At 44.8% G+C, this 69,855-nt stretch overlaps 5 protein-coding genes, 1 long non-coding RNA gene and 1 other non-coding gene across 13 annotated transcripts; 4 read left to right on the top strand and 3 right to left on the bottom strand.

Annotated features, from left to right (window-relative positions):
- The first annotated feature begins 635 nt into the window (after positions 1-635).
- IQCF2 (IQ motif containing F2) lies at positions 636-2,181 on the top strand. The gene is made up of 3 exons (XM_025456031.3): positions 636-721; positions 898-981; positions 1,741-2,181. The coding sequence occupies exons 1-3, from the start codon at positions 704-706 to the stop codon at positions 2,125-2,127; spliced, it is 489 nt and encodes a 162-aa protein (XP_025311816.1). The 5' UTR covers positions 636-703; the 3' UTR covers positions 2,128-2,181.
- Positions 2,182-16,272: 14,091 nt separating this feature from the next.
- Positions 16,273-18,193, bottom strand: LOC112665862 (IQ domain-containing protein F5-like). 2 transcript variants are annotated; one of them, XM_025456033.3, is made up of 2 exons: positions 18,087-18,193; positions 16,273-16,724 (listed from the first exon to the last, which is right to left on the bottom strand). In XM_025456033.3, exons 1-2 carry the CDS (start codon positions 18,088-18,090, stop codon positions 16,285-16,287), a joined length of 444 nt encoding a protein of 147 aa, XP_025311818.1. In that variant the 5' UTR covers positions 18,091-18,193; the 3' UTR covers positions 16,273-16,284. The 2 variants fall into 2 exon arrangements, with proteins under 2 accessions (XP_025311818.1, XP_025311817.1); XM_025456032.2 differs by lacking the exon at positions 18,087-18,193 and adding an exon at positions 17,370-18,029.
- On the top strand, positions 17,700-55,948 carry LOC125753090 (uncharacterized). Its single transcript, XR_007404094.1, has 4 exons — positions 17,700-18,561; positions 21,765-21,880; positions 55,045-55,265; positions 55,355-55,948. It is a non-coding gene; the product is annotated as an uncharacterized LOC125753090 (long non-coding RNA).
- On the bottom strand, positions 33,695-35,526 carry IQCF1 (IQ motif containing F1). The gene is made up of 4 exons (XM_025456034.3): positions 35,406-35,526; positions 35,111-35,221; positions 34,887-34,949; positions 33,695-34,151 (listed from the first exon to the last, which is right to left on the bottom strand). Exons 1-4 carry the CDS (start codon positions 35,406-35,408, stop codon positions 33,705-33,707), a joined length of 624 nt encoding a protein of 207 aa, XP_025311819.1. The 5' UTR covers positions 35,409-35,526; the 3' UTR covers positions 33,695-33,704.
- LOC112666120 (U6 spliceosomal RNA) lies at positions 37,140-37,246 on the top strand. Its single transcript, XR_003140749.1, has one exon. It is a non-coding gene; the product is annotated as a U6 spliceosomal RNA (small nuclear RNA).
- RRP9 (ribosomal RNA processing 9, U3 small nucleolar RNA binding protein) lies at positions 48,593-56,901 on the bottom strand. The gene is made up of 15 exons (XM_025456036.3): positions 56,730-56,901; positions 56,339-56,421; positions 52,844-52,953; positions 52,394-52,461; positions 52,269-52,310; positions 51,825-51,951; positions 51,090-51,214; positions 50,914-51,006; positions 50,534-50,634; positions 50,312-50,446; positions 50,173-50,235; positions 49,877-50,022; positions 49,716-49,795; positions 48,857-48,930; positions 48,593-48,760 (listed from the first exon to the last, which is right to left on the bottom strand). Exons 1-15 carry the CDS (start codon positions 56,814-56,816, stop codon positions 48,667-48,669), a joined length of 1,428 nt encoding a protein of 475 aa, XP_025311821.1. The 5' UTR covers positions 56,817-56,901; the 3' UTR covers positions 48,593-48,666.
- A 184-nt stretch (positions 56,902-57,085) lies between these two features.
- PARP3 (poly(ADP-ribose) polymerase family member 3) lies at positions 57,086-64,020 on the top strand. Of its 6 annotated transcripts, none has more exons than XM_025456041.3 (11): positions 57,086-57,238; positions 58,329-58,518; positions 59,181-59,306; positions 59,533-59,721; positions 59,932-60,064; positions 60,154-60,380; positions 60,629-60,775; positions 60,984-61,070; positions 61,314-61,491; positions 62,686-62,841; positions 63,464-64,020. In XM_025456041.3, exons 2-11 carry the CDS (start codon positions 58,336-58,338, stop codon positions 63,631-63,633), a joined length of 1,596 nt encoding a protein of 531 aa, XP_025311826.1. In that variant the 5' UTR covers positions 57,086-57,238; positions 58,329-58,335; the 3' UTR covers positions 63,634-64,020. The 6 variants fall into 6 exon arrangements, with proteins under 6 accessions (XP_025311826.1, XP_025311822.1, XP_048953589.1 ...); XM_025456037.3 differs by lacking the exon at positions 57,086-57,238 and adding an exon at positions 57,267-57,666; XM_025456039.3 differs by lacking the exon at positions 57,086-57,238 and adding an exon at positions 57,284-57,666 and having other exon boundaries at positions 58,332-58,518.
- Positions 64,021-69,855: the final 5,835 nt, after the last annotated feature.

The following is a 69,855-nucleotide window of genomic DNA, read 5'->3' as shown; positions in this document are numbered from 1 at the left end:
TTTGTTTTCCATTTAATTTAAACTTTTTTTAGATTTTTTTTATTTTTTTAAATATTTTATTTATTTGTTCGTGATAGACAGAGAAAGAGAGAGAGAGGCAGAGACACAGGCAGAGGGAGAAGCAGGCTCCATGCCGGGAGCCCGACGTGGGACTCGATCCTGGGTCTCCAGGATCATGCCCCAGGCTGAAGGTGGCGCTAAACCGCTGAGCCACCCGGGCTGCCCTAATTTAAATTTTTATCATTATTTTACAACTTTCTAGATTCATCTTTTCTCTCTCCTTCTAGTTTCCTATGGTGTATTGAGGTTCTGAAATCTTAGGGGAAGACAGGAGATGCTATCTGAGAAGACAGTAGGGAGTTGTATGGAGATACACTGCCATGGTCCCTCCTGCTCTCCTGTGTGACTGATAATGAAGAGGGTTGTGGATGGGCCCTCCTGGAGGAGAGCCCTGGTATGAAATGGCACCCAAGTGCCCTATCTTTCCACTCTGAACTCTGGTACCACTCTGGCAGGAGGGAAGTAGACAGGCAGTACAAGTTCCCAGGGAGCTTTTTTCTGAGGAAGACTTAACTCTGTGGTAGATATCCTAATCCTTATGTCACAATGCAGTTGTGAACTCATAGCTGTCCCCCTCATTTTACTCATGCCAGACTTTGGTAAGTAGAGAAATCAAGGCTAATGAACCATCTAGAGACAAGCCATGGGGATCCGATTTTGTGTAAGAGACATGGCCAGATTTATTAGGCAAGATAGGAGTGGGTGGGAATCACCTGGGACTTCACAGGTCTTAGTAAAAGAAGGGATACTGAAGCAGGGTGTATCTGAGACTGGGCCATAGAGAGAAAAAAGCAGTCTTAACTCATCCATTCATTTCCCATTTAATTCTGATGACAGACTGAGGGCAATTTAATTGTAATTGTAATTGAAGATGTTGAAGAAATAACTGAACTTAAAAAGAGGCGGAAGCAGAAACTCAAGGTGGGTAAAATCTCCTTGTAGTTAAGAGATATCCAGAACATTTGTTTCTGTGTCGTGAAAGTGTGGAATTGTTCTTTTTATAGATTCAGAGTTAAAATAATCAAGAGTCAACTCAATATTGGCTCATTTTTCCTCCACTCCCTGCTCAGCATGAGCTCTCTGGTTCTCCATCTGATTGTGACATGAAGAGTGAATGGAGAGAATGAAAGCCATCAAGAAACAAATGGGGCTGGGAGGTGAGGTTGTGAGGACTCTGAATTAGAGAGTACAATGTTCAAAATATGGGCTTGAGTAGAAAATGGGATGAGGGTGCTGAAAACCCATCACAGTACTGAAGTACACTGTTGTGGCCAAGAGAAATCAACCAATGATGGTTTGGGACTACATTAGCAGAGAATACCAAGCAAAGGCATTATAAGGCCAAATCTGCCAAACCCAATAAGCACTGAAGAGGTAGAGCATGACTAACACAATCCTTCACATTCCTAATATACCCTTCTAGCTACTAATGGTTTTTCTCTTGATCCATATACCTGTGATATAGTCAGGAGGGTGCTATGACTCTGAAGGCAGAGTGATGTGCCCATAGTGATAGAGGAGGCCTCACTGATCAGGTCTTCTGGCTCTTAGACAGTGTCCTAACTCCCCTGAATTCTCCAAAGAAGTGATAACAATTAAGAGAATCTGGGCCCCTTCCAGGAAGATCTTGGAAATTGATGGCAGGAAGTTCCCTGAGTGGTCTCTCTTATCTCCATCTAGAAAAAAAGTTTAAAGAAAAAAACAAAAGCAGCCACAGAGATTCAGGCCTGGTGGCGTGGCACCCTCGTACGCAGGACACTGCTGCACGCAGCTCTCAGTGCCTGGATCATTCAGCGCTGGTGGAGGCTGACCTTGGAGAGCCTGCTGCAGAAGAAGCGAAAGGCAGCCTTGGTTACCTACGCAAATACAGAGAGGGCAGTGGTCAAGATCCAGTCTTTGGTCCGTATGTGGCGTATCCACTGGCGATACTGTCAGGTGCTCAACGCCATCGATGTCATCCAATGCCACTGGCAATGCCACAACTGCTATACCTGTGCTCTCCTCCGGGGACACTGTGTAGTCACAGCCACTCACCTCCAGTTCCACATTGAGATCATCAACCCATAAGGGCTGGCAAAAAAGGGCTCTGTGTCTCCTATCCCCAGTAAAGAGCTAACCTGGTTTGTTATGTCTCATATTCTCCCCCAGCTAATGGAAATGTTTGGTTCTAGGCCATGCTGCCTCCTCTTCTCCCTGGGAAAGAACTTCAGTGAGGTTTTCCCCTTGAGACCATGGACCCCGTTCTGGACTATGACCATATGCTATTTACTCAATTGTCAAAATAGAAACTAAGGTCCTAGTCTATCCTGATATATGACAGAGCCAGAAGTCTCAGTTCCCATTCCCAGCTCCATCCCTTTCTTCTCACCTGGGGAATCTGAAAATAGGTGGGTTGCATCATCCTGAAGACTCTAAGCACCTCTGCACATGAGAAGAGACCTGAGACTGTTTTCTATCAACCTGGGGTCAGGGGTTGGCCAGGATACCTCAGACAATGTATCTTTGACAAGCACCTAGAGAAAAATGCCAACATTTGCCTGACTCTACCGGAAACAGTGCAGTGCTGCCCCAGGTGAAGGACAGTAGGCTGGCCTTAGTGGTAAGTGCAATTGGGCATGGTGAAGAACAGGTGATGACCCTGGGAACTAATATAAAACAGGAGTTTGGGGCCCTTGGGTGGCTTAGTGGGTTGAGCATCTTGTATGTTTCTAGGAATTTGCCCGTTTCTTCTAGGTTATCTAATTAGTCTGTGTATAGCTGCTCATAATAATCTCTTATGATTCTCTGATTTTCTGTGGTAAGAGTTGTAATATACACTTTTATAATTTTATTTATTTTAATCCTCTCTTTTTTTTTCTTGGTTAGTCTAGTGAAAGGTATGTCAAAATTGTTTATCTTTTAAAAAGTAGCTCTTAGGTTAATTGATTTTTTTTAATTATCATATTATTGTCTGTTTCATTTATTTCTACTCTAATATTTTTTTCTCATTTTGAACTTTTTTTTTTCTAGTTCCTTAAGGTATAAAGTTAGGTTGTTTATTTGAGATCTTTCTTTTTGTATTAATGTAGACATTTTCACTACAAACTTCCCTCTTAGAACAGCTTTTGCTGCATCCCATAAATTTTGATATGTTGTATTTTCATTTTTATTTGTCTCAAGATACTTATTTCCATTTTTATTTCTTTGACCCATCGATTGACCCATGGAATATATTGTTTAATTTCCAATATTTGTAACTTTTTCAATTTCTTCTTCTTTTAAAAAAATATTTTATTTACTTATTCATGAAAAACACACAGAGAGAGGCAGAGACATAGAGGGAGAAGAAGGCTCCTCGCAGAGAGCCCAATGTGGGACTCAATCCCAGGACCCCAAGATCACACCCTGAGCCAAAAGCAGACACTCAACCACTGAGCCACTCAGGCATCCCTCAATTTCTTCTTCTTATTATTGATTTCTAGTTTCATACCATTGTGGTCAGAAAAGACATTTGATATGATTTCAGTCTTCTTAAATTTTCCAATACTTTTTTGAGACCTAACATATGATCTATCCTGGAGAATGTCCCATGTGTGCTTGAGAAGAATGTTATTCTGGTGCTATTGGATGGAATGTTGTGGATATATCTGCTAAGTCCATTTAGTCTATATTATTATTCAAGTCCATTATTTCTTTATTGATCTTCTGTCTAGATGATCTATCTATTGTTGAAAGTGGGGTTTGAAGTCTGTTGCTTTTATTGTATTGCTATTTGATTCTCCCTTCACTTCTATTAAGATTTGCTCTAAAGATTTAGGTGCTCTGGCAAATATCTATTTACAATTGTTATATCCTCTTGATGAATTAACTCCTTTGTCACTATATAGTGACCTTCTTCATCTTGTGACTGATTTTTTTAAAGTAGTCTCCACACTGGATGTGGAGCCCAGCGGGACATGGAGCCCCAATGCAGGGCTTAAACTCACTACCCTGATATCAAGACCTGAACTGAGATCAAGAGTCAGACACCTAATCAACTGAGCCACCCGGGCATCCCACTTGTAACTGATTTTGAATAAAAGTATTTTCTCTAATAAAAGATTAGCCTGCCCTGTTCAATTTCTGTGGGTTATCATTTTCATGGAATCTTTTTACATCTCTTCACCTTCAGCCCATGTGCATTCTTTAAGCTAAGTGAGTCTTTTATAGGCAGCATATTGTTGATCTTGCTTTTTAAAAATCCTTTCTGCGTGCCTTTTGAATGGTAAATTGAGTCTATTTGCATTTAAAGTAATTGTTAATAAAGGATTTATTGACATTATGTTAATTGTTTTCTGATTATTTTGTAGTTCCTGGTTCTTTTAATCCTTTCTTGCTGCCTTTATAATTTATTTTTTGTAATGATATACTTTAATTTCTCTTTATTTTTTGTGTATCCACTAGAGGATTTTTGTGTGTGTGGTTACCATGAGGCTTACATAAAATATCTAATAGTTATAGCAATCTATTTTAAGACATTGACAACTTACTTTCAATTACATACAAAAACTCTATGCTTATACTTTTTTCCCCACATTTTTTATCACTCTACATTTTTTCTATTGTGCATCCATTAACAAATTATTGTAGCTATATTTTATTACTATTGTTTTTTTTCCAGTCTCTTGTTTTTAAAAAAGAATTGAATATAGTTGACACATAATGTTACATTAGTTTCAGGTGTACAACAGTTATTCAACAACTCTCACATTGTGCTATGCTCACTGCTCACCACAAGTGTAGCTACCATTTGTCACCATATAACACTATTACAACACCACTGACTGGGGATCCCTGGGTGGCTCAGGGGTTTAGCGCCTACCTTCAGCCCAGGGTGTGATCCTGGAGTCCTGGGATTGAGTCCCACATCGGGGTCCCAGCATGGAGCCTGCTTCTCCCTCTGACTATGTCTCTGCCTCTCTCTGTGTCTCTCATGAATAAATAAATAAAATCTTAAAAAAAAAAAAACACCATTGACTATAGTCTCTATCTTGTACCTTTTATTCTCATGACTTAATCACTCCATAATGGGAAGCCTGTATCTCCCACTCCCCTCCATTCATTTTGCCCATCCCTCTGACCTTCACACCTTCCCCTCTGGCAACCATCTTTTAACTTCTATACTAGAGTTAAAAGTGATTTACGTACCACCACTACAATATTAAAGCATTCTGAATTCGACTATATATTTAACAATGAGTTGTATAATTTCATATGTTTTCATGTTGTTTCTTTGGGGGAAAGGAGGGCCAGACAGAGAGGAAAAGAGAGAATCTTAAGTAGGCTCTATGCCCTACATGGAGCCTAACACAGGCTCCTGAGATCATTACCTGAGCTGAAATCAAGACTTGGACTCTTTTTTTTAATATTTTATTTATTCATTCATGAGAGATACACAGAGAGAGGCAAAGACACAGGCAGAGGGAGAAGCAGGCTCCATGCCAGGAGCCCGACGAGGGACTCAATCCGGGGACTCCAGGATCATGCCCTGGACCAAAGGCAAGCACCAAACCACTAAGCCACCCAGGCGTCCCCTTAAAGGTTTTATTTATTTATTTATTCATGAGAATACACAGAGAGGAGAGAGAGAGAGAGAGGCAGAGACACAGGCAGAGGAGATGTGGGACTCGATCCCAGGTCTGCAGGATCACACCCTGGGCTGTAGGCAGCACTAAACCGCTGAGCCACCGGGGCTGCCCCAAGACTTGGACTCTTAATCAATTGTGACACGTGGGTGCCCCATGTTTTCATGCTGTTTCTTAGCATTCTTTCATTTCAACTTGAAGACTCTCTTTAGCATTTCTTGTAAGACAAGTCTAGTGGTGGTGAAGTCCTTCTGCTTTTCTTTGTCTGTTCTTGATCTTTCCTTCAAGATGAAGGACATTGTTGCTAGGTATAGTATTCTTGGTTGGCATTTTTTTCTTTCAGCATTTTTGACTATATCGTCTCATTCCTTTCTGACCTGCAAGGTTTCTGCTGAGATATCCACTGATAGCCTGTGTGTGTGTGTGGCGGGGGTGGGGGGGCACTGCCCTTCTATATGCCAAGTTGCTTTTCTTCTCCTGCTTTCAAATTTTTCTCTTTGTCTTTGACTTTTAACAATTTGATTATAATGTATCTTAGTCTTCTTTGGGTTGATCTTGCTTGGGGTCTTTGAAGCTTCAGTTACCTCGATGTCCATATCTCTCCCAAAATATAAGGTGTTTTCAGCTATTATTTCTTTAAATAAGCTTCCTGCCCCTTACCCTTTCTTCTTCTGGAATTTTATGATGTGTATATTTGTTTAGTTAGTGTAATTCCATTTTTCATGTAGGGATTCTTCATTCTTTTCATTCCTTTTTTCTTTTTTGTTTCTCTAACTGGCTAACTCCAAATGACCTGGAGGCACAGATGGGCCTGTCTTCTAGGTGGTCTCTGGTGGGCAGGACTGCTCATGGATTGTGACTAGGATGGGCTGGAACGAAGTCACAGAGCTGTTTCATGAATCTGCTGTCATGCCAAAAGTGACTGTCCCACTTCCAAGGGAACTGATGGGCATTTCTTGCAGTGGGTCCCCAGGCTGGCAAGACTTCCTAAATCTAGATTGAAGCTGGGAGGAACCGGAGCCAAACTACAGGGCCATTTCATAATGTCCAGGGGTGCAGAGGGGCCTGTTTCCCATTGGACCACTGGGCTGTCAGGATTGCTTGCAGACTGCTGTCAGGAGGAGTTTGAGTTGAGGGCCATTTCATAATCTGCATCAGACCAAGTTTGACAGGCTTGCCTCCAGGGGCTCCCAAGCTGTGGCTGAGAAGGGCTAGAACTGGTTCACAGGCCACTTCCATGTCCACAACTAGGGCCAAGGTCTGGGGCCTATTGTCTGAGACATAGGCACACATGACTTCTCCCGGGTTCCTTGATATATAATGCTGGTTATAAGATCAAGGCCAAACGGGGGGCACAGAGCTATTTCCAGGTCTGTTGACAGGACCATGTTTGGTGAGTTACCCACAGGGCATGGGCCAACATTCTCAAAATGGACCTCCTACGTCTTGAATACACTGGAGTTTCACGGTCTCTTATCTGGATTCCAGAATTCCCATAAAATACTTTTGTCCATGAGTGGCTGCCAAGTTATTGCTTCTGAGGGGCAATATGAGCAGGGAACTTCCTTTTCCACCATTTTGCTGATGTCATTGTGCTAAAATATGCATTTTTTTAAACTCCCAAAGCAAAAAAGTAAAAAAGAAAGAAAATGAACAGAAGACATTAACAGATATTTCACTGGGGTGTATATAGATGGCAAATAAGCACTTGAAAGATATTCAACTTAATTAACCACTTTGTAAATGCAAATTAAAACCACAGTGAAGTGTCACTACATACCTATCAGAACCTCTAAAACAAAAAAGAGTGACAAAACCAAATGCTGGTGAAAAGATGGAGAAACTGTATCTTTCATACATTGTTGGAGTGAATGTTAGATGGTATAGTAACTCTGGGAAACAATTTTGAAGTTTCCTAAATAATTAAACATGCAATTCTCATACAATTCAGAAATAGAGCTCTTGGGTATTATTCCCAGAAAAAAAAATGGAAATTTATGTTTACACAAAAGCCTTTATATGAGGTTAAATCTAGAGAAAACATGGCAGAAAGGAAGGACCAGGAATCTATCTCCCTTATCTAGACAACTACTGCACTAGAATCTAATATAGCTGTTTTTGGAGCTCTGGACTCTATTTGAAGTATTATAACTTCCAGAAACTTGGATGGTAAATTGTAGTTAATTTTGGTCAGTTTCAGCTCTTAGCATAGTACTGATTACCCAACTCTGACCCCCTCTAATCCCAAGCACCATGGTAGGCAACCATGCATGAGTTCCATAAAAATTTGTACTCAGCTTTCAAGAGCCAAGATGAGCAATAAAGATTCTGTCTTCTATCAGGTATCTATGTTCAGATTGTTTATTGATGCTTGTGATCACAGAAGTGCAGAAACAGAGGCAAGCAGCCACGGTTGCAATCCCTACCACAATTGTTGCAATACCCTCCCCCTCCAGCTGAAATGATTTCCAGGGAATTTACAGAATTTACCTTTTCTTACCCTTCACTTTTCTCTTTTTCTGTATTTCAAAACCAGACATTTAAGGACTAGAACACATGTACAAGGGAATTTAAGAAGTCATCATGTATGTCAGGGAAAGGTGTGGGCTCAGAAAAGACCAGAGAAGATCTAAAGTGTACACTTTAGATTAATCCCAAGCACAGAGACATTCTATAACAAACCAACAGCAACAACAACAAACCTAGCAAAATCAGAGAAAAAGTGAAAATTTGACCCACTAGAATTACCACACTTTAAGATTCAAATGTCTAGTATTCAACAACAACAAAATTTACAAGGCATACAAAAAACATGAAACTATGGCCTATTCAAAGGGAAAAAAATTAAGGGTGCCTGTGTGGGTCAGTCAGAGTCTGACTTTTGATCTTAGCTCAGGTTTTGATCTCAGGGTCATGAGTTCAAACCCTGCATTAGGCTCTAGGAAAAATCGAATCAACAAACCCTCTGAGAAAGGCAAGATGGAAGCTTTGCTAGAAATAGACTTTAAAACAACTGTCTAAAAGGCACTCAGAGAGCTAAAAAGAAGATATGGAAAAAGTCAAGAAAATGATGTAAGAACAAAATGGAAATATTAAAGATACAAAACATTTTTAAAAAGCAATTCTGGGATTGAAAAATACAATAACCAAAATGAAAATTTCCTCAGAGGGATTAAAGCAGATCTGAGTAGGCAAAAGAACTAGGTAACTTGAAGATAGGAAAATTGAAATTATTGAGTCTGAAAAGCTGAAAGAAATATTGAATAAAAGTTAACGCAGCCTAAAGACCTGTGGAAAACCACCAAGCTGTCCAACACATGCACTGTGGAAGTCCCAGAAGGAAGAGAAAAAGAGAAAAGTATAGAGAGATTATTGAAGAAAGAATGGCTAAAAACTTCCCAAATTTGATGAAATGCATGAATATAAACACCCAACAAGCTCAGTGAACCCAAGACATGCACACTATAATCAAACTTCCAAAAGACAAAGACCAAGAGAGAATCTTGAAATCGTTAAGAGAGAAACAACCCATTACATATAAGAGATTGCCTATAAGTCATCAGCAGATCTCTCATTGGAAACCTTGAAGGCCAAAGGTGGTTGTTTGATATATTATTGTCAACCAAGAATCCAATATCCAATTAAACTGTCCTTCAAAAATAAAGGAGAAAAAATTTTTAAAAGGAGAAATTAAGACATTTTTAGATTTTAAAAATGCTGAGGGAGTCTGTTACCACTAGACTTGCACTTGATAATGGTAAAGGGCAAGTTGAAATGAAAGGACCAAAAGGAAAAAAAAAGACAAAAAATTTTAAAAAATATATATAAACACACACTGAAAGAAATGAAAGTACATTATGTAACTCAGCCACATAAAGAAATAAAGATTTCTGACAAAGGAAAATACATTGACAATTTTAAAGCTATTATTTTAAATAATTATTTTAAATAATTCAAATTATTATTTTTCTCAACACCCAAAAACCAAATAATCCAATTTAAAAATGGATAGAAGTGGGATGCCTGGGTGGCTCAATGGTTGAGCATCTGCCTTCAGCTCAGGGTGTGATCCTGGCCTGGGGATTGAGTCCTGCATCGGGCTCCGAGCCCGATGAGCTTCCCCCTCTGCCTATGTCTCTACCTCTCTCTGTGTCTCTCATGAATAAATAAATAAAATTTTTAAAAATGGACAGAAGACATACAGATGGCCAACAGACACATGAAAAGATGTTCAACATCACTCATCATCAGAGAAATGCAAATCAAAACCACAGTGAGATATCACCGCACCTCTGTCAGAATACCTAAAATCAAAAACACAAGATACAAAAAGTGTTGGCAAGGATGTGGAGAAAGAGGAACCCTCATGTACTGTTGGTGGGGATGCAAACTGATGTAGCCACTGTGGAAAACTATGGAGGTTCCTCAAAATTTGAAAAATAGGACTATCTTATGATCCAGAAATTGCACTACTGAGTATTCACCTAAATAATACAAAAACAGTGGGGGGGGGGGGAGAATAAAAAAACCCACTGATTCTAAAGGATATATGAACCCCTATGTTTGTTGCATATTTACAATAGCCATATTATGGAAGCAGCCCAAGTGTCCAACAAAAAATGGATAAAAATGATATGATGTACATACACACAGTGGAATAGTATTTAGCCATAAAAAGCTTGAAATCTTGCCATTTGAAACAACATGAATGGATCTAGAAAGTATAATGCTAAGCTAAATGTCAGAGAAAGACAAATACCATATAATTTTACTCAGGTGGACTTTCAAAAACAAAACAAATGAACAAAGAGAAAAAGAGACAAACCAAAAAACAGACTCTTAAATATAGAGAATAAACTGATGGTTACCAGAGGGGAAAGGGGAGGTGGTGGGGAATGGATGAAATAGGTGGAGAGATTTAAGAGTATCTTTACCATGATAAACATTAGGTAATGTATTGTTGAATCACTATATTGTGTACCTGAAACTAGTATAACATTGTTTATTAACTATACCAAAATTTTTTTCCGAAATTTTTAAAATAAATTAATAACTATTTTAATTTTTTAAAGTTATTATAACTTTGGTTTATAACTCTACCTTTTTGTTTTCTACATGATTTAAGAAACTAATGCATTAAAAATTATTAGTCTAGAATTTTAGACACACAATGCATAAAGGTGTAATTTGTGACATCAGTAATTGAAAGGGGAAGGATAGAGCTATATAGGAACAAATTTTGTGTGTTCCTAAATTTTATCTGATACAAACTCGAAGTAGAGTATTACAACTTCAGGATGTTAAATGTAATCCCCATGGTAACCACAAATAAAATCACTCTAGAATATACATGAAGGAAACAAGAAAGAAAAGTAAAAGCCTCACTACAAAAAAATTAAATGCAAAAGAAGGCAGTAATGAAGGGAATGAAGGACAAAGAAGCTTTAAGACATAAAAAACAAATAGAAAAATGGCAGAAGTAAGTTCCTTGTTTATCTGTAATGATTTTCATGAATTAAACTCGCCAATCAAAAGACAGAGTTTGGCAGAACAGATTTTTAAAAATATGACTCATTGTATGTCAATTATATCTCAATAAAACACATAAAAAAATATGACCCAACTATATGCTGTTTACAAGAGATTCATTCACTTTAGATCAAAAGACACAAATAGATTGAAAGTGAAAGGATGGAAGAAGATATTCCATGCAAATAGTAACCAAAAGAGGATAGGGACACCTATACTAACATTAGACAAAATAGATTTTAAATCAAAACGGTTATAAGAAATGTAAATGAACATTGTGTTTTAAAAGGTTCACTACAGGGATCCCTGGGTGGCGCAGCGGTTTGGCGCCTGCCTTTGGCCCAGGGCGCGATCCTGGAGACCCGGGATCGAATCCCATGTCGGGCTCCCGGTGCATGGAGCCTGCTTCTCCCTCTGCCTATGTCTCTGAGACTCTCTGTGTGTGACTATCATAAATAAATAAAAATTAAAAAATAAATAAATAAACTAACTAGATCTAACAAACATATGCAGAACTCTCTGTGCAGACACAAATAGCATACAAGTTCTTCTCAAGTGCACATGGGACATTCTCCAGATTAGACCATATCTTAAGCCACTAATTTAGTCACAATAGATTTAAAAGGATATCATACCAAGTATCCTCTTTGGCCACAACAGGATAAATTTAGAAGTCAATAATATTAGAAAAACTGTAAAATTCAAAAATTAATACATCCTTAAACAACCGTGAGTTAAGGAAGAAATTACAAGGTAAATTAGAAAATCCAACCCACCAAAACATAGGATGCAGTGAAAACACTTCTAAGAGGGAAATTTGTATTTGTAATTGCCCACATTAAAAAAGAAGAATGATCTCAAATCAATGACTTAACTTTACAACTTAAGAAACTAAAAAAAGAACAAAGAAAATCAAAAGCAAACAGAATAATAAAGTTAGAGCAGAGATTAAATAGAGAATAGAAAAGCATTAAAGAAGAAAGAAAGAAAAAAGAAAAAAAAGAAAAATATTAAAGAAAAATCAATGAAACCAAAAGTTGTTTCAAAAGATTGACAAAACTTCGACTAAGAAAAGAAGACAATACTCAATTTACTAAAATCAGAAATGAAAGTGGAAACATTATTACCAACTCTACAGAAATAAAAGGATTATAAGAGTGCTGTGAATAATAGTGTGTCGGGGCAGCCCCGGTGGCGCAGCAGTTTGGTGCCACCTGCAGCCTGGGGTGTGATCCTGGAGACCCACATTGGGCTCCCTGCTTCTCCCTCTTCCTGTGTCTGCCTCTCTCTGTGTGTCTATGAATAAATAAATAAAATCTTTAAAAAATAATAATAATAATTGTATGTCAATGAATTGTATAATCTAGATGAAATGGAAAAATTCTTGAAAACACAAAAGCAAGATTAAATCATAAAGAAATAGAAAATCTGAGTAGATACTGATCGAATCAGTAATCAAAAACCTCCTAACAAAGAAAAGCCCTAGACCTAATGTTTTCATTGCTAAATTCTACCAAACACTTGAAGAACTAACAGTAATCCTTCTCAAACTCTTCCAAAAAAATTGAAAAGAAGGGTATACTTTCTGACTCATGTTATAGGTCCAGCATTGCCCTGATATCAAAGCTAGACAAAGAAACTGCAAGAAAATGAAACTTCAGACCAATATCCTTAATGAATATAGATGCAAAAATCCTCAACAAAATACTAGCAAACAGAATTCTACAGCACACAAAAAGGATTATACATCAAGACCAAGTTGAAAATATTCCTAGAATACAAAGATTGTACAACACACAAAAATCAAGGAATGTAATATACCACATGAACAGAATGAAGGAAGAGAAAACCACATGAGCATCTCAGTTGATACAGAAAAAACATTTGACAAAATCAACCCCTTTTTCATGATACAAATACTCAACAAATGAGGGATAGAAAGAAATCACCTCAACATAAAGCCCACATATGAAAAGTCCAGAGGTAATATCATACTTAATGGGGAAGACTGAAAGCTTTCCCAGGAATAAGACAAGGATACTCATTTTCACCATTTCTATCCAGCATAGTATTCAATGTCCTGGCTAGAGCAGTTAGACCAAAAAAAAAAAAAAGAAGAAGAAGAAAAAGAAAAAGAAAAAAGAAATAAGAGTCATCTTAGTTGGAAAGGAAGAAGAAAAATTACCTGTTTCCAGATAAGAGGATTTTATATGAAGAAAACCCTGGGGATCCCTGCGTGGCGCAGCGGTTTGGCGCCTGCCTTTGGCCCAGAGCGGATCCTGGAGACCCGGGATTGAATCCCACGTCGGGCTCCCGGTGCATGGAGCCTGCTTCTCCCTCTGCTTGTGTCTCTGCCTCTCTCTCTCTGTGACTATCATAAATAAATAAAAATTTTTAAAAAAATTAAAAAAAAGAAAACCCTAAAAATTCCATACCAAAAACAAAACCAGAAACCTGTTAGAACTAATAAATGAATTCATCAAAGTAGCAGGATACAAAGCCAACACATAAAAACTAGTTGTACTTCTATACACTAATAATTAAAAAGACAAAAAAGAAATTAAGGAAACAATTTTGAGAGCATTTGTTATGATGAGCACTGGGTGTTATATGTCAGTGATAAATCACTAAATTCTATTCCTGCAACCAACATTACACTATATATTAACTAACTAGAATTTAAATAAAAATTTGGGAGGAAAAAAAGAAAAGAATTTCACTCAAAGTAACATCAAAAAGAAGAAAATACTTAGGAATAAACTTAACCAAGGTAAAAGACTTGTACTTTGAAAACTATAAAGCATTACTGAAAGAAATAAAAACACAAACTGAATTACATTCTATGCACGTAGTTTGAAGGCAATATTGTTAAGATATCAATATTACCCAAAGGAATCTACAGATTCAGCACAATCCCTATTAATATCCAAATGTAATTTGTTGCAGAAAGAGAAAAATCCATCTTAAAATTCATATGGAACTTCAAGGGACCCTGAATAGCCAAAACAACATTGAAAAAGAACAAATTTGGAGTTATCCCACTTCTTGATTTCAAATCTTATTACAAAGCTAGTAACAAAACAGTACAGTACCAGCATAAAGACAGACATATAAATCAATGGAATAGAATAGAGAGCCCAGAAATTCACCTTCATATATATGGTCAATGATCTTCAACAAGTTGCCAAGATCATTCAATAGGGAAAGGACAATCTCTCAACTAATGGTACTGGGAAAACTGGATATCCACATACAAAAGTGTCCAGAAGATAGTAGCTTATCTTACACCATATTAAAAAATTGGCTGAAGGGCTGCCTGGGTGGCTCAGTCAATTAAGCATCTGCCTTCGGCTCAGGTCATGATCCCAGGTCCTGAGATCAAGCCCCACGTCGTTGTTGGGCTCCCTGCTCAGCAGGGAACTCTGCCTTTCCCTCTCCGTCTGCCTCTCCCCTTGCTCATGCTCTCTCTCTCTCAAATAAAATCTTTTAAAAATTGACTAAGAATGGATCAAAGACCTAAACTTAAGAGCTAAAATTTTAAAACTCTTAGAAGAAAACCTCTTCTAAGAAGAAGACCTCTTCTTTTCTTAGAAGAAAAACTCTTAGAGGGAAACCTCCATGGCACTGGATTTGAGAATGATTTCCAGCTTCATGACACCAAAAGCACAGACCACAAAAGAAAAATATAAATTGGATTATACCAGAATTAAAAACTTCCGTGCATCAAAAACAAAAACAACAGAGAGAAAAACCAATTTAAAAATAGGGTCAAATCTTTGCAAATTATATATCTGATCAGGTATTAAAGTCCAGAATATAAAATAATCCAGAATATACAAAGAACACCTATAACTCAACAACAAAAACTAATTTTAAAAATGAGCAAAGGATTTAATAAGTATTTCTTCAAAGAAGATATACAAGTAACCAATAAACATATGAAAAGGTACTCAACATCACTAATCATGAGGGAAATACAAATTAAAACTACAATAAGCTACCACCATACACACATAAAATGGCTACTATCAAAAAAGAGAAAGATTAGCAAGGATGTTGGCAAGGATGTGGGGAAATTAGAACTCTTGTGCACTGCTAATGGGAATGTAAAATTTTATAGATGCTATGGAAAACAGCATAACAACTTCTCAGAAATGTAAAATCAAATTACTGTATGATCCAGCCCCTCCAATTTTGGGTATATATCCCCAGGAATCAAAAGTAGAATCTCAAGGGAACCTTTGTACACCCATTTTTACAGCAGAATTATTAGTAATAGCCAAAAGGTGGAAGCAGCCAAAGTATCCATCCATGGATGAATGGATTTTAAAAATGTGGCATATACATACAACGGAACATTATTCAGCCTTAGAAAAGAAGGAAATTCTAACATATGCTACAACATGAGTGAACCTTGTAGACATGCTAAATGAGAAATGTCTATCACCACCACCACCACCACCAATAATAATAAAAATACTGTCATTCCACTCAAATTAGGTTTTTATAGTGATCAAATTCATGGAAACAGAAAGCAAAATGGTGATTGCCTGGGACTAGGGGAAAGGGAGAATAATTGTTTAATGGGTACAGAGTTTTAATTTTACACGATGAATAGAGTTCTGGAGACAGATGGTGGTGATAGTTGCACAGCAACGCAAATATACTTAATGCCATTGAGCTGTTTACTTAAACATTATTAAAATGACTAACTTCATGCTATGTGTATTTTACTACAATTTTTTAAATGGTAGTTTTTAAAGAATTGAGGGAGGAAGAGCAAAAGATTATACGGCCCTCCATGCTGCATAACTACAGAGGGGACAACTTACATGGACCTCACTGTAAAGAAGTCTCTGGTGTTGGTCAACTTGGTGGCCCTGAAGTCCCAACTATCCTACCCATAGCAGACATTGCTAATCAATCTTTTCAAAGGTCCTATTCAACCAGCACTGGACTCAGAATCTATCTCCACGCTGGACCCCAGACAAACCCTACCACTTCCTCAGAACTGATTTATGAGATGCCATCATTAGTTCAATGACCTCTTTGAACTGACAGAGAGGTAGGGACACAGATATAGCAGACCTGATCACTCCTTTATTGGAAGGGGTATGCACTGTTGCACTCTACAAGCCTGTGTGCCTAAAGAGATTTCAAGTTGAAGATTCAGTTGACTTTCTTTGAGGATGTAATCGCCCTGAATAAAACCACGGGTACGGCAGTTGTGCCAGCGCCAATAGATTTGGATGATGCGGACAGAGTGGAGCAAACGGCAGTAACGAACACGTATGGGCCACATACGGACCCAGGATTGCAGCTTGACCACTGCCCATTCTTGGTGCACATAGAAATCTAGGGCCAGTCGCTTCCTCTTCTCCACCAGCTTCATCAGGATCTGCTTCCACCAGCGCTGAATGATACATGCTCTGAGTGCCGCATGCAACAGTGTCCGGCGCACCAGGGTGCCCCGCCACCAGGCCTGGATGAACATGGCAGCTTCCTCTTTCCTGGTGTTCTTTATTTGGGGGCCTTGCAAGAGAAAATGGGACACTTAGGAAACTCATGAATTTCAGCCCTGTGGTGTGCCAAGAAGAAGCCCTGATCTCTGTCAACAATCTTCCCCTTCTCTGACATTCAGCAGAGCTATTGTGGGCAACAGCTGGACCCAGGGGACCAAGCAGGGGTCCTGCATCTGCCATTCTCTGATTAATGGACATGGACACAGCATCTTGCCCACTGAGTCTCAGGGTCTCCACCTGCACTTGCAATGTCATCCAGTTTTGCATGGATATGGTTGGCCAGTCTAGAGCAAAAACACCATGATCTAGAAGTAAAAGAGATACAGGTTTCACCTAGACCTGACTATCTACCTAAGATCCATGTCTCTTCCCTCAGACTCTCAGATGGAGAAGTGGCATCTTTTATCCCCCTGCCCTCTCACCTCTGACTTCAAGTTATACCCACAATCTACTGTCTCCCCTCTGCCTCACCAAAGTATGAAAAGATTTTTCCACCTCATACACTTTATTAAGAGCTTAAACATAAGTTAACACATACATTGTACAGAGATACACATACACACACGTGTATACCCAATCTTCCTAGACCTCTACCTTTTCCATCCCCCAAACACAGCCCCCAACCGTGTGGTCTTATTTCATACTCTTTGCCCACCTTCTTGGCACAATCCACACATCTTAGCAAGACCCACATTTCATCCTCAGGAAGAGTCAATCCATATTCATTCTAGCTCTGTGTATGGTGACTATTCATCTCACTTTGCCTGGTACACTTCAGGTTTATGCCTGTTGTCCTGGGGTAATGTTGATAAGTGTCCCTTTCACTCACTGAACCATCTCTCTTTAAACAATAAGTTACATGTTCACAAACTTTTGGGGTACTCTTCTAGACCCAAGGGTCAGAGATGTCACAAGTCAAGGCTCTCCCCAACACAATAGAGCCTGGAACCATCTACCATGGAGGAATGAGGAGGGTAGGGGCAGTGGGTGTGGGTGGGATTGTCAGGGACAGAGTTGCTTCCTCTTCTCCCCTTTGCTCCTTCAAGCTCTGTTCTATCAATGTGACTTCATCATCTCTGACTATAACTTGGAAAATTTGCTATCCTGTAATCAGAGATTAGAGAGAAAAACATTGGAGAAAGTAAGGGCGCTCTCTTTATCACTAGGTGCCAAGTCAACCACACAGCTTCCTGGTCTTTCCCAGGACCTCAGACATGAAAAGAGGGGAAATCCCATCCTGAGGTATCTATGGGAAATTTACTGCCCTCTCAGTAAGTTTTGGTGGATCTGACTATCTATTATAAAACATTAAATGCCTGTGACTTGGGCTGAGTGGTCAAATCCCCCTCAGGTCTGCACTTCACTAAATTACCCATGGTTAGGGGCAAGATGGTCCCATCACTCTCAGGTCTGTCCTCCAGCCATACACTGGCAGCAAAAGTGGAGGAAAGGTGATAGCTATGATGTCATAAGGGCTCCTATGACTCAGGCACAAGGATGGCTTCCAACAATTGAGCTCCTTTCTAAGAGAAACCTAGAAGACCTGCCCTTTCTTTCCTACCAGAAAGTCCAGAGCTCTGGCTACAAAGAAAAACACCCCAAATACTAACCCACTGACAAAAGTGTATAATGCAGTGAAACGCTGGAACACCTGCACCCCGATGTTTATAGCAGCAATGTCCACAATAGCCAAACTGTGGAAGGAGCCTCGGTGCCCATCGAAAGATGAATGGATAAAGAAGATGTGGTTTATGTATACAATGGGATATTACTCAGCCATTAGAAACGACAAATACCCACCATTTGCTTCAATGTGGATGGAACTGGAGGGTATTATGCTGAGTGAAGTAAGTCAATCAGAAAAGGACAAACATTATATGGTCTCATTTATCTGGGGAATATAAAAAGTAGTGAAAGGGAATAAAGGGGAAAGGAGAGAAAATGAGTTGAGTGGGAAATATCAATGAAGGAGACAGAACATAAGAGACTCCTAACTCTGGGAAATGAACAAGGGGTAGTGGAAAGGGAGGTGGGCTGGTGGTTGAGGTGACTGGGTGATGGGCACTGAGGGGGACACTTAACGGGATGAGCACTGGGTGATATGCTATATGTTGGCAAATTGAACTCCAATAAAAAAATAAAAAATTAAATTAAAAAAAAAAAGTGTAGGGCAGCCCCGGTGGCTCAACGGTTTAGCGCCGCCTACAGCCCAGGGCGTGATCCTGGAGTCCCAGGATCGAGTCCCACGTCAGGCTCCCTGTATGGAGCCTGCTTCTCCCTCTGCCTGTGTCTCTGCCTCTCTCTCTCTCTCTCTCTCTCCTCTCTGTGTATTCTCATGAATAAATAAAAATAAAAATCTTTTAAAAATTGTATAATGATACTCCTTAAAGCCTGGCTGGTATTTGTTAAATGGATTGCAGTTCATTTAAACAGTGATATTCCAAATAACAGAATGAGTGTGCTATGTACTGATATAGAGAGGTGTATAAGATTAGCAATCATCAAATCAAGATGAACTCAATGTAAGTATATATTTATACACATGTATTGTAAAAGCATTATTTTTAAAGGGAGTGAGGATTAGGGAGCTATACATTAAAATTAGCAATAATCATCTCTGATGAAGAGAACAGAATTGAGAGAACAGAATAAACTCCCTCATTATGGCTAAACTTCCTATGTCTGGCCTAACTCTAGGTCATCTAGTTATCAGGCCCTTGGGAAAACAGGAGCTGTACAGATCAGAAAATTGAAGAAGGCTCCAGGACCAGCCAAGGTCTTTATCTCAGGCTCAAGTGGCCTCAAGTACTCTCCTGCCTTCCTCTTCCCCTGAGAGCTCAAGTCACAGACAGGAGATGGGTGAGGGACAACCACTACACTAGGAGGGCCCCACTCCTGCCTGCTCCTGGCCTCTGAAGATCCACATGATCATTGTGAGGATCTGGTTCCCTCTCGGGGTCACAGCCCCAAGGGTCACTGAAGCATACATTTGCAATGTATAGAGTATGGATGGGGAGGCAGTGTGGGGCTCTGGGAGGATGTAGATAAGATATACGCTCCTTTCCCCCACCCCCTACCACCATTTCTAGATTCCCCTTACCTTTGAACAGCATTTCTGCTGGTCTAGGCGGTTTGATGAGGGGGAGCAGTTATCCAGCCCTTCATCCCTAAAGTATCTGATTCTCTAGTTATCATACTTCTCACCATGCTTGTGTTCATCTACTATTATACCTGGGCACCAAAGCACCAACAGACCTTCCAGTGAATCACTCAAGCAGTATTCATAGTTTTCCCTGTCTACATAGTGTGGCAGCAGCCCTGTTGCCTTCTCCTGATGACCAGGGTTAATTACCCTGCCAGTATGGTGACTCCTTTTATTACCTGGTTGTCTCTTGGCAAAGGATTCTGTAGTGACTGAGACTCAGCCATAGCTTTAAGTTTAATGGGACTCTTACTATTACCCTTGATGACTGATTGCCTTTCTCCCTAGAAACTAGAACTTCCAGTCAGATGGAAGCTACAAGGACACAAAGCCCAAATTCCCACATGTATAACTGGAAGAGATACTCACAAACGCATTACCACTGCCATGTTCATTCTGAGACACATTCATTCTACCTATTAAGGACCCAGAACTATGTAATGGACATTGATTTAGGGCTTGGATTAGCAAACTACGGCCAGCAGGTCAAATCCAGCCCACTGCCGGCTTTTGTAAATCCTGCAAAAAATGGTTTTTACATTTTTTTAGTGGTTGAAAAAACAACAAAAAAAATCTCATGACACATGAAAATTATAGGAACTCAAATTTCAGTGTCCAAAAATAAAATTATATTGGATCACAACCACATTTATTTGTTTAAATGTTGTCTATAGCCACATTTGTGCAATGACAGATTTGAGTATTTTTGACAGGGACAGTATGTGGTCTTCCCATCACTTACCACTGCTGCTTAACACACAACAAATTGCAGTGGTGCTGTTATAACTAAGCAGTGTTTTGAGTGCCGCATGTATTGCTGTGCTGTGACTTATTTTTTTTATCACTAATACATACATATCTGTCATGTCAAACAAGAAAGGAGGGGGAAAGTAGACTTTAAATGTCACATTTTTAGGACAATAGCAAAGAACTGTGTTCATTATGCAACGATGTTATAGCTGTGTTAAAGGAATACTGTATATCTGTATTACCAGACTAAGCAATCTACAGTACTCTTAACTCACATGAAAGTGATGATCATAAAGTTTAGAAATTTTAAATGAAGTATCTCATCACAACAGAATTTCTTTACAAAAATTAAAAATGAAAATGAGGCTGCAATCAAAGTTAGTTTGCAGATTGCTCATTTGTTAGCCAAGAAAGAAAAGGTGTTTACTAGTGATGAGCTAATTAGATCATGTTTAATTGCAGCAGCTGGAAAAGAAATATGACAAAAATAAACTTAACACTACTAGCCTTTCAATGGGAATAGCTGCTCTAAGAGTTGAAGACACTAGGAACAGAACCAATAGTCAATTTAAAACAAGGCAAACAATGGGACGCCCAGGTGGCTCGGCTATTGAGCACCTGCATTCGGCCCAGGGCACGATCCTGGAGTCCTGGGATGAGTCCCACATCGGGCTCCCTGCATGGGGTCTGCCTGCCTGTCTCTCTCCTTCTCTCTCTCTCTCTCTCATGAATAATAAAATCTTTAAAAATATATATATAAGGCAAATGGTATCAAGTGGTTTTTTCTTGGCTCTTGATGAGTTAACAGATATTACCAACAGCTCAGCTGTTGTTCATTGAAGGGGTGCATGCCAAGTTTGAAAGGGCCTGGAGAATTCAGCTTTATGAATAATCTGCATGAAACACATACAGATGAGAATATTTGTTGAAGAGATTGAGAAGACACTAATTTAATACCACCTGAAGTGGAATCTGTTAGGATGTGATAAAATTGTCATGGTGAAAATACATTTGAAGAAAGAAAAAAAAGGCTTTGTTGGACAATTTTACAAAGTTTTGGTTTTGGTTTTTATTTTATTTTATTTATTTATTTGACAGAGAGAACACAAGCAGGGGGAGTGGCAGATAGAGGGAAAGGGAGAAGCAGGCTCCCTGCTCAGGAGCCCGATGCAGGGCTCAATCCCAGGACTTCAGGATCATGACCTGAGCCAAAGGTCAGTGACTTTTACTTTAGTGACTGAGCTACCCAGACACCCCAGTTTACAAGGTTTATAAAATATAAAGTGCTTACAGCCTTTGGTTACTCATTATATTATTCATCAATAGATATTTTCTGGAAAGTATTTTAATCTATTGTGTTACTGAAGCAGTAATGTCAACGGTAAGCTTCACTTGCCATTGTTGACTTAAATATCATCAGTCTGTGAGTTTTTATCAGAAACAGAAGCTGAGTATTCTGACTTACCAAGCACACTGCAGCTCCATGGCTTGAACACAGCAGGAGTAGTAGCTGCATAAGCCTCGCTAACTTGGGGCCTATGCTGTTGGGTCCATATATTGCCTCTGTCTCTGCCTCCATGATCAGAATCCATTGTTCCAGTACTGGAATGAGTGACAGAAGCTGGCTGACATCAATCAGCCCAGTCATTTTTGTTTTCTTCACTGTTTAGTGCCTTTTCTATGATAGATGTTCCTTAGTACCATACAAAGATTTTAACTATGTTCACACTCCCATATGTCCAGCTATCTGCTTCTAGCCCAGACCTCCTTGTCTCCAATGTTTCAGTCTTTATGTAGCCAGGAAACTGATCAGTAAGCCATTCACCACTGCTGAAAAGTCCGTATATATTCTATCTCATGCCACTTGTCTTGCCACACAAAATGGTGTACAACCTGAAACTCTGCCCATCGAGAGGGACTTTCTCTCACCACTCAGTCTTTCAAGGCTACCCTTGAATGAGCCCATAGCTCAGCCGCTATTTTAGGATGACATACACATACCAAATTTAGCAAGCTGTAAATCAGCCTCAGGCATTTTCCTCTTATGTTAGCTGGTCTCAAGGGGTTCCCTATAAGCCCACACAAGTATGAGATGAGAGGGGATCATGGCACAATGATGGTGGTTACTCAAGAGTTGAGGATACTTGCCTATGTAATTTGCTCTTTCAGTTTCCCCTTGTCTGTCATCATTGCTATCCATGAGGTTAGAGAGGAGTGTCACATGTCTTCAGACTCACAGGGTTTGGGGGAATTTGAGAATTCAAGATTTAGGGGGCCATCAACCCAAATGACCCTATCATGTGTCAGAGTTTCATTCTTTCTCCTGCCCTGATATTGGCAGAGCACCCTGCCTTGATGGAGAGTTTAACCTTTTTAAGAGGTTGGAAGTCCAATGATTAAGTCCTGGGCCTGGCCCTCAGATTCCAGTACAGATGAGAGTTTCTTTATATGCCATCAAGAAGGCCCTCTGGCTTTCACATTTACCCTTTTAATTGCCAGTTACTTGTTCTCAGCCTTTGGTTATCTTTTTCTAGAGCTTCATAGAACCTAGAAATAGCCATCCAATCTTTTATAGTTAATTCCTCCAATAGTTTTGTTTCTTTTTTTAATGCTTTTTAAATAGATTTTATTTTTTGAGAAATCTCTACACCCATTGCAGGGCTCAAACTCACAATACCAAGATCAAGAGCCACGTGCTTAACTGACTAAGCCAGCCAGCTGCTCCAATTCCTCCATACTTTCCAAATTCCTGCTGTGTCACACCAGCTAGTGCCTCCTATATGTGATCCCATTCACCCTTGAAAGGGTTACCATTTAAACTGCCAGCCTGTACCAGGGGCAATCTGTGCTGCACTTACCACTATTATATGAGGTCCCCATTGCTAGCTGGGTGATGATAAAGTGAAAGATCTCTTCAGAACTCCATTTTATTGTCTACTTTCTCAGGCAACCTCTGGCATTAACTGTTGTAGTTTGGGTTCTCCAGGAAAGGAGATGGAGTGTAATGTTTGGGATGTTCATTACGGAATGCCTTTGGGATCAACACTTGTGGGAAAAAACAGTAGGAAGCAGGATTGGGTAGAGGGAGAAAATCCAGCAATTCAGCCAGCAACCTCAGCAGGCACCACAGAAGTTCAGTTGCTGAAATGGCCCAGCAAAATTGCCCCACATTGACTGAGCCAAATGGCCAGGTCTTTATGCAAGGACTTGGATCAGTCATTATGGGTGGTATCTGAAGGGCTTGATTTTGGGCAAGGTAGGCCTTTTGCAGGTGGAGCAGTCCCTGAAGGGGCTGACAGCTGCTCTCAGACTCCCAGGAGTGGAGGCAACAGGTTCTCCCTTGAGGGGGAGTCTATGTAATTCATCTTCATGTCTACCAAAAGCAAGATCCGTTTAGCTCAGTAGGAGAATATTTTAAAATTTAAAAAATTTTTAAAGAATTATTTATTTAAGGACTCCTGGGTGGCTCAGCGGTTGAGCCTTCAGCTCAGGGCATGATCCTGGGGTCTAGGGTCAAGTCCCACATCGGGCTCCTTGAGGGGAGCCTGCTTCTCCCTCTGCCTATGTCTCTGCCTCTCTCTGTGTCTCTCATGAATAAATAAATAAATAAAATATTTTTTAAAAGAATTATTTATTTATTTTAGAGAGAAGGGGGCAGAGGGTGAGGGAGAGGGAGAGTCTCAAGCACTCCCCACTGAGAACAGAGTCCGATGCAGGGGTGGATTCTATAACCCTGAGATCACCACCTGAGCTGAAACCAAGTCAGACACTTAACTGACTGTGCCACCCAGGTCCCCCAGGAGAGCATTTTTTCTTATAGGTGAATATTACTAATTCACATTTATTGATTCCTAATATGTATGGACTTACTGCCATCTTATATTGTGCTTTAAATCTATCATTTTTTCTTATGGTCTGCTTTCCATTTCCTATTTTTTGTCAGATTGAGTTTTCAGTGAATTTTGAGGTTGGTGAGCTTTTTCTCTTCTATTGTTTTAGGAATTGTGGCAGAGACTGTGAGTTGCTTACCCATATCCATATCCCACTTCTTCCTCACCAAAAGAACTGTGATTTCATTGGGGTTTGCAACATGCTCACTTAAGTAAATGACATTTCTCAAGCTCCCTTGCAGCTAGAGTGGTCATATGATACTCACTGGCCAATGAGATGTCACTGAGTGTTTTTTTCTGGAAGGCTCTTTAAAAATGCAAATGGGTCCTTTTAGTCATTTTACCTTCACTCTCTTCTTCCTTTAAAAGTAGACATGATAGCCAGCACTTTGATAACCACTTTGAGGGCATGAGGACAAGGCTCACATCCCTAAGATAGTGAGGGGGAGCAGATGAGAACATAGTAGCTTAGTTCCATGTACCAAGCCTGGACTGTCCATGCTTAGATTTATGTGATGTAAAAACAAACCAGTGGTTTGTTTATCTCATCATATTTTAGATTCGTTTTTGCTGAACATAAGTTCTAATTTATATAGAAGTTGTACACCTTATTTCTTTTCTTCTAGTACTTAAATTCATTTTAACACTTTCACTTTAAATTTTACATGGTGCAGCACCTGGGTGACTCAGTTGGTTAAGCATATGCCTTTGGCTCAGGTCATAATCTCAGGGTACTGGGATGGAGCCCCATGTTGGGCTCTCTGCTCAGTGGGGAGTCTGCTGCTCCCTCTCCCTCTGTTACATCTCTTATTCTGTCTCTCAAATAAATAAAAATAAAAGCTTTAAAAAATTTTAAAAGATAACTCTTTCAAGCAAATCAGTACCTATCACTTCTACCCCAAAGCAGACAAGAAATTCAACCCAATTTTCTTTACTTCATCCCTGCCTCCAGCATCCTCTCATGTTGGTATCATCTGATAAAGTACACAATTTTTTGGACAAGCAAGACAAATCTTGCTTGTCACAATAAGTCTTACTGATGTCTATACTCATCACTACTTCTTACATCACTCTCCTGGATTCACTTTTCTTTGTCATGAAATTCATTTCCCGGAAATACTTTCAGAGACTTTTGATGTAAACTTTTTTTTAAGTCGACTCTACATCCAGCATGGAGCCCAATAGAAAGCTTGAACGTATGGCCCTGAGACTAACACCTGAGCTGAGATCAAGAGTCAGACCCTTAACCGATTGAGCCACCCAAGCACCCCTTATGTAAACTTCGAACTAATAAAAATGTCTTTCACTTTGCCCTTATGTGGCAAACACTTAAAAAACACTGGCAAACAACTTAAATGTTGTTGTAGGTGGTATATCATTCAATGCTTATTACATTTCTTTTCTTTCAGAACACTGAGGATGTCACTCCACTTTCTCCTCATACCCAGGGTATGTGCTGAGAGATGTCAGTCTGAAACTTACCCCTGGGTGGGTAGTTTGTGGATTTTTTTTCCCTCTTCAAATGTTTACATATATTTATATTCATCAGTTATGAGGTTTTGCTGCGACCTGTTTGAAGCACCATCTGTTTTCCTTCACCTTTTTTAGGGCAATTGAGCCTCTTTAATGACTTCTGGGAAATTCATTAATGCCTTGAATGTTTCTATTCTTCATCTCTGTGCTTCCTTTCTCAGAAACACTAATTCAACCATGACTAGAACTTATGGATGGGTGTTCCATTTTTAAACTTACCTTTCTTTAACCTTTTCAGTTTTCTGCATCTTTCCCTTTTCTGCTGCATTTCAAGAGGAGCTCTTTTGTCAAAGTTTCCACTCATTAACTTTGGTTATGTCCATTCTGCTATTCATCCCATCTATCAAATTCGAATTTTAACACTGTTCCTTTCTAAGATCCATAAATAGCTCTTTTTAATAATGGTTTGTACTTTTATGGCTAATATGTCTCCTCCCATCCACTGAGAATATTAATTTCACTTCTCTAAGTCTTTCCCTTGGCCATTGTGTTCCTCGCTGTTGAATTTAGGGATGCTTTTTCATGCAGTTGGTTTCCTCTTGGTTGGATATTCATCTTTGTTTTGCGATTTTTGTCTGTTGATTGATTTCCGTGTCCACAGATTGCAAGAGAGGTACAGGATAGGCTCTTATGGTGGGTGGTCTCCTGGGCAGGAGTCCTGCTGTGCAAGGGTGTCACCTGGCATCAGGCCCTTCCACGGCTCCCAAGACCAATCACAGCTCCTCCCTGGAGATAGGCCCTCTCTTGCCAACCACATAGCTCAACTAGAGTTGGCTACTCCTCCTATGGTTATATCCAATTAGCCCCTACGGTAGCCAACAACCTCTGCTGCCTCCTGAACCAGCTGCTTCCAAGCTTGGCAAGACTGCATGACCATTCTCTTCTTTTATAGGAGATCTTTTTCTAGAGCTTTGAAATATTTTCTTTCAGTGTTTTCACATCTACCTTCTGTCCTTTAAGGAGTCCACATAATTTCTGTCCATTGAAGTTCCCTTCCTAAATTTTTAGGTACTATTAGAAATATTTTAATTTTTTTTTTATGATAGTCACAGAGAGAGAGAGAGAGGCAGAGACACAGGCAGAGGGAGAAGCAGGCTCCATGCACCAGGAGCCCGATGTGGGATTCGATCCCAGGTCTCCAGGATCACGCCCTGGGCCAAAGGCAGGCGCCAAACTGCTGCGCCACCCAGGGATCCCCTATTAGAAATATTTTAAATAAATATATTCTTTTTCTGTTATTCTTATGAGTTTGTACCAAGAGAAGGAGACTTGAGCCTGTGTGGAATATTTTCATCTATTTTTTCATGGACATTTTTTTCAGTTTTCTTTATGGTTATGTTTCCTTGAGGTTTGAGGTAAAAATGTTGAAGCAGATTTTAGTAAGTGACTGACAGTTTTCTTCTGCAGATGGTTTATCTCTATTTTTAAATGGAAATTTTAGTTTCCTCTCTTCCTTGCCTTCACTTTATTCCCTTTCCTTCCTGAATAATTTAGTCTGAAAGTCATTAGGCTGGGCAATGCAACATAGGTATACCAGGGCAAGAGATATTTTGACACAGAACAGGGCATGGATCCCAAGAGAGTGAAGAAGGTATTGGCAGAAGAAGGCTTCCCAGTTTGGATCCCAGGCAAGGTGAAAGGGGTCTGGACACAGGGGCTCAAGGATATGGCAACAGTAGGTATCATACTATGGGCCAGGTGAAGAGGGCATGCCTAGTGGTATAGGAAGCCAGAAACTCTAGCACAGCAAGGAGAATATCTGAAGACATAAAGAGAGTGTCCCATTTAGTGAGAAGGGCATTCACACAGGACAGCAACCAATGAGTGATACATAAAGAGGATAATGGCCCAGCAGGGTGTCAGAGATCAAGCAGAGTGAAGACAATGTCACATAGCCAGCAGCAGCCATGGAAGATTAGTTACATACAGAGGAGATCAGATAAGAAAATTTATTAAGTATGGTAGTGGCACAAAAACAGACACATAGATCAATGGAATAGAATAGAAAACCCAGAAATGGACCCTCAACACTAGAGTCAACTAATCTTTGACAAAGCAGGAAAGAATACCCAATGGAAAAAAAAGTCTCTTCAACAAATGGTGTTGGGAAAATTGGACAGCCACATGCAGAGGAATGAAACTGGACCACGTTCTTACACCATATACAAAAATAAACTCAAAATGAATGAAAGACCTAAATGTGAGACAGGAATCCATCCAAATCCTAGAGAACACAGGCAGCAACCTCTTGGACCTCAGCCCCAGCACCTTCTTGCTAGACATGTCTCCAAAGGCAAGGGAAACAAAAGCAAGGATGAACTATTGGGACTTCCTTGAAATAAAAACCTTTTGCACAGCAAAGGAAACAGTCAACAAAACTAAAGGGCAACCGATGGAATGGGAGAAGATATTTGCAAATGACATAGCAAATAAAGGGCTTAGTAGCCAAAGTCTAGAAAGAACTTATCAAACTCAATACCCAAAAAACAACCCTGTGAAGAAATGGGCAGAAGATATGAACAGACATTTCTCCAAAGAAGACATAACAAACACACGGGCAACAGACACATGAAAAAATGCTCAACATCACTCGGCATCAGGGAAATACAAATCAAAACCACAATGAGATACCACCTCGCACCAGTCAGAATGGCTAAAAATAACAATTCAGGAAGCAACATATGTTGACGAGCAAGGGGGCCTCTCTTACACTGTTGATGGGAATGCAAGCTGGTGCAGCCACTCTGGAAAACAGTACGGAGGTTCCGCTCCCTTCAAGGAGCCTGCTTCTCCCTCTGCCTATGTCTCTGCCTCTCTCTGTGTGTCTCTCATGAATAAATAAATAAAATCTTAAAAAAAAAAAAAAAAAAGTAAAAAAGAGAACTACCCTATGACCAGCAATTGCACTGCTAGGTATTTACCCAAAGGATACAAACCTAGTGATTGAACGGGCACATGCACCCCAATGTTTATAGCAGCAATGTCCACAATAGCCAAAATATGGAAAGAGCTCAGATGTCCATCGACAGATGAATGGTTAAAGAAGATGTGGTATAGGGGCATCTGGGTGGCTCTGTTGGTTAAGCATCTGCCTTTGGTTCATGTCATGATCCCGGGATCCTGAGGTTGAGCCTGGTATTGGGCTCTCTGCTCAGCAGGGAGTCTGCTTCTCCCTCTGCCCCACCCTCTGCTTGTGCTCTTGCTCTCTCTCTCTCAAAAAAAATGAAATTTTAAAAAAGAGAAGATGTGGTGTGTATACACAATGGACTATGACTCAACCATCAAAAAGAATGAAATCTTGTCATTTGCAACAATAGGGATGGAACTAGAGGGTATTATGCTAAGTGAAATAAGTCAGAGAAAGACAAATACCGTACGATTTTACTCATACATGGAATTTAAGAAACAAAACAGATGAACATAGATGAAGGGAAGGGAAAAATAAAATAAGATGAGAACAGAGAGTGAGGCAAACCATAAGAGTTGATGAACTCTAGGAAACAAACAGGGTTGTTGGAGGGGAGGTAGGTGGAAGGATGAGGTAACTGGTTGTTGAGCATTAAGGAGGGCACTTGATATAATGAGCATTGGGTGTTATGTGCACCTGATGAATCATGAAATTCTACCTCTGAAACTAATAATACACTGTATGTTAACTAAATTGAATTCATATAAAAATTTTTAAAGAAAATTTATTGGGATCCCTGGGTGGCGCAGCGGTTTAGCGCCTGCCTTTGGCCCAGGGCGCGATCCTGGAGACCCGGGATCGAATCCCAGGTCGGGCTCCGGGTGCATGGAGCCTGCTTCTCCCTCTCCCTATGTCTCTGCCTCTCTCTCTCTGTGACTATCATAAATAAATAAAAAAAATTAAAAAAAAATAAATAAAAATAAAGAAAATTTATTAAGTAAAATGGAAGCCAAGTGTCTTAATCTTGGAAACAGAAGGTACAAATAAAGAAAGGAAAAAACTAGAATGAACTCTTTGATTTTAGATTTGGATTAGAGATATCAGCGTCAACTCAGACATTGCAATATATATGATAGCAATGTGTGCTATGTGTATGCACAAACATATATTCCCTATCTCTGTCCACTGAGAGGCCTAGGACCAGCAGGGCCCCAATAATGATGAACACACCTTCCTATGCTCTGCTGGGCCACTCCACTGCTCCCCAAATTTGCTGTTTTTCCCTGGTGCCAGTTTTTCTTTCACTATTTTTTTTATTGCAGTTCAATTTGCCAACATATAGCATAACACTGAGTGCTCATCCCTCCAAGTGCCCTCCTCAGCGCCCATCACCCAGTCACCCCCACCCCCGCCCACCTCCCCTTTCCACTGCCCCTTGCTCGTTTCCCAGAGTTAGGAGTCTCTCACGTTCTGTCTCCCTCTCTGATATTTCCCACTCATTTTCTCTCCTTTCCCCTTTATTCCCCTTCACTAATTTTTATATTCCCCAAATGAATGAGACCATATAAAGTTTGTCCTTTTCTGATTGACTTACTTCACTCAGCACAATACACTCCAGGTCCATCCACATCGAAGCAAATGGTGGGTATTTGTTGTTTCTAATGGCTGAGTAATATTCCATTGTATACATAAACCACATCTTCTCTATCCATTCATCTTTTGATGGACACTGAGGCTCCTTCCAGAGTTTGGCTATTGTGGACATTGCTGCTATAAACATCGGGGTGCAGGTGTCCCGGCGTTTCACTGCATCTGTATCTTTGGGGTAAATCCCCAGCAGTGCAATTGCTGGGTCGTAGGGCAGGTCTATTTTTAACTCTTTGAGGAACCTCCACGCAGTTTTCCAGAGTGGCTGCACCAGTTCACATTCCCACCCACAGTGCAAGAGGGTTCCCCTTTCTCCACATCCTCTCCAACATTTGTGGTTTCCTGTCTTGTTAATTTTCCCCATTCTCACTGGGTGAGGTGGTGTCTCATTGTGGTTTTGATTTGTATTTCCCTGATGGTCAGTGATGCGGAGCATTTTCTCATGTGCATGTTGGCCATGTCTGTGTCTTCTTCTGTAAAATTTGTTCATGTCTTTTGCCCATTTCACGATTGGATTGTTTGTTTCTTTGCTGTTGAGTTTAATAAGTTCTTTATAGATCTTGGATACTAGCCCTTTATCTGATAGGTCATTTGGCTGCCAGTTTTTAAGGTGAGTGTGACCACTTTCCTTGTTTGGTTGCTGAAGCTGAATTTTCATGGCACTTAACACTTGCACTAAAAGATGAGAATCAGCCCCACTTTACAGCCGAGAAAACTGGGACTCAGAGAGGTAAAATGACATGTCCATAGCTACACAGCAATGAGTGATGGAGCAAGGGATCCGATCTAGGCTGTTTGGCTCCAAAGTCCTTGCTTTTTACTCTGAGACACTGAACATAAAACAGAAAGGTAGGCAAGGAAAAAGGAGACAAATCTTTCAAAGAGTGACAGACCAGGACCTGTGTGAGACACAGGAGCAGGATATGGAAGGACAGAGCAGGAAATACAGATTCATGCTCCAGTGCAAGCCAGAGAGCTGGAACATAAGACTGCCAGGCAGCATCTCTGAACCTCTGTAAGCTGAAGAACTAATTTGTCAGGGCAGAGTAGAAGGAGCAGGACCAGACATAGGGCTTCTGAGCTTGCAGTCTGGATGGAGAATAACCCAAGACCCCAGGACTCTGTCTACAGAAAACCACAGGATAGCAGTGCCCTGATGGGCAGAGGGACAGCCTAACCTTGATCTCTTAATCTCTTAACCTAGGCCCCAATCCCACCCCAGGTGGCATCTTTTCATAGGAAGTGACTGTCAGTTCCAGCAGGACCAACCTCTGCTTAGACTGGACCTGGAGACCGGGTGAGGGACACATGGTCAATCCTTCTCAATTCTGGATCTGTAAGATGCTAGGACTTGACACTCACTAAAGGGTTTGGCTAGCAGTAGAGTGCCTTGTTTCCCATCTCTACCCCTGTGGAACCTCCCACACCCACCAGATTTGAAGGGATTGAATCCTAGTCTCCATTTGGGGCTGGAGGTTGAGGGACAGCATCTGAATTAGGAATGAGGACTGGGGCTATGCACTCTAACAATGTCCAGTTTGGGTCTCAGATTCTGACTTGGAGGCTATGTATGAGGATTCAGTTCCCAGTGTGGCAGGGAGCTCTGAAGGAGGCCATTGAGAGGACATGATTACCCATCCACTTGCAAGCTGGACCCAGGCAACTGAAAGTTCCTCACCTCCTCCCTCCTCCTTGGAATATGAATGCCACCCACCATTCCACAGTGAGAGCCATTTTCAAGGATACAGCCTTGAGAGAGTATTGTGGTTTTGAGAACATGTGGACAGTATATGTGACTGAAGCTTATTAAGGCCTCTATATAAATTTTAAGATTCTGGCAGGAAAGGGGCTCCTGGGTGGCTCAGTAGGTTAAGCAGCCAACTCTTGGTTTCAGGTCAGATCATGATCTCATGGGTCATGGGATAGAGCCCTGAGTTGGGCTCCACACCCAGCAAGGAGTCTGCTTGAAGACTCTCTCCCTCTGCCCCTCCTCCACTCTCTCTCTCTCTCTCTAAAATAAATAAATCTTTTTTAAAAAGGGAGTGGGGGGGATCCCTGGGTGGCGCAGCGGTTTGGCGCCTGCCTTTGGCCCAGGGCGCGATCCTGGAGACCCGGGATCGAATCCCACATCAGGCTCCCGGTGCATGGAGCCTGCTTCTCCCTCTGCCTATGTCTCTGCCTCTCTCTCTCTCTCTCTCTCTATGTGTGTGACTATCATAAATAAATAAAAATTTAAAAAAAAATAATAAATAAATAAATAAATAAATAAAAAGGGAGTGGGAACACCTGGCTGGGTGGCACAGTGGTTGAGCGTCTGCCTTCAGCTCAGGGCGTGATCCTGGGGGTACCGGGATCGAGTCCCACATCAGGCTCCCTGCAGGGAATCTGCTTCTCCCTTCGGCTACATCTCTGCCTCTTTGTCTCTCATGAATAAATAAAATCTTTAAAAAATAAAAAGGTTCTGGCAGGCAGGTGAAATCTCCTCACCTGGCAGCCACCCAAGACAAGCTTCATACGTAAGTTCACTCGCTTATTAAAACTGTCACCTGCCAATCTGGAATGGCCGGCCTCCTCCTTCCATCTCTCCTTGCCCTCTGTATATGGGGCCAGTTCATGAACTGATGCGAGCCACAATCACAGAGCTTGGGGTGGATAGGTTCTTCTCAATCATGGGGGTAAGAGAACAAGCCCTGAGCAACTACAACTGGGTGGCTGAATTCTTGACAAACGTGCTGCCATTACTGTCACTAACCACTTCCCTCCAGACCTCTATTATATGCAACCTTGGGGAGGGGCACCATTTACATGAAGGATGCTCCCTTCATTAGCCAACATGGCAGATCTGTTCCACCAACTTTTCTACTTATGGCAGACCTTGCTAATTAATCAGTCTCTGCTGAGTCTGGGCAAAGCTTCAGAATCCTTCCCCTCAAATAAACTTGGGGCCTCGGACAACCCCTACCCATTCCTCAGTGTTAGCATATGAAATGCTAAGTATCTGCCATCACTTGCCCTGACCTCCTGGAACTTGTGAAACAGAGAGGCAGGGGGAAGACCACTTCACTGCTTTATTGGGAGGGGAATACACTCTGACACAATGCAAGGCCCTGAGCCCATCAAGATCTCTAGCTCGAGATGCAGCTGGTTGGCAGTGACTCTGTAGTGTCCCTTGATGAAACCCCGGGAAGCACAAGAGTGGCACCTCCAGTAAGCCTGGATAATGCGGGCAGCATTGAGCAAACGGCAATAGCGCCTATGAATGCGCCACATGCGGACCCAGGACTGCAGCTTGACTGCTGCCCACTCCTTCCGTGTAAAGGTTTCCAATGCTGCACGCCGCCTCCTCTCCATCAGCTTTGTCAGGATTTGCTTCCACCAGCGCTGAATGACCATCACTCTGATTACTGCATGCAGCAGTGTCCGGCGCACCAAGGTACCCCGCCACCAGGCCTGGATCTTTATGACTTCCGGATCACTGGTAGAGGGCTCATTTTGGTCTCCTGGGATCTTGCAAGAAGAAAGAGGGGACATTCAGAGAATGTTCTCCACCCACATGAGTCCTAGGGCATGCCAGAAAGGGACCCTGATTCCCTATCAACAATCAGCCCTTCTTCTGAAGCTCAGGAGCACTGGACAAGGCACTGGATGGAACCAGAAGATCAAGTAGGTGTCTTGTCTCTACCACTCTCTGGTTAATGGACATGGACCCAACATGTTGACCTCTGAATCTCAAAGTCCCCATCTATAAAATGGGAGTACATCTGTCCTGTCTACCCAGTTTTATATTGGATCAACTTGGCCAACCTAGGGCAAGAAAACCATAATCTATGGAGCAAAGAATTACATGTTCCACCTGAATGTGTCCAACTGATCAGGACCTAGGATCCTTCCCTTCAATCCCACCCACTTGCTAGAGAAGTAACATCATTTTCTAATCCTGTCCTTTCATCCTTGACTCCAGATCCAAGTCACAACCTGCTCTCTTCCTCTTCCATGTTACAGTATTGTTCCCCCCCCATAAAGTTCTACCTTTTATCTCTTCCCCATCCTTATTTTTCTTGACTTTCACACTTTGTCTTAATTAATGAGCAAACATACTTGCACAAGCTCAAATACACACACACACACACACACAAAATTGATTAAGCCCAGCCTCCCATACATTGCCCATTCCATTCCACAAACACAGCCCCTAGATTCCCAGCCCCAGCCCTGTGTGGTCTTGAGGGAGGGGGCTCATACTTTTTTAACTTCCTTATTAGCATCCTCCACTTTCTTTGTCTCCTCTGTATTTATATCATCAGCCTGAAAAAGAAATGGGGAAAGAGAACAAACAAGAATGAGTTTATTCCTGTTCTTAGCTCTAGATCATGCAAAAAAAAAAAAAAAAACAAAAAAACAAAAAACAGTAGCCACAAGGACTAAGACACAAGGTCCAGAGAAATCCAAATCAGGGTTCTTCCTACCTCCACCTTATTCTCTGAGGCCAGTGGTTCTGAGGCTAAATCGGTTGGTTCCTCTTCCTGCTGAGGCTCATCTTCAGGGAGTTCACCAATATTTTCAGGCTGGTCCTTCTCCTGAAATCAGCAGTTAGGGAAAAGGCAAGAGTAAAGTTACCCTCCTTCCCTCTTCATTTAGTATCCCACACATCCCCAGCTTCTGGGACTTCCCAGAGTATTCACATGCCAGAGAATTCCTTCATCCTGAGAGATCTATGGGGACATCCCTAAAAAGCCTGGATTGTCTGTCTCTTTTACTCACCATTGGTCCCACATGGATTGGGGTGTAGATGGTTCAAATCCCCTCAGGTCTGTGTTCCTCTAGCCATGGATGGGTAGATAGAGTGGAAGGGAAGACCTATGATGTCATAAAGGCAGCTATGACTCAGGCACAAGATAGTTGAGCCACCAGTAGTTGAGCTCCCTCCAAGGAAAAGACAAACGTGTTGTGCATTCTTTTCTGCTGGAAATGGCCAAAGCTCTGAATACCAAAGCAAGACACCAGAAATGCTGGCCCATTGATGTAAAGGTGTGTAAAAACAACCAGTCATTGGTAATATTCCCAGTTGGTAGACTTAATATATTTTCTTAAAGATGTTATTTATTTATTCATGAGAGAGACAAGACACACACAGAGAGGCAGAGACACAGGCAGAGAGAGAAGCAGGCTCCATGCAGGGAGCCCAATGCGGGACTCGATCCAGGGACTCCAGAACCATGCCCTGAACCAAAGGCAGACGCTTAACCACTGAGCCACCAGGGAGTCCCATATTCCCAGTTAGTAAACTTGAGAATTGATTTAAGTTTAACTTAATCCCGGGTCTCCAGGATCACGCCCTGGGCGGAAGGCAGGCGCTAAACCGCTGAGCCACCGGGGCTGCCCCTAATTTAAAGTTTTAAAAAAGATGGCACCAGTAAATCCTTACCTATCAGTAAGTACTTTAAATGTAAGTTGGGGGCAGCCCCAGTGGCGCAGCGGTTTAGAGCTGCCTGCAGCCCAGGGCGTGATCCTGGAGACCCTGGATCGAGTCCCACGTCGGGCTCTCTGCATGGTGCCTGCTTCTCCTTCTGCCTGTGTCTCTGCCTCTCTCTCTCTCTCTGTGACTCTGTGAATAAATAAATAAAATCTTAAAAAATAAATAAATAAATGTAAGTGGGTTAAATTCTCCAATCAAAAGACAGAGTGACTAAATGGACAAAACAAAAATGACCCAAGTATTTACAGAGACTGCTTTACAGAGACTCACTTCAACTTTAAGGATACCATATAAGGGATGCCTGGGTGGCTCAGCAGTTGAGCGTCTGCCTTTGGCCCGGGGCATGATCCTGGGGTCCTGGGATCAAGTCCCACATCAGGCTCCCTGTGAGGAGCCTGCTTCTCCCTCTGCCTATGTCTCTGCCTTCTCTCTGTGTCTCTCATGAATAAATAAAATCTTTAAAAAAAAAAAAAAAGGATACATACCATATAAGATAAAAGTGAAGGGATGGAAAAAGAGATTCCATACAAATGGAACCAGAGACTTACATTATCTGATTTCAAGACTTAACTGTCTTGAAAGACTATAAAGTTACAATAATCAAGACAATGTGGTTTTAGTGTAAGATGATACAAACAGATCAATGAAACAGAATAAAGAAGTCAGAAATAGACGCACGTTTACACAATGTATTGATTTTTTTTTAATCCAGAAAATTTAGTGCAGAAAGGAAATGCGTCTTCAATGGGGGGGGGGAAAGGAATCTTGACCCTTATCTAAAATTATAGACAACACACACAACACACATGAGACAGGATGGGTCATAGGCCTAAACAAAACTAAAGCTAAAACTGTAAAGCTTGTAGAAGAAAACCCATGAGAATTATTTTGTGACCTTGGAGTTGACAAAGATTTCTTAGACATGACAGAGAAAACACTAAGTATAAAAGATAGAATGACTTCATCCAAATTAAAACTGTCTTTTCACCAAAAGACAGCATTTTTAAAAGTCAGCTGGGGAGCTCACTCCAGCAGCACATATATTAAAACTGGAATGATACAGAGAAGATTAGCATGGCCCCTATGCAACCATGACACACAAATATCTGAAATGTTCCATATTTTTCAGCATGGTGACCAAAGTCAACAAGACTATATGGTGAGTTTGAAAGTTGCTAAGAGAGTAAATCTTAAAAATTCTCTTAAAACTGACTGGGTGGCCCAGTCAGTCAAGCGTTTGGCCAGCTCAGGTCATGATCTCAGGTACTTGGGATTGAGCCTCACATCTGCACTCCATCCTCAGCAAGATGTCTGCTTGTCCCTCTGCCTCTGCCTCTCCCCCTACTTGTTCTCTCTCTCTCTCTCTCTCAAATGAATAAATAAAAACTTTCCCAAAAAAAGTTATCTTAACAAGAAAAAAACCCCTCTGGAACTGTGTAGTGATAGATGTTAACTGGACTTATTGTGGTAAGGATTTTGCAATATATACAAATATCAAATCATGCTGTACATCTGAAACTAATATAATCCTGTATGTCAATTATACCTCAAATTTTTAAAAGGTCAAAAAAAATTTTTTTAAGGTCACAGGCTGAGGAAAAGAACATTTGAGAGAGAGAGAATGTATATATTGTGTATATATACATTATACATATACATATATACATATACATATGTATACATTATACATATACAAAGATGTCATATCCTGGCTAGAACTTCTGCAACTTGAGAATAAAGATAAGAAACCCAATAAAATGTCCAAAGACTTAAATCAATACTTCATAAAAGAAGATATACAGGGACACTTGGCTGGCTCAGTAGAGCATGTGACTCTTGATCTTGGGGTTGTGAGTTTGAGCCCCATGTTGGATGTAGAGATTACTTAAAAATTAAATCTTTATGGGGCGCCTGGGTGGCTCAGTCAGTTAAGCATCTGCCTTCAGCTCAGGGTCATGATCAGACCCACATCAGGCCTGCTTGGCAGGGAAACTGCTTCTTCCTCTCCTATGCCCCTGCTTGTGTGTGCTCTCTCTGTAAAGTCTTTTTTTTAAAGGTTTTATTTATTCACGAGAGACACAAAGAGAGGCAAAGACATAGGCAGAGGAAGGAGAAGCAGGCTCCATGCAGGGAGACTGATGTGGGACTCGATCCTGGGACTACAGGACCATGCCCCGAGCCAAAGGCATATGCTCAACCACTGAGCTACCCAAAACGTAAAATCTTCAGGGGCATCTCAGTAGCTCAGTCAGTTAAACATCCAACTCAGCTCAGGTTATGATCTCAGGGTCATAAGATCAAGCCCCACATCAGGCTCCAAACTTAGGCATGGAGCTTGCTTAAGATTCTCTCTCCCTCTCTCTCTGTCCCACTCCCACCCTCTGTAACCCACCCACCCACCCACACGTGAACAGTTTCTCAACATCATTACTGATTAGGGAAAGGCAAAACTAAAACCACATTGAGATACCACTATTTATCCATTAAAATGGCTAATTTTTTTTTTTTTATTTTTAGAAACTGAGAACCAAATATTGGCAAAATGGAACAACCAATTTGGAAATTAGTTTGGCTGCTCCTGATAAAATTAAGCATAAATCTATTCTGTGACTCAGCAATTCCACTAGGGGGCATTTACTCAAGAGAAATGAAAATGTATGTTCACAAAAAACTTGTACCGGAATGCTGAAAGCATTAAATTTATAACAACTAAATACTGGAGACAAGTCAAATGTCTATAAATAGGAGAATGGATAAATATTATGGATATACTCATAAAATGTTATTAAACCATAAAAAGCAAAGAACTAATGATACAAGCAATGATATTGACAGATCTTACAAACATCATGTTGAGGGGGGAAAATCAAACAAAAAACAGAGCATATTGTATAATTCCATATATAAAGTTTGACAACATACAAAACTAACACACAAAACTAACATATGTGATAGAAATCAGAACTGTGGTTGCTCTGGGAATTGGGATGGATTAGAAAAAGGAACAAAGGAACTTTCTGGGGTGATAGAAATGTCCTATACCTTGATGAGGTATAGATTTATGAGATATATGCATTTGTGAAGATCCATTTAACTGAATATTAAACATTTCTTGATTTCACTATACACAAATTATACCTTGATTTTTTTATGAAATTAAAGCCATTTTCAGAAAAATAGAAGTCAGAAAACAAAATTGCTAGCAGATTCACACTACAAGAAATGTTAAAGGAAGATCCTAAATGGAAGCCCACATCAGCAGGTAGAAATGATGGTCCAAAAGTAGTAAATGTTGGGCAAATAGAAAAGACCATCTTTTTTTTAAGTTTAAAATTTTAATTCCAGTATAGTTAACATACAGTGTTATATTAGCTTCTGGTTTACAATATAGTCATTCAACAATTTTATACATTGCTCAGTGCTCATTACAACAAGTGCACTCCTTATTCCTGGTTATATATTTCACTCCTCCCTCAGCCACTTTTCCTCTGGTAACCATCAGTTTGTTCTCAACATAGTTAAGAGTCTGCTTCTTAGTTTTTCTCTCTTTCTATCTTTTCTCTTTGTTCATTTTGTTTCTAATAATCCAGATGTGAGTGAAATCATGTGGTATTTGTCTTTCCTCTGATGTATCACGTAGCATTATATTCCCTAGATCCATCATGTTTTGTAATGGCAAGCTTTCATGCTTTTTGTGGCTGAATAATATTCCCTCATGTATATACATACCACATTTCTAAAATTATTTATTTATTTATTTATTTATTTATTTATTTATTTATTTATTTAAGAGAGAGAGAGAGAGTATGACTGAGAGGGGCAGAGGGAAAGGGAGAGAGAATCTCAAGCAGATTTCATGCTGAGCATGGCACCTGATGCAGGACTTAATCACAAGACCCTGATACCAACCTAGGCTGAAACCAAGAGTCACACACTTAACTGACTAGGCCACCAGAATTCCCACATATTCTTTATTCATTCATCTACTGATGAACACTTGGGCTGCTTCTATAATATGGCTATTGTAAATAATGCTGTGATATAAGGGTGCATATATCCTTTAAAATACATGTGTTTATATCCCTTTTTTGAAATTCTTTATATGAATTCAATTTAGTTAACATACAGTGTATTATTAGTTTCAGAGGTAGAATTTCATGATTCATCAGGTGCACATAACACCCAATGCTCATTATATCAAGTGCCCTCCTTAATGCTCAACAACCAGTTACCTCATCCTTCCACCTACCTCCCCTCCAACAACCCTGTTTGTTTCCTAGAGTTCATCAACTCTTATGGTTTGCCTCACTCTCTGTTCTCATCTTATTTTATTTTTCCCTTCCCTTCATCTATGTTCATCTGTTTTGTTTCTTAAATTCCATGTATGAGTAAAATCGTACGGTATTTGTCTTTCTCTGACTTATTTCACTTAGCATAATACCCTCTAGTTCCATCCCTATTGTTGCAAATGACAAGATTTCATTCTTTTTGATGGTTGAGTCATAGTCCATTGTGTATACACACCACATCTTCTCTTTTTTAAAATTTCATTTTTTTTGAGAGAGAGAGAGCAAGAGCACAAGCAGAGGGTGGGGCAGAGGGAGAAGCAGACTCCCTGCTGAGCAGAGAGCCCAATACCAGGCTCAACCTCAGGATCCCGGGATCATGACATGAACCAAAGGCAGATGCTTAACCAACAGAGCCACCCAGATGCCCCTATACCACATCTTCTTTAACCATTCATCTGTCGATGGACATCTGAGCTCTTTCCATATTTTGGCTATTGTGGACATTGCTGCTATAAACATTGGGGTGCATGTGCCCGTTCAATCACTAGGTTTGTATCCTTTGGGTAAATACCTAGCAGTGCAATTGCTGGGTCATAGGGTAGTTCTCTTTTTTACTTTTTTTTTTTTTTTTTTTTAAGATTTTATTTATTTATTCATGAGAGACACACAGAGAGAGGCAGAGACATAGGCAGAGGGAGAAGCAGGCTCCTTGAAGGGAGCGGAACCTCCGTACTGTTTTCCAGAGTGGCTGCACCAGCTTGCATTCCCATCAACAGTGTAAGAGAGGCCCCCTTGCTCGTCAACATATGTTGCTTCCTGAATTGTTATTTTTAGCCATTCTGACTGGTGCGAGGTGGTATCTCATTGTGGTTTTGATTTGTATTTCCCTGATGCCGAGTGACGTTGAGCATTTTTTCATGTGTCTGTTGCCCGTGTGTTTGTTATGTCTTCTTTGGAGAAATGTCTGTTCATATCTTCTGCCCATTTCTTCACAGGGTTGTTTTTTGGGTATTGAGTTTGATAAGTTCTTTCTAGACTTTGGCTACTAAGCCTTTATTTGCTATGTCATTTGCAAATATCTTCTCCCATTCCATCGGTTGCCCTTTAGTTTTGTTGACTGTTTCCTTTGCTGTGCAAAAGGTTTTTATTTCAAGGAAGTCCCAATAGTTCATCCTTGCTTTTGTTTCCCTTGCCTTTGGAGACATGTCTAGCAAGAAGGTGCTGGGGCTGAGGTCCAAGAGGTTGCTGCCTGTGTTCTCCTCTAGGATTTGGATGGATTCCTGTCTCACATTTAGGTCTTTCATTCATTTTGAGTTTATTTTTGTATATGGTGTAAGAACGTGGTCCAGTTTCATTCCTCTGCATGTGGCTGTCCAATTTTCCCAACACCATTTGTTGAAGAGACTTTTTTTTCCATTGGGTATTCTTTCCTGCTTTGTCAAAGATTAGTTGACTCTAGTGTTGAGGGTCCATTTCTGGGTTCTCTATTCTATTCCATTGATCTATGTGTCTATTTTTGTGCCACTACCATGCTGTCTTGATGATTACAGCTTTGTAATACAACTTGAAGTCAGGAATTATGATGCCTCCAGCTTTGGTTTTCTTTTCTTTTCTTTTTTTAAGATTTTATTTATTTATTCATGAGAGACACACAGAGATAGGCAGAGACATAGGCAGAGGGAGAAGCAGGCTCTCTGCAGGGAGCCCAATGTAGGAATTAATCCCAGAATTCCAGGACCACACCCTGAGCCAAAAGCAGACATTCAATACTGAGCCACCCAGGTATCACTGGTTTTCTTTTCAACATTACTTTGGCTAATTGGGGTCTTTTCTGGTTCCATACAAATTTTAGGATTATTTGTTCTAGCTCTGTGAAAAATGTTGATGGTATTTCAATAGGAATTGCATTAAATATATAGATTACTTTGGGTAGCATAGACATTTTAACAATATTTGTTTTTCCAATCCATGAGCATGAAATGTTTTCCCTTTTTTTGTGTGTCTTCCTCAATTTCTTTTTTTTTTAATTTTATCTTTTTTTTTAAGATTTTATTTATTCATAGAGACAGAGAGAGAGGGGCAAGACATAGGCAGAGGGAGAAGCAGGCTCCATGCAGGTAGCCCGATGTGGGACTCGATACCGGGTCTCCAGGATCACACCCCAGGCTGCAGGCGGCGCCAAACCGCTGCACCACGGGGGCTGCCCCTTCCTCAATTTCTTTGTAAGTGTTCTATAGTTTCAGAATACAGATCCTTTACCTCTAGTGTTTTTGTATTCTTTGGGTAAATACCCAGTAGTGTGATCATAAAGTGGTTCTCTTTTTAAAATTTTGAGGAACCTCCATACTGTTTCCCAAAGTGGCTGCACCAGTTTGCATTCCCACCAGCAGTGCATGAGGCTTCCTTTTTCTCCACATCCTTACCAACACTTGTTTCTTGTAGTTTTGACTCTGGCCATTCTGACAGGGGCAAGGTGATATCTCATTGTAGTTTTGATTTGTGTTTCCCTGCTGACAAGTGATGTTAAGCATCTTTTCATGTGTCTGTTGGCCATCTGGATGTCTAGAAAAGACCATCTTTTAAAATTCCTTAAAATACCACGGACCCCAGTGCCAGTAAGATGGAACAAGAGTACTACAGTTAATCTCTCCCAGTAATGACAACTGAAAACTCTGCATAAGAGTGCAGAAAGCAACTGGACCCTGGAAAGTGGACAATAGCAGGTGGATTAGGGAAGAAAATCTTGAAGAACAATCAGTTCTGGTTTCCATGTCATAATTGAAGACAGCCCAAAATGCAGAACTACACTTGTGTGGATGGCAAATAATCTGAGAGGAAGCCCCTCTTTCTTACCAGAGCATCAGAAAAAGTCACCTCCTCAAGCAAAGATTATGGACATTTTTTTCCTCCTCCTCCCCCATTTTCCTGTTTGTTTGTTCTCATGACTCATCCCATGGTAAAGTCACAGAGCTGCACTGCCACAGTGGTGGCCCTTTGAGCTTGTGAAAAATCACCTCCTTGGTTAGAGGAAACATCCAGGATACAGTCCAGAATTACTTACTCAACATATGAAGAGCCAGGAAAATCTGATTAATTCTTAAGGAAAAAGACGATCGTTTAATATTAGAAGTGTCAGACAACAATGTTTAAAGTTATTATACACATCTTCCATGATAGCAAAAGTGAACCCTTTCTAAATGAATGGAAACATAGTTCTCAGAAGAGACAAAAATGAAAACAAAAGTGGGGTGCCTGATTTCTATGCACTAACAATGAGACTGAAGAAAGAGAAATTAAGGAGTCAATCCCATTTACAATTGCACCCAAAAGCATAAGATACCTAGGAATAAACCTAACCAAAGAGGTAAAGGATCTATACCCTAAAAACTATAGAACACTTCTGAAAGAAATTGAGGAAGACACAAAGAGATGGAAAAATATTCCATGCTCATGGATTGGCAGAATTAATATTGTGAAAATGTCAATGTTACCCAGGGCAATTTACACGTTTAATGCAATCCCTATCAAAATACCATGGACTTTCTTCAGAGAGTTAGAACAAATTATTTTAAGATTTGTGTGGAATCAGAAAAGACCCCGAATAACCAGGGGAATTTTATTTTATTTTTTATTTATTTTTTTTTTTCAGGGGAATTTTAAAAAAGAAAACCATAGCTGGGGGCATCACAATGCCAGATTTCAGGTTGTACTACCAAGCTATGGTCATCAAGACAGTGTGGTACTGGCACAAAAACAGACACATAGATCAATGGAACAGAATAGAGAACCCAGAAGTGGACCCTCAACTTTATGGTCAACTAATATTCGATAGAGGAAAGACTATCCACTGGAAGAAAGACAGTCTCTTCAATAAATGGTGCTGGGAAAATTAGACATCCACATGCAGAAGAATGAAACTAGACCACTCTCTCACCATACACAAAGATAAACTCAAAATGGATGAAAGATCTAAATGTGAGATAAGATTCCATCAAAATCCTAGAGGAGAACACAGGCAACACTCTTTTTGAACTCAGCCACAGTAACTTCTTGCAAGATACATCCACAAAGGCAGAAGAAACAAAAGCAAAAATGAACTATTGGGACTTCATCAAGATAAGAAGCTTTTGCACAGCAAAGGATACAGTCAACAAAACTAAAAGACAACCTACAGAATGAGAGAAGACATTTGCAAATGACGTATCAGATAAAGGGCTAGTTTCCAAGATCTATAAAGAACTTATTAAACTCAACACCAGAGAAACAAACAATCCAATCATGAAATGGGCAAAAGACATGAACAGAAATTTCACAGAGGAAGACATAGACATGGCCAACACGCACATGAGAAAATGCTCTGCATCACTGGCCATCAGGGAAATACAAATCAAAACCACAATGAGATACCACCTCACACCAGTGAGAATGGGGAAAATTAACAAGGCAGGAAACCACAAATGTTGGAGAGGATGTGGAGAAAAGGGAACCCTCTTGCACTGTTGGTGGGAATGTGAACTGGTGCAGCCACTCTGGAAAACTGTGTGGAGGTTCCTCAAAGAGTTAAAAATAGACCTGCCCTACGACCCAGCAATTGCACTGCTGGGGATTTACCCCAAAGATACAGATGCAATGAAACGCCGGGACACCTGCACCCCGATGTTTATAGCAGGAATGTCAACAATAGCCAAACTGTGGAAGGAGCCTCGGTGTCCATCAAAAGATGAATGGATAAAGAAGATGTGGTTTATGTATACAATGGGATATTACTCAGCCATTAGAAATGACAAATACCCACCATTTGCTTCAACGTGGATGGACCTGGAGGGTATTATGCTGAGTGAAATAAGTCAATCGGAGAAGGACAAACATTATATGTTCTCATTCATTTGGGGAATATAAATAATAGTGAAAGGGAATAGAAGGGAAGGGAGAAGAAATGGGTAGGAAATATCAGAAAGGGAGACAGAACATAAAGACTCCTAACTCTGGGAAACGAACTAGGGGTGGTGGAAGGGGAGGAGGGCGGGGGGTGGGGGTGAATGGGTGCGGGCGCTGAGGGGGGCACTTGACGGGATGAGCATTGGGTGTTATTCTGTATGTTGGCAAATTGAACACCAATAAAAAATTTATTATTAAAAAAAAAAGTGGGGTGCCTGGCTGGCTCAGTTGGTAGGGCATACAACTCTCGATCTTGGGGTCATCAGCTCAAGCCCCACAATGGGTGTAGAGATGACTTAAAAATAAACTTTAAAAAGAGGAACCATGTAGAAATTCTAGAACTATAAAATGCAATTAAAAAATAAAGAACTCCCTGATAGGCTCATCAGCAGAATGCACAGGACAGAGAAATCAGTCAGTAAGCTTGAATACAGAGGAATAGAAATGAGAATCCAAACAGAGAGAAAAAAAATACTGAGAAAAAAATTAAAAGAGCCTCAGCAACCTGTGTGACAATATTAGGTCTAATACTTATTAGTCCCAGAAAGAAGAAATTGATGTAGAAAAAACTTTTGAAGAAAGGCTAAGAACTTCCCAAATTTCTGAAAGGCATAAATTTACAGATTCAAGAATCTCAGCAAACACCATAAATGATATACTCAATGACCAAAAAAAAAAAAAAAAAGCAAATGAGCAAAGGACTTGAATAGGCATTTATCCAAAGAAAATATCTGAATGCCCAAGAAGTGCATGAAGATACTTGACATCGTTAGGGAAATGCATATCAAAACTGCAATGTTGGGGTGCCTGGGTGGCTCAGTAGGTTAAGCTTCTGCTTTCGGCTTTAGTCATATCAGCGTCCTGGGATGGCGTCCCCGCATTGGGCTCCCTGCTCAGCAGGGAGTCTGCTTCCCCCTCTGCCCCTCCCCACTGTTTGTGCTAATGAAAAAAAAAACAAAAAACAAACCTACACTGTGACACCATCTCACACTCAGGATGGCTGTATCAAAAACAAAACAGAAAAAAAAAACAAAAAACAAAAAAACAGAAAACAAGTGTTGGCAAGGATGTGGAGAAATATGAACCCTTGTACACTGTTGGTGAGAATGTAAAATGGTGCAGCCACTGCAGAAAACCGTATGGAGATTCCTCAAAAAATTGGCAATAGAATTTACCATATGTCTCAGCAATTTCACTTGTAGGCATACACCCAAAAGAAATGAAAGCCATCTCGAAGAAAGATTTGTACAGCCAAGTTTGTAGCAGCATTACTTACAATAGCTAAAACATGGAAGAAACCCAAGTGTCCACTGGCAGAGGCATAAACAAAATGTGGTATATACACACAATGGCATATTATTCAGTCTTAAAGAGAAAGAGAATATTGCACTTGCTACAATATGAATGCACCCTGAGGACATTATGGTAAGTGAAATAAGCCAGTCACAAAAAGGCAAATATTGGGCAGCCCGGGTGGCTTAGCAGTTTAGCGCCGCCTTCAGCCAAGGGCATGATCCTAGAGACCCGGGATCGAGTCCCATCAGGCTCCCTGCATGGAGCCTGCTTCTCCCTCTGCCTGTGTCTCTGCCTCTGTGTGTGTGTGTGTGTGTGTGTGTATCTCATGAGTAAATAAAAAAAATCTTAAAAAAAAAAAAGGCAAATACTGAATGATGCCACTTATATGAGGTACTTGGAGTAGTTGAAATCATGGAAAGTAAAATGGTTGCCAGGGGTTGTGGGAGTTATTGTTTCACAGGTATAGAGTTTCAATTTGCAAGCATTAGAGGAATGCACAGTGGTGACAGCTGCACTAACAATGCCAACGTATCTCATGTCACCGAATTGTAAGCTTAAAGATGGTTACAATGGTGGGGCACCTGGATGGCTCAGTCCATTAAGCATCCAACTCTTGATTTCAGCTCAGGTCATGATCTCAGGGTCATGGGATCCAGCTCTGCACCAAGCCCTCCGTGCCCAGCATGGAGCCTGCTTAAGATTCTCTCCCTCTCTGCCCACACCCACAACCCCTTCAACCCCACCCCCACTCCATATGCAATCTCTCTTAAAAATAAATAACCTCTTCTAATAATAATGACATCAGCATAAAAAATGATGATAAACTTTGTTACATCTTAACACAATAAAAAACAAAGATACATCCAAGAAAACCATACCCAGGCATATCACAAACTGTTGAAAATCAAAGATGAAAAAAATTATAAAAGCAGCCAGAAGAAAAATGATGTATTATTTATAGAGGAGCAAGGATTCAAGACTGTGGATTTCTCCCAATAGGAGTGTACCATGGGAAAGGGGTTCATGTATTAAGGTGCACTTCGGTGTTGCTATGCCATGGCTTTTGGGAAGTGTGTGTATGCCATCACTGAGCTCAATGTGAGGCAAGACACAGGAAGCGAATTCTATCACCATCTTCTGATTCAGAACAGGATTTTCAGGGCTTTGATCTGAACCTGACCCCTCTGGCCCCAGGAGAAATGAAGGCAGGCAAGAGCAGGTCTGTCTGAGGGGAAGCCTCCTGAGCATGGTAGCAGGAGAGAAGCCCTGTGGCTTCCTCCCGAGGGGACCATGCTGCCTCTTGGGAACTACAGGCTCAGTGGTTGAGCCCAATGGGTTAAAAAAAGGTTAGAGCAGAACCCATAACATTTCCTTCTTCCCACTAAGAGGATACTTTCCTGCACTTCTACATCTCTGGTCTGTCTCTCCTGGCTCCGCCAGTAGCAGGAGTGAATTGTCCAATAGATAAAATCAGCAGAAAGAACATTCTTGTGACAGCCTGGCTGGCATTCAGACCAAGGGCAGAGCTATTCTCAACTCTGACACTTGTCCTCAGGTAGTAGGCAGTGTGGTATCCCCCTCCCCCACCCATCTCTAGCTTCCTGAACTGGCCTGGGTGGGCCAGGTAAGCCTGACATGCAGGCCTAGCTTTCTTCATTTCAATTCTGACTGACAGCCAGCCCTGGTACATAATTGGACAGCCATGGCTCCCTAGCCAAGGGGTCTGCAGCTTCTGACCCCTCGCAGCCCAGAGCAGTGGGTGGGGAGCTGGCCTAACAAGGTCACAGAGGATACTCAAGAGACCAGGAGGTGGATGAGGTCTCCATCCCCAGGTTCCATGAAAGGACAGAAAGCCCTTATGCATCAGAGATGCTGGTAGGAGCCCTGCCCCCCCCCCACAGTCCTGCCATCACCCTCCCTCCCCAGTCGAGAAGCTTCAAGAGACAAAGCCCAAAAGAGGAGGCTTTTAATACAAAGAGGGCAGGGCCTGGTCTAGAAAGGACTTAAATAAAGGGGAGAGGAGTCAGGAGCCTGCCGCAGGGGGCCTGGGGGCCCTGTGGAGCGGGATGATGCAGACGGAGTTCCGAGCCTCTTTGATGCGCCACCAGCGGCCAAGCCTGCAGGGGGTAGAAGGGAAGCAGCTGAGGCCAGGCCCAGCCCCCTGCACCCCATCTGGTAGCCCAGCCAGTGCCACCTCCCAGGGTGCCTCATACCTGTGCTCCTGCCCGACCCCAGCCACCAGGAAATCCCCCGAACTGGAGAACTTGAGGCTATTAATAAAACCCACCTGAGAAAAGGGAGAGATGTGGGAAAATGTGAGGACAGACCCCTCCCACACCTTCCCCTACCCCGCCCCCCCCCCCCCGCCACGCCTCCCTAGCACCACAGCCCTGGCCTCACTGCCACAGGCTTGGCCCTAGGAGCTTAAATCCCTGCTCTGCCCCAGCAGATCAGGGCCCCCTGATCAGTCCCTGACCCCTCAGGGCCTCAGCCTCCACGTCTGTGAGATGGAGGGAAACATCACGCTGGCCTCACAGGCAGTTTGTGAGGATTTAAGGAGACAGTGAAAGCCAAATACGTCACGTTTCAGGGGGTGGCCTAAGGCGTGGCTCCCAGCTGTGAGGTCCCGGAGACCCCATGGCCATCACCAAGCCCTGCGCTGTCACCAGACGTTACCGACCATCCTGCCATCTCCCTCAGGGCACCCTGTGTCCACACCCCCTAGCCTGGGCCCAATCTGGCACCATTGGTGCCATCATAGCATCAGACACCCCCATGCCTTTGCACATGCTGTGCCCTGCTGTCCTAGCCTTGTTCCCCTGTACCCAGGACAGGGTGGAGGGGAATGTTTAAGAGGAGAGGTGGGGGGAGACAGGAGTGGAGGAGGGAGGAAGGGTTCCTATCAGGCCCTGTGGTAGGAACTGGCACTATAAAATAACAAGTCATAGCCTTGCCCTGAGGAGCCTCCCTTCTGGCAAGAAAAAAAACAATAAGGGGCTAATCCCAGGTGCCCTGAACTCTAGGGCCTCAGGAGTGTGGCAAAGATAGGCGAGGCATTCAAGCCCCACTTACCAGGGGAATGTCGCAGAGAGGTTCAAGCTGCCGGAAGCCCTCCCCACACTGCCAGAGCCTCACGCAAGAGTTGTGGGAGCCTGAGGGGTCAGGGAGACAGTGAGCGCCCCCGCACTGGCCCACCCTGCAACCCCCTCTTTTCTGCCTCAAAGGGCACCCACCTGTGGCTACAAGGTCTGTGTTGAGCAGGGCCGCCACTGCTGATACCCAGAAGGGCTGCTCGAGGCCTGGCTCCCCCCGCAGCCCATGGGCCTCACGCTGCAGGGCGAGCGGCCGCTTCTTAGAGAGACCCCACAAGGCCACAGAGCTGTGGACAAAGAACATAATTGGCAAGGGGCTGGGGTAGGGCAGAAAGGCCACTCAGCAGAAAGGAATCCCACTGCCACAAGGGAAGGTTCCTGGAGCCAAGTCCAGGAGCAGCGGTAGTGGTGCAAGGCATCCCAAAGGCAGCTCTTACCCATCATCTGCGCCCGATACCATGTGCTCCTCGTTGATAAGCTGGATGCTGTCGATGGAGCCCCTGGCAAAAGGAACAGTGAGGGGCACAGCCCCACCCCAGCCCCTCTCCCCTGACCTGGCCCAGTGGATAGCCTTACTGGTGGCCATAGAAGACAAGCTGGGACTCCTCAGGAATCTTCCACACACGCACCGTCCCGTCCCGGCCCCCAGCCGTCACACAGCACTCCCTGCTCAAGGCATCCAGCGCAGCGACGGCATCCTGGTGCCCAAAGCTGGAGGGGGAGAGGGGGCAGAGGGAGGATGGGGTCCCATGTGCACTGGCACATGCATCTGCACACCCTTTCCCCGTGCACACTCACAGTGTCTCCACATAGGAGTTCTCCGCCACGTTCCACACCTTCACAGAGCGATCATGGGATGTGCTATAGAGCTGGTGGGTTCCTCTGCGGAATGCCAGACCCTACAGATACATGGACAGGAAGCAAAAGTGGACCTGGACCACAGCAGGCGAGACAGAAGTCCTCGCCAGGGGAGGATTTCCTCCTAAAAAGCACGTCACAAGCCCAGGGAGGCAGCGGTGCACTCCTGAGCAGCCTCCCCACTCCCTAGGCAAGCTCAGTCTCCCCGCAATTCCCCTTCACCTCCTTTATGTCCCTGAGGATGGACACCCTCTGCCTCATTCAGCCCATTGCCCCAGCCCGGCCCACTTGGTTGCTTGATAAATGCCCACAGCTCCTACCGACACGGCATCCCGATGGCCTGTGAAAGTGTACAGGTGCTGGCAGCTCTGGGCCTCCCATATGAGAATGAGCTTGCTGCGGTCACCCGAGGCCTGTGGAGATGAGGACAATGGCCACAGGCACCCAATGTGTGCCCCCGACTCTCGCCCACCCCCCGGGGCCAGCACTGCCTTACGAGGTACTTGCCGTCAGAGGAGATGGCCATGCAGAGAATATGGCTGCTGTGGCTGGGGGGTTGCCCCTCAACACCCTTCTTGGCCCGTGGGATCACGTGAAGCTTCCGTCCAGTCTCCACGCTCCCTGACAACAGGAAAGAGAAAGTTACTGGGACAGAGGGTAGGACTGGCTGGCAACCCCCTCAGGGGCAGCACGGGGCTGTGGAGAAAGTGGTGCCTTCAGAGCAGAACTCAGCTCGGCTGCCGTGAGCCCCTGTATAATCCCCAGGTTCCTCATCTGTCACCCAGTGACAGTAACCCCCCAAGGGCAGCCACGAAGCCCCAGAGAGGATAGGAAAGTGCCTTAGGACCAAGGGTACGAGTTCTTCCAGTTTCTCCTAAGGGTGGATGAAAACAGTACTCAGCTGTCGAAGGGGGGTACCCAGGAAGACCGGGATGCAATCCCAGGACAGCACAGAGCCTCAAGTGTCCTCCAACTGCCCACCTACAGCACCAATCCCCATTCATCAGTATCCTGCCTCTGTTCAATCGCCTCCAATGACAGCGACGGGGAGCTCAAGCCCCACTCTTAGGCAGAAGCTTTCACTGGCACCCAGAGAACACCTCCTTAGGAATAAACTTATGTCCAGAAGCTTCCCCCACCAGGCCTCAGTCTGCCCTGATTACTCCCTCCTCCACAGATCAGCCCTCCCAAAAGATCCCCGGGTCTGCACCCCCAAGCCAGGCTCACTCACACTTGATAATGGTGCAGTCTTTGGCAGCAGAGAAGATGGCAGAGTCATCGGGGGTGATGACCACACACGTGATGGAGAGCTGGTGCCCCCGTAAGACACGGATGTCAGCCGGGGCTGGGCCCTGAATCTGGGCAAGCAGAGTGAGGTCACTGCCACAGAGGACAAGAAGGCCCCTAGATGCTCACTCACTCGCACACACACCACACGTGCACACACGCGTGTACACACACACACACACACACACACACACACACCATCCTTTCCCACCACCCTGACCAGGGCTGCAAGCATCAGACCCTTACCTGACTCTGTCTGCCTAAGTGCCCCCCAAGTTCCAGAGCAAAAACCCCACAGCCTGAGTCCCCAGTTAGGCCATTCACTCACCTACCCATGTGGGACCCATGATTCACTTCAATCTTACATCAAAGTCCCCTGCCCGCTTACCTCCTTTGCCACCGACTTCTGCAGCCTGCCCCTCTGCTCCAGCTGCACAGAGAGGAGAGGGATGAGCTCCCAAGAGCAGGACCAGCCCAACCCTTCTCTCCCACCGCCTTCCCTCCACAACTCACCACATCCTCCTTCAGGCGCCCTGCCACCTGGTCCTCCTCAAATGCCCGGGCCTCGGCCTTCTCCTCCTCTATGCAAGGACAGACCAGACCAAGTCAATGTAGGCCTAGACTCCACTTTTCCCTTCCCATTCCCACCCCACCCCACTGCCTTGGTCTTGGGCTCCAAACACTCGGGTTGTGTCCCAAGGGAAGTTCAGGCTGCCTTGGGCAAAGGAGAGATCTCCTCCTGCCTAACCCCTGCCATTACTTAGAGATTAGGCTAAAGCCCCCTGAAGGTCAGACCCACCCCAGGAGGCCCATTAGTCTCCCAGCCACCCTCCTTCAGGAAATCCCACACCAGCAGCTCTGGCAATCCACCAGGTACCTGCTCAGCCACCCGTCAGGCGGCTGGGGCACAGCAGGTGGTCTTGGACACAGGCCCTGCCCCTGCCTGCCAGTGCATGGGCTCACCTTGCTGCCTGAGCTGCTCCAGGTAGAGCTTGGCCAAGCGAAGCTTCTTCTCCTGGGCTGTCTCCTCCAGCTCCTCTTCCTCTTCCTCCTCAGTCTTCCTAGGAGCCAGGCTGCGGGAAGGAAGGGAATAGCTCTCAGAGGGCTCACCCCACTCTTCCAGCCACTAAGACCATACCTCCTCACTGCTTCCCCTGGCACTCAACCACCCCCCTCCGTCTCATAGCCAACGATTACATATGCAGAAAACCCAAAGACTGAACTTGTCAAACTGAAAGGAACCACCCAGTCCTCACATGAGGGTGAAAAGAGACCCAAAATCCAAAGAGATCACTGTGAAATCTCTTAACTCTAGAGGGAAAGAGCAGGTTCTACAAGCTGTTGAAGAAAGGTCACATACGAAGGGTCTGGAATCAATAGCAACAGTGGTCAACAAAGGAGCCACATACACAAAATACTGAGCTGTTTACACAAGGTGTGAACCCCTGGAAGGCCACACCAGTTAAACCCTCGATGACCAGTGAAGACACTGTTAGATGTACAAGCTGCCACAGGACTGGCCTTCTCTAAGCCTCACAACAGGATGAGGGACGTGCCCCAACACAAGACAGTCAGCTGGGAATGACAAAGGCATGGGAGACAAGGAACAGGAGCTCCAATACGGGAAGCAGAAAAGGCAGATCCCAGACCATGCATCCCCAGACAGGGGAGCTATGGCCAGCCCAGATCCGATAAAAGGACCTAAGCAGGGGCAGCCCCGGTGGCTCAGCGGTTTAGCGCCACCTTCAGCCCAGGGCATGATCCTGGAGACCCGGGATTGAGTCCCACGTCAAGCTCCCTGCATGGAGCCTGCTTCTCCCTCTGCCTGTGTCTCTGTCTCTCTCTGTCTCTCTCTCTGTGTCTCTCATGAATAAATAAAATCTTTAAAAAAAAAAAAAGGACCCAAGCAAGAGGCAGACACACTGGGGACGTGCCTACCTCACTCTCACTGCATCTACCCTGAGGACAGGATTCCAGGTGAAACATAACTGGTCTTGGCCTGACCTTGTGAAGCTTTCCGTTACATGTCTCATATTCGCACTGGCTAGAGCACTCACCTCACTCAAGACACATCCTACGCAGACTTGCTCCTGGGAGCTACAGGCAGGCCACAGGAACCATCCCCCGATCTTGTGCCTGAAGATACCTAGTATCTGTCAAATGCCCCAACTGCTTCCCCAAGATTCATTTATGACTTTGTCCACAATGTCCCCAGAAGGGACCTTGGAAACTGCCAAGGAAGCCAAGGCTGAACCAGGCCCCAGGGACCATCTAGTACCCAGTGCCCAGCAAGCCTTCAGCCAACAGGCTTGGTTCTGCCCTTCCTGTATATATCTATGGTTAAAACTTCTGCTCAATTCACCCAAACTAATCAATCTATCGTATAGGGGTTCACATGTAGGAGATAGAACTCTATAAAGAAAAGCAAAGGAAGGGACGCTTGGGTGGTTCTGTGGTTTAACACCTGCCTTTGGCCCAGGGTGTGATCCTGGAGTCCCGGGATCGAGTCCCACATCAGGTTCCCTGCATGGAGCCTGCTTCTCCCTCTCCCTATGTCTCTGCCTCTCTCTCTCTTTCTCTCTCATGAATAAATAAATAATATCTTTAAAAAAAGGAAAAGAAGCATATAATCATATGACATCCTGGAAAACGCAAAACTCTAGCGACAGTAGTCAGCAGGGGCTAGAGGGAGGGGGGCATGGACTCCAAAGGAGTGGGGGTGGGAGTGTTGTGTGTGGCAGGAGGGGTTCTAGCGCATGATGAAACCCTTCCACACCTTCAGAGTGGTGGTAGTTACACCACTATATGTGTTTGTCAAAACTCACATACTGTACACTAAAGAAAGTGAATATTACTGTATGTAAATTATACCTGGTTAAGAAAATGAAAAGAAAAAGAAGGAGGAAGAGGAAGAAGGGAGGGAGGGAGGGAAGGAAGGAAGGAAGGAAGGAAGGAAGGAAGGAAGGAAGGAAGGAGAAAACCAAAGAAACAATTAAGTCAGGAATGCAGAGTTGGGGCCTCTAAATTCCTAAGTGGTGGGTGCACGGAGGTTCATCATCTCACCATTGCCCCCTATGGTCCAAATACATTTCATTGATTCTTCTGTATCTCATACATTCACAACACATTTTTTTTAAGATTTTTTTTTATTTATTTATTCATAGAGGCACAGAGAGAAAGAGGCAGAGACACAGGCAGAGGGAGAAGCGGGCTCCATGCAGGAAGCCTGACGTGGGACTCGACCCCAGGTCTCCAGGATCACGCCCTGGGCCGCAGGTGGCACTAAACCGCTGTGCCACTGGGGCTGCCCCACAACACATTTTTTAAACATTTAAAAGTGTTCGGCACAGGGCCAGGCACACCGCTACCCACAGTGATCTTAAAAGTAAGTATGTGAAGTCTTCCTGTGACCATGTTAAGGCCAACTTGTGCTCAATGTTAGAAGCTGAATTTCTTTTTCTTTTTTTTTTTAAGATTTTTTTTATTTATTCATGAGAGACACAGAGAGACGGGCAGAGACACAGGCAGAGGGAGAAGCAGGCTCCATGCAGGGAGCCAGATGTGAGACTCGATCCCAGGACTCCAGGATCAGGAAAACTATGGAACTTTTTTTTTAATTCCCTGGGCTGAAGGCGGCGCTAAACCGCTGAGCCACCCAGGTGTCCCTAGAAGCTGAATTTCTAAAGTCAACTCTAAGGAAGGCCCCAGGATTCCCTGGTATGATGGCCTCCATTCCACAGGCTCAGGCGTGGTACCTTGTTAACTTCCTCTGAAACCCTGCAACATGTCTCACCCCTGTCACCTGCAGAATGGAGGTATTCAAAGCCCTCCACAACCTGGATGCGGCCAACACCTGCCTTTCCAACCTGTCCATCTCCCACTTGGGCACATGTAAAGCCCTAGACTTTTCTCTGCTCCCTGAATGTCCTCCCTGCCCTTCCTTATCTGACAGATTCCTCCTTATCTCCCCAGGCCCTATTTAAATGTCCCATTCCCTGTCTCCAGAACACAGAGCTGAAGAATACCCACTTCATTACAACCCATTTTGTCTTCACCTGCCTGCTTACCTCTGCATTGTCAACAGTAAAGCCAGTGCCTGGCATATGTTGAGAACAGCAATTTGACATTGTGGGAAAACAGATGGAAGAACTAGCAAGCATTTCTTGCATGCCTCTCCCCATACCAGCCCGTCCAGCTTGTGCACCTGTCCCTGCCGTGAACCAGGGAGGTCTCACTGGTCTCCCATTGGGACTGGGGGTTCTCCCCACACAGAGACCCTGCCGGGAAAGGAGAGGAAACTTCTCAATCTCCTTAAGACGAGTCCTACTATCAGGCTCAGAACTGGAGGGAAGAGCCAAGACCTAGGAGCCGAAAAGGCCCAGCTCTGCCCCGACTCCCTGAGTCTTCCATACACTATGAGCCTCAGTGTTCCCTTCCTCCAGGTGGGAGAGAGCTCACCTCTCACTCTCAGAGTCGCTGGAAATCTCCTCATTCATCTTGCCGCCTCCCTTGGACTTGCCCCGGTCCCCGGCAGAGTCGGCCTGAGAATTAAATGATCCTTTCGTTAGTCCGGGGTCCCAACCACCGGGCACTGACCAAGCGCGCCTTCCGATCTCTCGAGAGCCGCCGGACTAGGAAAGGCAGTGGCCTCCCCGCCCCCGCCCCCGCCCCCGCCGGCTCCAGTGCAAGGTCTTTCAGGACCTGGCCCCCGGAGAGAGGAACGAAGCCGACTCCAGCTAGGGTCCCGAAAAAAGGGCCGCGGAGGCGCCCGGGGCCCGGGTGTCCCGGGGCGGACGACGCTGGTCCCGGCGGCGGGGCTGACTGTGGCCCGCAGAAGCTTCAGGCTCACCTTTCGCCGCCGCTTGCCGGCCCCCGCACCGGCCGCGGCCCCCGAGGCCGGCCTTCCCCGCTTCCGAGCCGCCGCCGCCGCCGACATGCTGCCCACCGCGAGCGCAGCGGCCGCCACGGAGAACTCACGTGGCTGCTAGCCCCGGAGGTCTGGCACGACTCCGCGCCCGGATAGGCTCCCAGTGCCCCGCGGGTCCCGCCTCCCACGGCCCCATTGGCTGCCTCTGTACGCTCTGTCCCGCCCCCAGGCGCCCATAGGATAAGCGCTTGTGGCCCCGCCTCCAAGGCTTCCTCCGGGCTCCAAGCCTCCTCGGGCGCTTCCGGCCCAAAGCTGCGGCGCCTGCGCCCTGCTGCGGGCTGGCGACCAAGGGGCGGGCCGGACCAGAAGCGCCTTCTCTGTGTTTGCGGCCCTTGGACGCTGGGGGGCGTCAGAGATGCAGCGCCCCGAGTCTCGCAGCGGGGCTCCTCCCCGTCGGGGGCGGGAGCTAGGGTGAACCAGCCTGGCACTAGGTAACGGCGAGGAAACGTAGGCAGCCCGGAGGAGAGGGAGGCGATGCCCGCACCTGGGCCCAAGGTCACGGGGCAGCCGGCGGACACGTATTGCGTGCCTCGGGCCACTCAAGCGGCGCGAGGGACGCGTCAGCCTCCTGGGCTGCGCTGGCTCTCCCGGTCGAGTGTCCAGCGGTCCGTGGGACAGGCTGCTGGGCTCCGCTAGTCCAGCCTCTGACTCACTTGACTGGTGGCCAGATAGCTGGAAAACCACACCCCCACCCCTGCGCTGCCCCTGCCCCACCCCTGGCGATTGTAGGGAGATCACTGCCCCAAGTCACGCCTAAGGTTACAGAGGGTTGCTGGAGAAGGCCCTAGAACCGGAACTGCTGGGGGTCCTGATACTAGATCCGTGGCTGCCATCTCTCCCAGGTCCCTCCTTCTTTTAGGTGAGTGCCCTATGGCCCTGCCCACAGCCCCCTGCAGGGCAGGGCAGGGCAGGGCAGGGCAGGGCAGGACAGGGTGGTGCTGGTGCTGGCCCACTGGTCTCAGACCCTGACTGGCACCCCAGAACTTTTAAACCCCTTGGGAAGGATTTCTGGGCCGCAGGGTCCCAAGTTCTAGAGGGACAGATCTGGCCTCGGGAGTGTGGCCCTTGGGAGCTGCTGCCCACTCTCCTCCATAGTTGGGGTGACTCAGCCCAGCAGCCATGCCACGTCCATCTGAGTCAGCTGAGACAGGGGCGGAGCGGGCAATACCCAGGGAGTGCTCTGGAGGGAGAAGGAGACCAGAAGCAAGAAGAGATTCTCCTCACTTTTCCTCCCTCATCAGGACACTGGATTGCTAAAGAGAATAGGGAACCATTCTTCCGAGGCTCTGGGGCAGACTGGACAGGGTCCTGGCCTGGCCCATGCGAATGGGAAAAGGGAAAGGGGACTGGTACAGAGAGCTGGTTTTGGTCTGGCTTAGAGAATGGAGAGATGGAGTCAGGGGGGAGGCAATGGGGAGAGGGTCACCAAAAGAGCAAACCCAGAGTGGGGCACGTTGGTGCTGTGCCAGCCAGGTGGGATGCAGAGGCCATGAAGGCCTGAGGGCCCTCTTTGTGCCCCAGAAGAGCCATGGCTCCAAAGCGCAAGCCCCAGGTGCAACAGGAGGGCCCTGAAAAAAAGAAGGGGCGGCAGGGTGCAGAGGAGGAGGACAGCTTCCGCTCCACTGCCGAGGCCCTCAGAGCTGCACCCACAGAGAAGCACGTAGTCCGAGTGGACCCAGCATGCCCGCTCAGCCACAACCCTCAGACCCAGGTAATCTGTCGTCCCCTTCCAGACTTGGAGCCTAGGTACAAATACACTCAGACCAGTCCCCCTCCTCACTGGGCCTCGGCTCTGGCCAGGTAGCTCAGGCTCCCAAGAAGCTATGTTTCCCTGAGACCCCAACGGTCATGTAGGGTTATAGCCCATCAGATCCAGGCAAGTCATGTCTGCTCCTCAGACCCTAGGGTAAGCCTCCAAGCTTCTCAGGCCTCCACCTGCCATACTTAAGACAGGATTTCAACCTCCTTAGTCTCCCCAGGGCTCACCTGTAACCCCTAAAGCAGCCCCAGAGGGCCATGTACCACTGAGATCCCTTTTGCATGGCAGAGTGGTGTCCTGTCAGACCTCCAGGGCAGAAGCAGTGTCTCCCTCTGATTCCCTGACACAGGGTACAGCCACATCCTCCCAGAACTTCCCCCAACTGAGTTTAGTCATGTTCCCTCAGATTGTGGCCCCCAGGGCAGAACCATGACCTCAAGCCTTTCCTGATAGAGCCTCCCCTGGATGTCCCAGTGCATCCTGACTGCTGTTCCCCTCAAACCCCTGTCACTGTGTGGCCTGCCCTCCCTACGGCCTGCTCTCCCACCTGTTCCATCTGAGGGCCGTCCAGGCTGGCCTGCCCTCCCCAGAGCACCACCCCCCTCCGGCCCTAGGTGCATGAAGACTACGCCTGCACCCTGAATCAGACCAACATTGGAAGAAACAACAACAAGTTCTACATCATCCAGCTGCTGGAAGAGGGGGACCGCTTCGCCTGCTGGAACCGCTGGGGCCGCGTGGTGAGTGCCACCTTGCCATCCTGGACCCACCTTCCCCACCCCTGCTCACCAGGGTCCCCACAGCTCACTCGGCAACTGCCTGCACCCTCTCTCCACCTCTGAATGCCCAGGGGCTCCTGGCACAGGGCCTGGCACAGCTGAGGCCAACCAGATGTTTCACAGTGGGCAACTGTGGCAGGCACCCGCACCCCCTGCCTGCCCTGCTGCCTGAGGCTGTTGGTTGCAGGGAGAGGTGGGCCAGTCGAAGCTCAGCTACTTTGTGTTGCTGGAGGATGCAAAGAAGGACTTTGAGAAGAAATTTCAGGACAAGACCAAGAACAGATGGGTGGAGCGGGACCACTTTGTGGCCCACCCGGGCAAGTACACACTCATCGAAGTACAAGGAGAAGATGAGGCCCAGGAGGCCGTGGTGAAGGTGAAATGGCCAGGAAGTGTGTTGGTGGGCCCCAGTATGAGGGAGGGGACTGGAAGGAGAGACCCAGCCAGTTGGCTTCTGCCACTGCCCGGCTGTGTGACCTCGGGCATACACCTCCCCTCTCTGGCCTCAATGTGGCCAGTCTCTAATGCCAGGTTCTGCTTTGGCTGTGCCCAGCTGCTCCTGCCCATCCACGCCCTCTACCTCTAGGTGGATGGAGGCTCAGTGAGGAACATAGTTCAGCGGGTACGGCCCTGCTCCCTGGACGCACCCACACAGAAGCTCATCACCAACATCTTCAGCAAGGACATGTTCAAGAATGCCATGACCCTCATGAACCTGGGTGAGGAGAGAGGGGCCAGTCAGGAGGCAGGGGCCACGGGGGTGGCAGGACTACAGGGCTGAGTCTCCCCCACTCTCTCCACCCATTAGATGTAAAGAAGATGCCCCTAGGGAAGTTGAGCAAGCAGCAGATTGCACGGGGCTTCGAGGCTTTGGAGGCTCTGGAGCTGGCCCTGAAAGCCCCCACGGATGGTGGCCCCAACCTGGAGGAGCTGTCCTCCCACTTCTACACTGTCATTCCCCACAACTTCAGCCGCAACCGGCCCCCGCCCATCAACTCCCCTGAGCTTCTGCAGGCCAAAAAGGACATGCTGCTGGTGAGGTTTGGCAAGCAGGCAGGCAGCAGGGCAGACAGACAGACTGGGCAAGGGAGATGGGGGACAGATGGCCAAGGAGGCCCAGATAGGCGGACTGAATGGGTAGCTGGAAGGACAGGGGAGGGGAGGACCAGCCGGATAGATGTGGTGGGAGTGCACAGGTCAGGTGGCTGGGGCCCCAGGTCGTGTGGGAGGGAGGAGGCTGGGATTGAATTAGGCAGACAAGCTGTCAGCGTCCATCACTGTAGGTGCTGGCAGACATCGAGCTGGCCCAGACCCTGCAGGCATCCCCTGAAGAGGAAAAGGTGGAGGAGGTGCCACACCCCCTGGACCGAGACTACCAGCTCCTTAAGTGCCAGCTCCAGCTGCTGGACCCAGAGGAACCCGAGTACAAGGTGGGCCATGTCCCACAGAGGAGCCAGGACAACAGTAGGCACTGTCCCTCTGCCCATCTGCCCTCCTGGTGTGCAGAAGAGCCGCTTGCCCTTGGCCTTCTCTCCCTGTGTCTGTAGGGCCTGAGGAGAGCTCTGGGACTGGAAGCACCAGTGGGGGTTTGTCCACACATCTCTCACCCTTGGCAACTAGCTTCTGCTTTTCCTGCAGGTGATACATACCTATTTAGAAAAGACTGGTGGCACCTACCGGTGCCCTGCTCTTCAACACATTTGGAAAGTGAACCGAGAAGGGGAGGTAAGGGAAAGTATCCCCCCCAACCCATTTCCCTCACTACCTGTCCCTAGCTTATGTGCCCATTAACAAGTCGGTGTAGCAACTCATCAGCTTCCGCCAGACCCAGGCCTTGCGTATGTGTGCATGAGTATATGTCACTGGCCACAGGGGCCTTTTGCTTCGCTCATGCCCTCTGAACAGTGGGGAGAAGCACCTGAGCTTGGATAATGTGATGCTCCCTGTTTCCACCTCCTTCCCCTGAAGGGAGATAGGTTCCAGGCCCACTCCAAGCTGAGTAATCGAAAGCTACTGTGGCATGGCACCAACGTGGCGGTGGTGGCCGCCATCCTTGCCAGTGGGCTCCGCATCATGCCACATTCTGGCGGCCGCGTTGGCAAGGGCATCTACTTTGCCTCAGAGAACAGCAAGTCGGCTGGCTATGGTGAGGTATCTCTCGGGGCCAACCCCCAGGGGGACTAGCCCTAGTGCTTTCCCAGCTTGTGGTGGATCTGGGAGAGGAATCTTTGAATGGCTACTGACTAGAGTGCTCAGTGGGGCTCCCCGGGGACTGGGGGAACTCAAAGTGAGGGCAGTGGCCAGGGATAGGTTAGAAGTGGCAGGCAGCTTCCCTTCCCAGAGAAGGTGATGCAGATCACCCTCAGGATGAGTGAGCCAGCCACAGGTGGGGGCGGGGGAAGGTAGTGAAAGAGGACGCTTGGAGGTGAAGAAGCCAGAAGCACAAACCCTGGAAGGCTGCAGCAGGTCAGGACCTCTGAGCACAGCCTGATGATAAAGATCCAAGCAAATGCCTGGTGTAGGCAGGGGGCTGGAGTTTATCCAGGGAGTGATGGGGACCCTAACCAGACTTGTATATAGAGCATCTCAGTGGCTGTAGCCATGGGGAGGGCCACTGGGCCAGAGGTGCACGGAAGCCATGCTCTCACCCAGGCCAGATGTGATAGGCATCCAGCCCAGGCAGTGGAGGTGGGGGAAGAGAGTATCCGTGAGAGGAATGCATGAGAAGTGGGATGGGAAGCTTGTGTGACAGGGCCGGAGGTATCTCTCATCATCCCCAAGTTTCTGTCCAGAGGTGTCCTCACTAAGACCACCTCCCCAGACTGGATTCTCAGCCAGCGCATCATTGGAGACTCCTACCTCCCACTGAGCCAGGAGAGCCAGGCTGGATGGAGGTGATGATGTTCTAGGATATCTGAGGTTGCCCAGGGCAAGGAGTCCACCAGAACAGAGGAGCCTAGGAAGGAGTAGAGGGTGGCCTTGGGAGAGCCAGTGCAAGGGGGTCCCCAGGTAAGGGGCAGAGGATACCAGTGGCGAAATCAGCAGAGCTGGCCAGAGAGAGAAGGCATCTACCCTGGATTTAGCCACTGGGACTCATAACTGACCTTGGCGTGAGGGGCAGGGGCTGCAGAGGCCTGCTCTCAGGGATCCAAGGAATGGGGGAGCGGGTGGGAGGGAGCACAGCCAGGACAAGGGGGTGTTTTTAAGGATGCAGGAAGAGTGGGCACTTTTCTGGGCTGAGTCAACAAAGCCAGAGGAGATAATAGTGCAGCAGAGTGGGGGACAGGAAGTCAGATAGGAGGGCCAAGCTGCCCATGTTGAGCTTCTCTGTGTCCCCCAGTTACTGGCATATCCTGCGGAGCCCACCAAATTGGCTACATGTTCCTGGGTGAGGTGGCACTGGGCAGAGAGCACCACATCACCATCGACGACCCCAGCTTGAAGCAGCCACCCCCTGGCTTCGACAGCGTCATTGCCCGAGGCTCCACAGAGCCTGGTGGGTCCTGAAAAGCTGGACATGCCTGAGGATAAAGGCCTGGGGCTGAGCTAGGGGACCGGGAAACTTTCAGGGAGGAGGTGGGCAGGGGAGGGGCAGTGGTGGGGAACGAGAAGAACGAGGCTTCCCTACTATGTCATTCACAAACCTTTGCTGATTCAACACATCACTCCTGAGCATCCAGGAGGGCTTCAAAGAAAAGGTGTCAATGACTGAGCATCAAAAGGTAAGTAGGCAGGGACGCCTGGGTGGCTCAGCGGTTTAGCACCTGCCTTCAGCTCAGAGCCTGATCCTGGAGTCCCAGGATCGAGTCCCATATCGGGCTCCCTGCATGGAGCCTGTTTCTCCCTCTGCCTGTGTCTCTGCCCCTCTCTCTGTGTGTCTCTCATGAACAAATAAATAAAATCTTTAAAAAAAAAAAGTAAGTAGGCATTTCCCAGGCAGAGGAATTAAGAGGATATTCCAAGCAGAAGGCCCAGCCTGCGCAGTGGTTTGGAGACTGCAAGGTGGGAAGGAGCAGGGGTTCCCTGTGGCAGAGTGGGGAGCATAGGGGGCAGAACTTATTGGTGAAGCTGAGGATCAGTGACCCTTGAGTCACCTGTGGCCCTTGCTATACCTGTAGATCCATCCCAGGACACCGAGCTAGAGCTGGACGGCCAGCGAGTGGTGGTGCCCCAGGGCCAGCCTGTGCCCTGTGCAGAGTTCAGCAGCTCCAGATTCTTCCAGAGCGAGTATCTCATCTACCAGGAGAGCCAGTGTCACCTGCGCTACCTGCTGGAGGTTCACCTCTGAACCGTCTGCCTACCCCTGCCCCTTGCCTGGGGCCTACTGGTGGCCAGACTGTCATCCTTCCTGCCCATCTCTGGTGCCCCCAAATCTCCCTCTTATGTCCCAGACAGTGATTCCCCCCCTCGCTCCAATCCTTGCTAGCCGTGGCATGGCTATGGCTCCAGAGTCTCGCCTCCTAAGGTGTTGGGTGTGATGGACTGCCATTGTTACTGGGGCACAGATACAGCAGCCCATTCAAGTTAGAGGAGCACAGGCTGAGAATGGATGGAATCCCACATCCACCCAGGCTGTCCGCCCTGCCCCAGACTGTCTGTCCGAGAGGTGTGAGCACCAAGGTAGGCTGAACTTCAAAGCATATATACCAAGTTTATTAAATATTGTATCTGCTCACTCCCTGGTCTCTGCTTGTCTGTGCTGCAGCTGCACAAGGCCTGGCTCTCCTTCCCTCTTGTCGGAAACCCACCACACCACACAGCAGCCCTAACCCCACACTAGGGAGTGAGCACTCACAAGGTTGATGTGGGACACACACACACACACCGATCTACATCTGTGTCTGCAACAACGGGCCTCCTGATCCTTGAGCTTTCAAAGGAGACTCTCACCAATTCAGAACTGTTGGGCATTTGGGGACCCACGTGGTGATTCTGCATTTTAGCCCAGACACAACTGGGCAAATCAAGCATTCCTCATGTCTCGGCCCAAACATCCACGTGTATCATATGTGAATATTATTAATAAGTTCAGCATTTACCCAAGGGGTACTGCTCTACAATCATGATGGGAACACCAGTCCCCCCCCTCAGGTAACTCTGTCCCCAAATGGGGGTGCAGGTGCTAGAGAGCAGGTCTGGGACTGGTCCAGGATCACACATTACATTTAGTTGTCATGCCTCATGTGTCTCCTTCAGCCTGAAACCATTCCTCAGCCCTTCTTCTCCCTTCATAACTTTGACATTCTTGATGATGAAGGAGACAGGCCAGTTGTTTTACAGAATATCTCGAGATTTGGATTTGTCTAATGTTTTGTTATGATCAGCTTCAGGCATTGCAGTTGGGGCAGGAATGTGACCTACATGGTGTGTTCTCAGTGCATTATAGCCACAGGTGACGTTAATTTTGATCTCTTAAGAGGGTGTCCACCAGGTGTCTCCATTGGGAAGTCACCATTTCTCCTGTTTGTAATTAATCAGTAATCCATGGGAAAATATTGTGAGGTATAATTAATCAGTAATAAATGGGAAAATATTTTGAGGTATTTCCATGGGAAAATATTTTCATATCCATCCTGGACTTTCACCACTAGCTTTAATATGCATTGAAGATTTTTACCCGAAATCGACGACTTAGATCAATTTTTGCTAAGATAGTTGCAAACAACAGTTACCTAATTCCATCATTTTCTCTTGCATTTATTAATTACGTCTTTCTTTATTATCCTTATGGACTTGTGGATTCTTATGCAATGGGTTCTAATCCATTACTGTAATGTTGATCTTCAAAATGTCCCAGATTTTGCCAGCAAAAAGTCTTTCAAGCTGACTTCCAGATCTACATCATTTTTTGAGCACTTCCTTACTTTCTGGCATCTCAAGATGTTCCAGGCTCATCTCACGCAAACCAGCCATTTCTTCAAGGAGCTCTGGTTCTCTAGAGCAGGAAATGGTATGAAACATCCAAGATTTGGGTAGTAGGTATGCTTCTTGGTTCTGGGGTGTCATTGCTTTTAAATCCTCATAGTAAAAATAGCCAGGAAATACGTATATGTGAATACATCTACCCATATCTATTTCTCCAATTCCAATCCAACACCACAGGGTTCTTCCATTCGTCCCCAAATGTATATTTAAAATGCCTCCTTTCTGGGATGCCTGGGTGACTCAGTGGTTGAGCTTCTGCCTTCGGCTTAGAGCATGATCCCAGGGTCCTGGGATTGAGTCCTGCATTGGGCTCCCTGCGGGGAGCCTGCTTCTCCCTCTATGTCTAACTGCCTCTCTGTGTGTGTGTCTCTCATGAATAAATAAATAAAATATTTTCAAAAAATAAAAATAAAAATAAAATGCCTCCTTTCTCTAACAGTAATAATCTTGGTTTCCATCAACCTTAATAAATTTACTTATTGCCTAATCCCATACAAAAAGGAGTTTTAGAATTGCTACACTCATACCATTGTGAAAAACAAACTTTGTAAGTTGAGCTCAAGATGTACTGAATCTTCTTCAAGATTTAACTTTTAGGCTAAGGGTCAGTGGTCAAAGTAGCAGTTTGAGCACAGGTTCAAATATTACTTAGATGAGCTGTTTATTTCTCTCCAGTATTGTTGTTATACATTTGAAGTATAGGTAGGTTCATTTGTTTCTGTTCATAACTTTTAGGTGTTTTTCCTTATCTTCATTGATTGATTTTTTCAATACATAGAACATTAACATAGTTTCAAAAAGTCTAATCCTTTGGACGAAAATGTGTGCTCAGAAGAACATTCTTCTCTAGCCTTTTACTCCATTCCCACCCACTTGCTGTAGTTTCTGGTTTATCCTGCCTGCATTTCTTTGTGCAAATTAAAAGAAAAGAAAAGAAAACAACAACCAAAAAAACCCACAGAAACATAAATACAGAGTGTTTCATTATCCCTCCATTTTTAAATTTTTTTTAATTTTTTTAAATTTTTATTTATTTATGATAGTCACACACAGAGAGAGAGAGAGAGGCAGAGACATAGGCAGAGGGAGAAGCGGGCTCCATGCACTGGGAGCCCGACGTGGGATTCGATCCCGGGTCTCCAGGATCGTGCCCTGGGCCAAAGGCAGGCGCTAAACCACTGCGCCACCCAGGGTTCCCTTTTTTTTTTTTAATTTTTAAATTTTTATTTATTTATGATTATCCCTCCATTTTTAATTTAGTTGGACTACTTTGGAGCGAGCATGCCCTCTCCAACCCACTATCACCTCCATCCCTCCCTATCATCTACCCAGTCTACTTTTCTCATTTGCCATTTGCACTTGACCCCTGCTGACCCCTCTCAGACCCAGGTGGTTTAGGCACTGCCCCAAGCCCGTAGGCCCAGCTGGGCAGGGAGAAGAGGAAAAAGGAAGGCATTGGACTTCCTCTTATTCCGAACCAAAACCTCAAAAATCCAGCTTTACCTCCTAGAGGCAAAGGCCCACGTTTAAGTTGTGGCCAAGCACAGGAAGTGGTACCTGTGTAGACAGAGCCCAGGAAGCCAGTGACCTGGGTTCCAGGTACAACTCAGCTGTGTGATCTGGGACACATTCCTCACCTCTCTGGGCACCAGTTTTCTCATCTGAATAACAGAGAATTGGACCAGGCCCCTCAAATTCCAGCAGGAAATGAGTCAAATTTGGAGGCTCAGGCCCTGGTGGCTCTATCATCTAGCTCTGTACAGTGCTGATCATGTGCCTGGGGTGGGTTCTACGGGCACAGACAAAGACAGAATCCCTGCTCCCCTAGAGCTTATAGGCTAATACAACAGACTCTAAACAAGCATGTGCAGAGATATGAAATTTCTCAAGTAGGAAAAGTGTCAAGAAAAAAAATAAGGCAGGGTAAAGAATTAGTGATGGGAAGGTGGGGGGATTTTTGGAAAGATGGTCACCAAAGGCATCTCTCAAACAGCGCCTTGAATTAGGTGAGGGAGGGACCAAGTTCTGGACAGAGCTGAAAGAAGTGTGTTCTGTCAGAGACAACAGCACATATGAAGATCCTGAAATGGAAACTGGTTTGACATAGTGCAGGACCAGCAAGATGACTGCTATGGCTGGAAGTATGGTTAGCAAAGAGTGTGACCTCAGAGAGGTGGAGATAAGGCCACCTGGGCACCAAGGAGGTGAGAGTCTAACCTGATCGTGGGAAGCTCTTAAAGGGATGACAGCAGGGTCATGACATGATCGAATTTTAGAAGGATCCACTTCAGTCGTTGTATAGAGTGGACTGGAGGCTGTGACAATCAAGATCCAATCAGCAGGAGGTAGGGGGGGTAACTCGATGATGGGCACTAAGGAGGGCACAAGATGTAATGAGCACTGGGTGTTATATTCAAGTGATGAATCACTGAACTCTACCTCTGAAACTAATAATGCACTATATGTTAATTAATTGAATTTAAATAAATTCTTAAAAATCCAGTCAGCACAGCTGAAATTACCCTAGGGATTCCAGACAAGGAGAATATGATAGAGACAAGGAACTGAACTACCAAAGGGGATAGGGAGGCCATCCAAGGATCAGCAACAGTAGAAAGTTGCTACCACTCTTAGGCTGGAGGGATAATGGAATGAAATGGTATTCCACTGCTCAGAGGCCAAGGTCTCCCTGCAGGCACTCAACCACAAAGGGGGCTGCTCTAGGAGAGAGAGGCTGTCCCCTGAGGAGGTGACCCAGAGACCCAGGCTGAGTGTGAGATGGAAAATAGCTTGGCTTCTTCCCTCCTCCACCTTCCAGTCTTCTGCTGCTGTTATTAGCCGAATATACCCAAAAAACAGCTGGAAAATGAGTCTGGGAAGTACAGTTCCCTGGGAGGTGGAGCACTGGGGAAGACTGGGGACTGGATCTGGCAAATGACCAGCACAAGGTGCAGGAGCAGAGGCCAGGAGACCAGTTAGGAGGATGCTGAAGTGGTTCAGGTGTGAGGTGGTGGTGGCTGGGTCCACAGATATTAATGGGTGAGATGTGGGGCCTGGGGGAAGGTAGGCATCAGTAATGACTTCCAAAATGGAGTTTATTGAGCTGCAGAAGGCTCTGAGAGGAGCACATTGGAGAAGGCTCTAGAATCATGGTTCTGCTTTGGACATAGGACATTTAAGATGCCCAATAGCCAAAGTACTAGGGGAGATGTTGGAGAGGCAAAGGAGAGGAAGGAGCTTCAGATACAAGTCAAGCCATCAGGATATAGAAGGGGTTTGACAGGGGACTGGGTGACTTTACTTAAGGGCATATGCCCCATTGGAGTCATATGACTTTCTCTGAGCCAACCACCTTGGATGTGGAGGATGCCATACACTGACTGACCAGGACTGGATTTTGTGCCTTACCAGGAAAACGGAGGGTGGGGATTTTTCTCATCCAAACCATAAGCCCTGAGAGTTGGGAAAGGGTGGTTTCCTAAAGGAAACTCAGGGTGCTCCTAGCAGAAGGGGACTTGTTTGCTAACAGTAAAAACGAAACCAAACAAAAAGCAGCAGTTTGGGGGAACCTGGCTGGTTCAGTAGGTAGAGCATCTCATCCTTAGGGTTGTGAGTTCAAGTCCCATGCTGGGTATAGAGCCCACTTTAAAAGAATAGACAGGGATCCCTGGGTGGCGCAGCGGTTTGGCGCCTGCCTTTGGCCCAGGGCGTGATCCTGGAGACCCTGGATTGAATCCCACGTTGGGCTCCCGGTGCATGGAGCCTGCTTCTCCCTCTGCCTGTGTCTCTTCCCCTCTCTCTGTGTGACTATCATAAATAAATAAAAATTTAAAAAAAATAAATAAAAGAATAGATAGATGATAGATAGATAGATAAAAAGCACTCAGCAAGACATTAAAAAAAAACCCCAGCAGTTGAGATGGTAACTACACTTAGTGTGGTGAGCATTTTATATTGTATAGAATTATCAAATCATTATGTTGTACACCTAAAGTTATCTATAATACTATATGTCAATTTTATTCTTTTTTTTAAAGATTTATTTATTTATTCATGAGAGACACAGAAAGAGAGAGGCAGAGACATAGGCAGAGGGAGAAACAGGCTCCATGCAGGGAGCCTGACGTGGGACTCGATCCTGGGACTCCAGAATCATGCCCTGAGCCAAAGGCAGACGCTCAACCCCTGAGCCACCCAGGTGTCCCAAAAAAAGAGAATTGTACTTCAATTGAAACAAAAACAGTGGGGCACCTGGGTGACTCAGTCAGTTAAGGATCTGCCTTCAGCTCAGGTCATAATCCCCGGGATGAAGCCCCAGGTTCCTTGCTCATTGTGGAGTCTGCTTCTCCTTCTCTCTCTGCCCCTACCCCTCTGGTGCTCTTGCCCGCGCATGCTCTCTTGCAAACAAATCAATAAAATCTTTTAAAAAATAAAACAAGCAAAAACAGCAGTTCCCCCAAGGCCTCCTCTCATTAATTCTATACGCTATCATGAAGCACCTATTCTGTGCTACGCTAATCCCTGTTGAGAGCGTACTATGTGCCAAGGCCTATGGTTTTTTTTCCCTCACCTTTCCCAGCCTCTC

Source organism: Canis lupus, chromosome 20 (assembly GCF_003254725.2).
Source record: "Canis lupus dingo isolate Sandy chromosome 20, ASM325472v2, whole genome shotgun sequence".
Taxonomy (NCBI): Eukaryota; Metazoa; Chordata; class Mammalia; order Carnivora; family Canidae; genus Canis; species Canis lupus.
This window is presented reverse-complemented; position numbering and strand designations above follow the sequence as displayed.

Bases quoted from the DNA above. Each gene is read 5' to 3' on its own strand.
- LOC112665862 (XM_025456032.2), bottom strand. From the start codon at position 17,391: ATGTGTGGATTGTGCCAAGAAG. The intron at 16,725-17,369 runs GTGGGCAAAGAG...TTCTCTTGCAAG, and splicing joins GTGTGGATTGTGCCAAGAAG to GCCCCCAAATAAAGAACACC.
- IQCF2 (XM_025456031.3), top strand. The intron at 982-1,740 runs GTGGGTAAAATC...ATCTCCATCTAG, and splicing joins GGCGGAAGCAGAAACTCAAG to AAAAAAAGTTTAAAGAAAAA.
- IQCF1 (XM_025456034.3), bottom strand. The intron at 34,950-35,110 runs GTAGGAAGAACC...TTTCTTTTTCAG, and splicing joins CCTCAGAGAATAAGGTGGAG to GCTGATGATATAAATACAGA. The intron at 34,152-34,886 runs GTATGAGCCCCC...TCTTCTTGCAAG, and splicing joins CTAATAAGGAAGTTAAAAAA to ATCCCAGGAGACCAAAATGA.
- RRP9 (XM_025456036.3), bottom strand. From the start codon at position 56,816: ATGTCGGCGGCGGCGGCGGCTCGGAAGCGGGGAAGGCCGGCCTCGGGG. The intron at 56,422-56,729 runs GTGAGCCTGAAG...TTTAATTCTCAG, and splicing joins CCGGCAAGCGGCGGCGAAAG to GCCGACTCTGCCGGGGACCG. The intron at 50,447-50,533 runs GTGAGTGTGCAC...CTCCCCCTCCAG, and splicing joins AACTCCTATGTGGAGACACT to CTTTGGGCACCAGGATGCCG.
- PARP3 (XM_025456041.3), top strand. From the start codon at position 58,336: ATGGCTCCAAAGCGCAAGCCCCAGGTGCAACAGGAGGGCCCTGAAAAA. The intron at 58,519-59,180 runs GTAATCTGTCGT...CTCCGGCCCTAG, and splicing joins GCCACAACCCTCAGACCCAG to GTGCATGAAGACTACGCCTG. The intron at 61,492-62,685 runs GTGAGGTATCTC...TGTGTCCCCCAG, and splicing joins CAGCAAGTCGGCTGGCTATG to TTACTGGCATATCCTGCGGA.